The 63,632-nt window shown below is 45.9% G+C and overlaps 2 protein-coding genes across 9 annotated transcripts; both read left to right on the forward strand.

Annotated features, from left to right (window-relative positions):
* The first annotated feature begins 10,489 nt into the window (after positions 1-10,489).
* senp7b (SUMO specific peptidase 7b) lies at positions 10,490-19,904 on the forward strand. 8 transcript variants are annotated; one of them, XM_047354794.1, is made up of 23 exons: positions 10,491-10,747; positions 11,203-11,305; positions 11,776-11,971; positions 12,440-12,522; positions 12,597-12,752; positions 13,435-13,535; positions 13,604-13,740; positions 13,810-14,053; positions 14,171-14,280; positions 15,528-15,629; positions 15,717-15,750; positions 15,851-16,057; positions 16,142-16,350; positions 16,988-17,049; positions 17,122-17,238; positions 17,319-17,441; positions 17,526-17,618; positions 17,898-17,974; positions 18,206-18,258; positions 18,788-18,831; positions 19,123-19,191; positions 19,267-19,417; positions 19,662-19,904. In XM_047354794.1, the coding sequence occupies exons 4-23, from the start codon at positions 12,479-12,481 to the stop codon at positions 19,809-19,811; spliced, it is 2,283 nt and encodes a 760-aa protein (XP_047210750.1). In that variant the 5' UTR covers positions 10,491-10,747; positions 11,203-11,305; positions 11,776-11,971; positions 12,440-12,478; the 3' UTR covers positions 19,812-19,904. The 8 variants fall into 8 exon arrangements, with proteins under 8 accessions (XP_047210748.1, XP_047210747.1, XP_047210746.1 ...); XM_047354792.1 differs by lacking the exon at positions 11,776-11,971 and having other exon boundaries at positions 10,490-10,747; positions 18,791-18,831; XM_047354791.1 differs by lacking the exon at positions 11,776-11,971 and having other exon boundaries at positions 10,490-10,747; positions 16,991-17,049.
* A 2,672-nt stretch (positions 19,905-22,576) lies between these two features.
* LOC124861152 (titin-like) lies at positions 22,577-58,522 on the forward strand. Its single transcript, XM_047354674.1, has 21 exons — positions 22,577-22,670; positions 26,085-26,279; positions 28,910-29,076; positions 29,573-29,588; positions 31,251-31,300; positions 32,042-32,222; positions 32,814-38,281; positions 38,374-38,535; positions 39,783-39,841; positions 40,091-40,111; positions 41,301-41,542; positions 41,621-41,679; positions 41,789-42,023; positions 42,198-44,821; positions 44,905-45,124; positions 47,084-47,294; positions 47,770-47,958; positions 48,049-48,262; positions 50,455-50,534; positions 56,481-56,544; positions 57,051-58,522. Exons 1-20 carry the CDS (start codon positions 22,598-22,600, stop codon positions 56,512-56,514), a joined length of 10,500 nt encoding a protein of 3,499 aa, XP_047210630.1. The 5' UTR covers positions 22,577-22,597; the 3' UTR covers positions 56,515-56,544; positions 57,051-58,522.
* The last annotated feature ends 5,110 nt before the right edge of the window (positions 58,523-63,632 follow it).

A 63,632-nucleotide genomic window follows, 5' to 3' on the forward strand; every position in this document is an offset into this window, starting at 1 on the left:
GGCCTGTGCCAGCTTGTTTTGCAGCATCCTGGGCCTGTGCCAGCTTGTTGGGCCTGTGCCAGCTTGTTTTGCAGCATCCTGGGCCTGTGCCAGCTTGTTGGTCCTGTGCCATCTTGTTGGGCCTGTGCCAGCTTGTTTTGCAGCATCCTGGGCCTGTGCCAGCTTGTTGGGCCTGTGCCAGCTTGTTTTGCAGCATCCTGGTCCTGTGCCAGCTTGTTGGGCCTGTGCCAGCTTGTTTTGCAGCATCCTGGTCCTGTGCCAGCTTGTTGGGCCTGTGCCAGCTTGTTTTGCAGCATCCTGGGCCTGTGCCAGCTTGTTGGTCCTGTGCCATCTTGTTGGGCCTATGCCAGCTTGTTTTGCAGCATCCTGGGCCTGTGCCAGCTTGTTGGGCCTGTGCCAGCTTGTTTTGCAGCATCCTGGTCCTGTGCCAGCTTGTTGGGCCTGTGCCAGCTTGTTGGGCCTGTGCCAGCTTGTTGGTCCTGTGCCAGCTTGTTTTGCAGCATCCTGGGCCTGTGCCAGCTTGTTGGGCCTGTGCCAGCTTGTTGGTCCTGTGCCAGCTTGTTTTGCAGCATCCTGGGCCTGTGCCAGCTTGTTGGGCCTGTGCCAGCTTGTTGGTCCTGTGCCAGCTTGTTTTGCAGCATCCTGGGCCTGTGCCAGCTTGTTGGTCCTGTGCCATCTTGTTGGGCCTGTGCCAGCTTGTTTTGCAGCATCCTGGGCCTGTGCCAGCTTGTTGGGCCTGTGCCAGCTTGTTTTGCAGCATCCTGGTCCTGTGCCAGCTTGTTGGGCCTGTGCCAGCTTGTTGGGCCTGTGCCAGCTTGTTGGTCCTGTGCCAGCTTGTTTTGCAGCATCCTGGGCCTGTGCCAGCTTGTTTTGCAGCATCCTGGTCCTGTGCCAGCTTTTTGGGCCTGTGCCAGCTTGTATTGCAGCATCCTGGGCCTGTGCCAGCTTGTTGGTCCTGTGCCAGCTTGTTGGGCCTGTGCCAGCTTGTTTTGCAGCATCCTGGGCCTGTGCCAGCTTGTTTTGCAGCATCCTGGTCCTGTGCCAGCTTTTTGGGCCTGTGCCAGCTTGTTTTGCAGCATCCTGGTCCTGTGCCAGCTTGTTGGTCCTGTGCCAGCTTGTTTTGCAGCATCCTGGGCCTGTGCCAGCTTGTTGGTCCTGTGCCAGCTTGTTTTGCAGCATCCTGGTCCTGTGCCAGCTTGTTGGGCCTGTGCCAGCTTGTTGGTCCTGTGCCAGCATGTTTTGCAGCATCCTGGGCCTGTGCCAGCTTGTTGGTCCTGTGCCAGCTTGTTTTGCAGCATCCTGGTCCTGTGCCAGCTTGTTGGTCCTGTGCCAGCTTGTTTTGCAGCATCCTGGGCCTGTGCCAGCTTGTTGGGCCTGTGCCAGCTTGTTGGGCCTGTGCCAGCTTGTTTTGCAGCATCCTGGGCCTGTGCCAGCTTGTTGGTCCTGTGCCAGCTTGTTTTGCAGCATCCTGGTCCTGTGCCAGCTTTTTGGGCCTGTGCCAGCTTGTTTTGCAGCATCCTGGGCCTGTGCCAGCTTGTTGGGCCTGTGCCAGCTTGTTGGGCCTGTGCCAGCTTGTTGGTCCTGTGCCAGCTTGTTTTGCAGCATCCTGGTCCTGTGCCAGCTTGTTTTGGAGCATCCTGGGCCTGTGCCAGCTTGTTGGGCCTGTGCCTGCTTGTTGGGCCTGTGCCTGCTTGTTGGTCCTGTGCCAGCTTGTTTTGCAGCATCCTGGTCCTGTGCCAGCTTGCTGGTCCTGTGCCAGCTTGTTGGGCCTGTGCCAGCTTGTTTTGCAGCATCCTGGTCCTGTGCCAGCTTGTTGGCCCTGTGCCAGCTTGTTGGTCCTGTGCCAGCTTGTTTTGCAGCATCCTGGTCCTGTGCCAGCTTGCTGGTCCTGTGCCAGCTTGTTGGGCCTGTGCCAGCTTGTTTTGCAGCATCCTGGTCCTGTGCCAGCTTGCTGGTCCTGTGCCAGCTTGTTGGGCCTGTGCCAGCTTGTTTTGCAGCATCCTGGTCCTGTGCCAGCTTGCTGGTCCTGTGCCAGCTTGTTGGGCCTGTGCCAGCATGTTTTGCAGCATCCTGGTCCTGTGCCAGCTTGCTGGTCCTGTGCCAGCTTGTTGGGCCTGTGCCAGCTTGTTTTGCAGCATCCTGGGCCTGTGCCAGCTTGCTGGTCCTGTGCCAGCTTGTTGGTCCTGTGCCAGCTTGTTTTGCAGCATCCTGGTCCTGTGCCAGCTTTTTGGGCCTGTGCCAGCTTGTTGGGCCTGTGCCAGCTTGTTGGTCCTGTGCCAGCTTGTTTTGCAGCATCCTGGTCCTGTGCCAGCTTGTTTTGGAGCATCCTGGTCCTGTGCCAGCTTGTTGGCCCTGTGCCTGCTTGTTGGGCCTGTGCCTGCTTGTTGGTCCTGTGCCAGCTTGTTTTGCAGCATCCTGGTCCTGTGCCAGCTTGTTTTGGAGCATCCTGGTCCTGTGCCAGCTTGTTGGGCCTGTGCCAGCTTGTTGGTCCTGTGCCAGCTTGTTTTGCAGCATCCTGGTCCTGTGCCAGCTTGTTTTGGAGCATCCTGGTCCTGTGCCAGCTTGTTGGCCCTGTGCCAGCTTGTTTTGCAGCATCCTGGTCCTGTGCCAGCTTGCTGGTCCTGTGCCAGCTTGTTGGGCCTGTGCCAGCTTGTTTTGCAGCATCCTGGTCCTGTGCCAGCTTGCTGGTCCTGTGCCAGCTTGTTGGGCCTGTGCCAGCTTGTTTTGCAGCATCCTGGTCCTGTGCCAGCTTGCTGGTCCTGTGCCAGCTTGTTGGGCCTGTGCCAGCTTGTTTTGCAGCATCCTGGTCCTGTGCCAGCTTGCTGGTCCTGTGCCAGCTTGTTGGGCCTGTGCCTGCTTGTTGGGCCTGTGCCTGCTTGTTGGTCCTGTGCCAGCTTGTTTTGCAGCATCCTGGTCCTGTGCCAGCTTGCTGGTCCTGTGCCAGCTTGTTGGGCCTGTGCCAGCTTGTTTTGCAGCATCCTGGTCCTGTGCCAGCTTGTTGGCCCTGTGCCAGCTTGTTTTGCAGCATCCTGGTCCTGTGCCAGCTTGCTGGTCCTGTGCCAGCTTGTTGGGCCTGTGCCAGCTTGTTTTGCAGCATCCTGGTCCTGTGCCAGCTTGTTGGTCCTGTGCCAGCTTGTTGGGCCTGTGCCAGCTTGTTTTGCAGCATCCTGGTCCTGTGCCAGCTTGCTGGTCCTGTGCCAGCTTGTTGGGCCTGTGCCAGCTTGTTTTGCAGCATCCTGGTCCTGTGCCAGCTTGCTGGTCCTGTGCCAGCTTGTTGGGCCTGTGCCAGCATGTTTTGCAGCATCCTGGTCCTGTGCCAGCTTGCTGGTCCTGTGCCAGCTTGTTGGGCCTGTGCCAGCTTGTTTTGCAGCATCCTGGGCCTGTGCCAGCTTGTTGGTCCTGTGCCAGCTTGTTTTGCAGCATCCTGGTCCTGTGCCAGCTTTTTGGGCCTGTGCCAGCTTGTTTTGCAGCATCCTGGGCCTGTGCCAGCTTTTTGGGCCTGTGCCAGCTTGTTTTGCAGCATCCTGGGCCTGTGCCAGCTTGTTGGGCCTGTGCCAGCTTGTTGGGCCTGTGCCAGCTTGTTGGGCCTGTGCCAGCTTGTTTTGCAGCATCCTGGTCCTGTGCCAGCTTGCTGGTCCTGTGCCAGCTTGTTGGTCCTGTGCCAGCTTGTTGGGCCTGTGCAAGCTTGTTTTGCAGCATCCTGGTCCTGTGCCAGCTTGTTGGTCCTGTGCCAGCTTGTTTTGCAGCATCCTGGTCCTGTGCCAGCTTGTTGGGCCTGTGCCAGCTTGTTTTGCAGCATCCTGGTCCTGTGCCAGCTTGTTGGGCCTGTGCCAGCTTGTTGGGCCTGTGCCAGCTTGTTGGGCCTGTGCCAGCTTGTTTTGCAGCATCCTGGTCCTGTGCCTGCTTGTTGGGCCTGTGCCAGCTTGTTTTGCAGCATCCTGGGCCTGTGCCAGCTTGTTGGGCCTGTGCCAGCTTGTTTTGCAGCATCCTGGTCCTGTGCCAGCTTGTTGGTCCTGTGCCAGCTTGTTTTGCAGCATCCTGGTCCTGTGCCAGCTTGTTGGGCCTGTGCCAGCTTGTTGGGCCTGTGCCAGCTTGTTTTGCAGCATCCTGGGCCTGTGCCAGCTTGTTGGGCCTGTGCCAGCTTGTTTTGCAGCATCCTGGTCCTGTGCCAGCTTGTTGGGCCTGTGCCAGCTTGTTTTGCAGCATCCTGGTCCTGTGCCAGCTTGTTGGGCCTGTGCCAGCTTGTTGGGCCTGTGCCAGCTTGTTTTGCAGCATCCTGGTCCTGTGCCAGCTTGTTGGGCCTGTGCCAGCTTGTTGGGCCTGTGCCAGCTTGTTTTGCAGCATCCTGGTCCTGTGCCAGCTTGTTTTGCAGCATCCTGGTCCTGTGCCAGCTTGTTGGGCCTGTGCCAGCTTGTTTTGCAGCATCCTGGTCCTGTGCCAGCTTGCTGATCCTGTGCCAGTTTGTTGGTCCTGTGCCAGCTTGTTTTGCAGCATCCTGGTCCTGTGCCAGCTTGTTGGTCCTGTGCCAGCTTGCTGGTCCTGTGCCAGCTTGTTTTGCAGCATCCTGGTCCTGTGCCAGCTTGTTGGTCCTGTGCCAGCTTGTTGGTCCTGTGCCAGCTTGTTGGTCCTGTGCCAGCTTGTTTTGCAGCATCCTGGGCCTGTGCCAGCTTGTTGGGCCTGTGCCAGCTTGTTGGTCCTGTGCCAGCTTGTTGGTCCTGTGCCAGCTTGTTGGTCCTGTGCCAGCTTGTTTTGCAGCTTCCTGGTCCTGTGCCAGCTTGCTGGTCCTGTGCCAGCTTGTTTTGCAGCATCCTGGTCCTGTGCCAGCTTGCTGATCCTGTGCCAGCTTGTTGGTCCTGTGCCAGCTTGTTGGTCCTGTGCCAGCTTGTTGGTCCTGTGCCAGCTTGTTTTGCAGCATCCTGGGCCTGTGCCAGCTTGTTGGGCCTGTGCCAGCTTGTTGGTCCTGTGCCAGCTTGTTGGTCCTGTGCCAGCTTGTTGGTCCTGTGCCAGCTTGTTGGTCCTGTGCCAGCTTGTTTTGCAGCATCCTGGGCCTGTGCCAGCTTGTTGGGCCTGTGCCAGCTTGTTGGTCCTGTGCCAGCTTGTTTTGCAGCATCCTGGTCCTGTGCCAGCTTGTTGGGCCTGTGCCAGCTTGTTGGTCCTGTGCCAGCTTGTTGGTCCTGTGCCAGCTTGTTGGTCCTGTGCCAGCTTGTTTTGCAGCATCCTGGGCCTGTGCCAGCTTGTTGGGCCTGTGCCAGCTTGTTGGTCCTGTGCCAGCTTGTTGGTCCTGTGCCAGCTTGTTGGTCCTGTGCCAGCTTGTTTTGCAGCTTCCTGGTCCTGTGCCAGCTTGCTGGTCCTGTGCCAGCTTGTTTTGCAGCATCCTGGTCCTGTGCCAGCTTGCTGATCCTGTGCCAGCTTGTTGGTCCTGTGCCAGCTTGTTGGTCCTGTGCCAGCTTGTTGGTCCTGTGCCAGCTTGTTTTGCAGCATCCTGGGCCTGTGCCAGCTTGTTGGGCCTGTGCCAGCTTGTTGGTCCTGTGCCAGCTTGTTGGTCCTGTGCCAGCTTGTTGGTCCTGTGCCAGCTTGTTGGTCCTGTGCCAGCTTGTTTTGCAGCATCCTGGGCCTGTGCCAGCTTGTTGGTCCTGTGCCAGCTTGTTTTGCAGCATCCTGGTCCTGTGCCAGCTTGTTGGTCCTGTGCCAGCTTGTTTTGCAGCATCCTGGTCCTGTGCCAGCTTGTTGGTCCTGTGCCAGCTTGTTTTGCAGCATCCTGGTCCTGTGCCAGCTTGTTGGGCCTGTGCCAGCTTGTTTTGCAGCATCCTGGTCCTGTGCCAGCTTGTTTTGCAGCATCCTGGTCCTGTGCCAGCTTGTTGGGCCTGTGCCAGCTTGTTTTGCAGCATCCTGGTCCTGTGCCAGCTTGTTTTGCAGCATCCCGGTCCTGTGCCAGCTTGTTGGGCCTGTGCCAGCTTGTTTTGCAGCATCCTGGTCCTGTGCCAGCTTGTTGGGCCTGTGCCAGCTTGTTTTGCAGCATCCTGGTCCTGTGCCAGCTTGTTTTGCAGCATCCTGGTCCTGTGCCAGCTTGTTGGTCCTGTGCCAGCTTGTTGGGCCTGTGCCAGCTTGTTTTGCAGCATCCTGGTCCTGTGCCAGCTTGTTGGGCCTGTGCCAGCTTGTTTTGCAGCATCCTGGTCCTGTGCCAGCTTGTTTTGCAGCATCCTGGTCCTGTGCCAGCTTGTTGGGCCTGTGCCAGCTTGTTTTGCAGCATCCTGGTCCTGTGCCAGCTTGTTTTGCAGCATCCTGGTCCTGTGCCAGCTTGCTGATCCTGTGCCAGCTTGTTTTGCAGCATCCTGGTCCTGTGCCAGCTTGTTTTGCAGCATCCTGGTCCTGTGCCAGCTTGCTGGTCCTGTGCCAGCTTGTTGGGCCTGTGCCAGCTTGTTTTGCAGCATCCTGGTCCTGTGCCAGCTTGTTTTGCAGCATCCTGGTCCTGTGCCAGCTTGCTGGTCCTGTGCCAGCTTGTTTTGCAGCATCCTGGTCCTGTGCCAGCTTGTTGGGCCTGTGCCAGCTTGTTTTGCAGCATCCTGGTCCTGTGCCAGCTTGTTTTGCAGCATCCTGGTCCTGTGCCAGCTTGTTGGTCCTGTGCCAGCTTGTTGGGCCTGTGCCAGCTTGTTTTGCAGCATCCTGGTCCTGTGCCAGCTTGTTTTGCAGCATCCTGGTCCTGTGCCAGCTTGTTGGTCCTGTGCCAGCTTGTTGGGCCTGTGCCAGCTTGTTTTGCAGCATCCTGGTCCTGTGCCAGCTTGTTTTGCAGCATCCTGGTCCTGTGCCAGCTTGTTGGGCCTGTGCCAGCTTGTTTTGCAGCATCCTGGGCCTGTGCCAGCTTGTTGGGCCTGTGCCAGCTTGTTGGTCCTGTGCCAGCTTGTTGGTCCTGTGCCAGCTTGTTGGTCCTGTGCCAGCTTGTTGGTCCTGTGCCAGCTTGTTTTGCAGCATCCTGGGCCTGTGCCAGCTTGTTGGGCCTGTGCCAGCTTGTTGGTCCTGTGCCAGCTTGTTTTGCAGCATCCTGGTCCTGTGCCAGCTTGTTGGGCCTGTGCCAGCTTGTTGGTCCTGTGCCAGCTTGTTTTGCAGCATCCTGGTCCTGTGCCAGCTTGTTGGTCCTGTGCCAGCTTGTTTTGCAGCATCCTGGTCCTGTGCCAGCTTGTTGGGCCTGTGCCAGCTTGTTTTGCAGCATCCTGGTCCTGTGCCAGCTTGTTGGGCCTGTGCCAGCTTGTTTTGCAGCATCCTGGTCCTGTGCCAGCTTGTTTTGCAGCATCCTGGTCCTGTGCCAGCTTGTTTTGCAGCATCCCGGTCCTGTGCCAGCTTGTTGGGCCTGTACCAGCTTGTTTTGCAGCATCCTGGTCCTGTGCCAGCTTGTTGGGCCTGTGCCAGCTTGTTTTGCAGCATCCTGGTCCTGTGCCAGCTTGTTTTGCAGCATCCTGGTCCTGTGCCAGCTTGTTGGTCCTGTGCCAGCTTGTTGGGCCTGTGCCAGCTTGTTTTGCAGCATCCTGGTCCTGTGCCAGCTTGTTGGGCCTGTGCCAGCTTGTTTTGCAGCATCCTGGTCCTGTGCCAGCTTGTTTTGCAGCATCCTGGTCCTGTGCCAGCTTGTTGGTCCTGTGCCAGCTTGTTGGGCCTGTGCCAGCTTGTTTTGCAGCATCCTGGTCCTGTGCCAGCTTGTTGGGCCTGTGCCAGCTTGTTTTGCAGCATCCTGGTCCTGTGCCAGCTTGCTGATCCTGTGCCAGCTTGTTGGTCCTGTGCCAGCTTGTTGGTCCTGTGCCAGCTTGTTGGTCCTGTGCCAGCTTGTTTTGCAGCATCCTGGGCCTGTGCCAGCTTGTTGGGCCTGTGCCAGCTTGTTGGTCCTGTGCCAGCTTGTTTTGCAGCATCCTGGTCCTGTGCCAGCTTGTTGGTCCTGTGCCAGCTTGTTTTGCAGCATCCTGGTCCTGTGCCAGCTTGTTGGGCCTGTGCCAGCTTGTTTTGCAGCATCCTGGTCCTGTGCCAGCTTGTTGGGCCTGTGCCAGCTTGTTTTGCAGCATCCTGGTCCTGTGCCAGCTTGTTTTGCAGCATCCTGGTCCTGTGCCAGCTTGTTGGGCCTGTGCCAGCTTGTTTTGCAGCATCCTGGTCCTGTGCCAGCTTGTTGGGCCTGTGCCAGCTTGTTTTGCAGCATCCTGGTCCTGTGCCAGCTTGTTTTGCAGCATCCTGGTCCTGTGCCAGCTTGTTGGTCCTGTGCCAGCTTGTTGGGCCTGTGCCAGCTTGTTTTGCAGCATCCTGGTCCTGTGCCAGCTTGTTGGGCCTGTGCCAGCTTGTTTTGCAGCATCCTGGTCCTGTGCCAGCTTGTTTTGCAGCATCCTGGTCCTGTGCCAGCTTGTTGGTCCTGTGCCAGCTTGTTGGGCCTGTGCCAGCTTGTTTTGCAGCATCCTGGTCCTGTGCCAGCTTGTTGGTCCTGTGCCAGCTTGTTGGGCCTGTGCCAGCTTGTTTTGCAGCATCCTGGTCCTGTGCCAGCTTGTTGGGCCTGTGCCAGCTTGTTTTGCAGCATCCTGGTCCTGTGCCAGCTTGTTTTGCAGCATCCTGGTCCTGTGCCAGCTTGCTGATCCTGTGCCAGCTTGTTGGGCCTGTGCCAGCCAGGTGTTCTTTTCAGAATATCCTGTTTCCAGAAAAAGTTTCTAAGGATTTCTAAGGAAGATTTCTAAGGAAAATTTCTAAGAAAGTACGAATAGCTTCAACCTTCTTGTGTTGTCCATCAGGAGAATAAAAAGAGCCTTTTGTGGTTGGAGAATGCATATTCAGTTTTATTAGTCCCATAGGATCCTTCCCTGACACATCTACTCCTACAACAAGATACCATGTTTTCTTGGGGTCTAGCTCTGTGTAACATGAGGTTTCACGGGGTACGGGTCTTTGTCCCGTGAATGAGGTGGGAAAGTGTCAGTAAGAGGGCTATTTTCTTGGCTGCTGCGTCTGAGGCATTATTTCCTAAAGTTATTTTCCCTAAACCTGTCTGGTTACCTGCATATTTGATGACCGCGACCCCTTCTGGTTTTCTTAGGGCCCCTTTAAGTTTTAGCATTTGTGTCATGTGTTTTACAGGTTTCCCTGTAGTAGTAAGAAAGTCAGTTCTCATCCAGTGAGCAAGATCCACATGAACAGCTTTGACCAAATAAGCAGAATCTGTTTAAATATTGATGTATTTTCCCTCATTTAGGTCACATGCTCTGGTGACTGCTATGATTTCTGCGAGTTGGGCTGAAGCGGGTGAGGGGACGATGTCATCCTCGACAGTCTTGTAAATAAAACCACAACTGGGACTTGGCTCAGCAACAACAACAGCATATGATGCTACAGTGCCACCTCCCGGCGTGGCATGACTGTGACCATCTGTAAAGATGTCATCAGCATTTGGTGGGGGTTCTGTTGACACATTGGGAAACACATTCATTTCTTCCCTTGTTAGAGCTTCACATTCATGAGGAACTTCACTGGGAATAGGGGAAGCCATATTTGTATCAGAAGCTTTATAGTGGACATTGGGCTGAAGGAGGATTTCCTGTAGCATAGTAGTTCTTTGTTGACTAAGAGTAAACTGTTTGCTAGATATATCTGGTTACAGCATGATTGTGTGTACTGTAACATCTTGTCCTCTTGTGACATGGAAAGTGCCTTTAAGGGCCTTAGCTATTGCACACAGAGCCTTGGTGCATGTTGGGTGGCGTCTTTCAACAAGGTCTAATCTTGAACTGAAATAACATAACACCTTTCTCCCTAGCATTACAGGATGCCACAGAACTGAGCAAAGAAATCCTTCTGTCTCTTTTACACCCAGGTGAAACATGCTGCCTAAATCTGGGGAAGCCGATTCATTCAGAAGTTGTTTCAGTAACACGAATGCTTTTTCAGCTTCTGTGTTCCTTGTTAATGGAGCATGGAGGTGAGCGCTCCCTGCAGTGGTGATACGTTTTCTCAAGAGGGCAGCAATGGCTGTGTAATCTGGTACATAATTCTTCTTATAATTTGTCATGCCTAAAAAAGACATCAACTGTTTGACTGTTGTGAGTTGCAGGTGATTTAAAATCTTTGTTTTCTGGGACTCTGTCATTCCCAGCCCCTCTGGTGTTATGATTTTCCTAGAAAGCTCACCTGTGGCCTGCAAACCTTGTTCATTCAGCCAGCAAAGTATTTCTTTTGTCAAACCTGCAACTGCTTGTTCTGTTTCAGCAGCAATCATTATATCGTCAACATATTGGAGGACACAGCAATTGTTTAAATGCTCGCTGCAAAAAGACCTTAATAGGTTTTGTAGCACATTGTTAAAATGTGGGGGGCTGTCATTTAGCCCTTGTGGCAATCTTGTGTAGGTGTACTGTTTTCCCTCAAAGGTAAATACAAACAATTTTTGGTTGCATAGGAATACAGAAAAATGATTCTGACAGATCCAGAAGGTGATGTTGCTCCTGCTGTGCAGTAGGTGGCGGTATGCACTCGTCATTTGCCGTTACGCCGCCGGTAAACTGAAAGAAGAAGATCACATCTCTGTTGTGTTTAGGTTAGTAAACCTGGACCTGTGCGGGGAGATCATGGGTTTTTAAAAGAATTCTGTGGTTCATCTGGACCAGAGCAAGGTTCTTCTATTTCATATGGGGCCACCGGAGACTTCAGTGACGTTCCAGCGGAACCAGTCCGCCGGGAGATAGCTGAGCTCCCCGGCTAGCCGGCGAGCTAGCTGCTCAGCTGGCTCACACAGGTTGGTTTGTCTCAGTTAAAACGGTTTAAAGTCAAATAAATGGAAAACAAAGACATTTGGTGGAGATTGAAAATGAAGAAAGAAAGAAAGAAAGTCTTCGGGGTTAATTCGGCTTCAAAATTGACCCTCTTCATGCGACTAGTTTTACTGAAATGAACATTTTTAACTTGTGTTTCCAGTTCAGGCTCCGTGTTGTTTTTCATGCGGGGAAACTGGAGTTAAATCTGTTTTTAAAGTTGCTGTCAAAGGGTTTTCTGACTTTATGACGAGTTGAATATTTAAATGAAGCGATTTCTTTCAATCATAACTTGGTGTGTTCGTTTATTTCTCATTTATTTTGTGACAACTGCTGAAAAACGTGTGTGTTTTTCTATGGAGTTTGGTTCGTCAGTTTTCACATAGATTTAGTTGTTTTCTGAATGGAGTCTGACTTTGTTTCTTTGTTTGAGCTGCAGGATGGCGCTTCCCTTTAAGATCCCCAAGAAGAAACAGTCTGAGGACTCCGCCCACATTCACCTGCAGTCACCTCTGTCCCGTCTCCATGGCTCCGCCTCCCAGGTTAGTCTGAGCTCAGGTGGAGGCTTCAGGGTGGTGCAGTGGTTAGTAATGTTGCCTTGCAGCAAGAAGGTCCCAGGTTTGAATCCTGGCCTGGGCTCTTTAAGGTTGAAGTTTATGTGATATTTATTATTTTTAGGAATCCTTCTGATCATTCAGGTAATGGGAAGTAATCTGTGACCTTTTGGCCATATTTCAGATGGTATTTATTTCAGATGGTATTTATTTCAGATGGTATTTATTTCAGATGGTATTTATTTCAGATGGTATTTATTTCAGATGGTATTTATTTCAGATGGTATTTATTTCAGATGGTATTTATTTCAGATGGTATTTATTTCAGATGGTATTTATTTCAGATGGTATTTATTTCAGATGGTATTTATTTCAGATGGTATTTAGCATATTTCAGGGGATTTGTTCTCTTTAAGATGGTATTCATAGTCAGGTGTCTTTTTTTTTTTAACTTGTAGCCCTCAGGATGCCCTGTCCTGTTGTCTCTGCTCCAGCACACTTGATTCTAATGGTTCCATGACCTCCTCACCTGCCTTTACCTTCTGCTGAAGCCTGGCGATCACACCTTCTTTGGGACATTCCTAAAACCTGCAGGGCAGCATTGAGAGCCACTGGTTTAGACCTTTCTCTGTGGTCCAGGTTTTAGTTTTTAAGGTAGTATCAGACAGTTCTGATCTCTGCATGTTCATTTTTTAACTGTAGGGTATTACATATGTTTTAGGGTCATATAGTGGGCACATTGTATCGTTAAGGTGGAGCAGATGATCTGTCCTATCATTTTTTTAAGGTGGTATTACTCTGCTCTGAGCTTTGAATTGTTGTCATCTGAACTCGTTGTTGATGGGGGGGTCATCATTAGGGTTATATCATCATTGTGTGTGTTAGATGTTCTATTTAAGGTAGTATTATTTCTGTTTGTGTTTTATCTGTGTGGAACAAATCATTAAAATCACTTTAGAAAGCATTTTACCGTAAAACTTGCTGCCTGTGTTGTAGATGTTTTAAATGATTCGAGCTAGTAGTGCTGACTAAATTTACCTCCTGTCGTGTTAATCCTGTTGTTCACGTCAATTAAAGCAGTTTTATGGTGGTATTTCTACTGGTGTGTTCTGGTCCAAACAGGCTTTGGAAAGTCCATCCAGACAGGCTGGATCTGACAGGATGCATGCTGGGAATGCATTTGGCTCCTTTACACCTGGACTAAGGTTGGTTGAGGCTCCCCCTTCAGGTCTAGATGGTTACTGCATCGAGTCAAACCGTTGTTGTTGTTGTTTGTCAGAGCACCATGCAGGCAGCCATTCAGGAGCTACGTCCAAACTCTGCTGGGTCTGGACAGCTCTAACACAGGTGGAGCTTCATCGGCCAATCACAGGTCACCAGGAAGCTGGAGCAGCCAATCGCAGCAGGGACAGAGAGGAGAGGGCTGGTCTAACGGGTGAGTTTGGTCCTGAGATAAAAGTTTATCATCCTTGTGCAGAAGCTGCTGTTTGCTTGTTGTTCTTGTTGGAATCGATTCATAATAATTTCATCAGGAGGATTAGAGTGATGAAGGTACCCGATATGATCACTTAGAAACTTTAATAAATACTTTAAATGAGTTGTTAATTATCAATGAATGAGTCATTTCACAGCCTTACATTAAAACATGTCACTTTATTTGTTTAAAATGAATCAATGTCTTAAAGTATTCTTATTTATATAAAAATATCTGTATTATTTAACTGATTTATGATAAATATCCAGATTTCTGTGTCTGTAATCATTTCTAAAAGATTTTTTGACTTGTTTCATATTTTTGTAACAAATTGCTTAGTTATTTATTTTATAATTGATGACATATCCAGAGTTGTTTTTAGTTGTGGAAATGAATGTTTTTGTTCTTTTGGAGGTTTTTCTACATCTTTTTGAAACATATTTTAGTTTTTTCCTGTAGTGTTTATTTTTTCTTTACAAGAATGTTTTATAGTTTAATATTTATGACGGGGGTTTATTAATGTTGTTAAACCATCATTCTGGATCATTTCTAGGCTCTAACCTTTAACTAGGACTAAAACAATCAGAGCTACATTGTTGTCATCTGGATGTTTTTAATATACTCAAGTTCCCTGTCTGTCCAGCAGAGGGCGCCCTAGGAGAGCATCTGACCGTTTGCTGCAGCCCCAGCAGACCTCGGATCTTCAGTCTCCACCACAGAAGAAGAAAAGTGCCGACTGTTCTGGTGAGGCATTCACTGACACATAGATGACTGATTTAAACAGCTTCTCTGAGATAAAGCTTTGGTCTCAGCAGGTCCATCCTCGCTGAACAAAACCATCTCTGTGGAGTCTGTGGACTGTCTGGCAGAGCTGAGAGCAGAGGAGCATGCTGGGAGGTTGAGTTCTTCAGCGCTGCAGAGGAAAGCAGACACCGCCACCAACGGGATGGTAAGAGGACTGAAAGTCCTGCAGGCTGCAGATGCTTTTCTTCAGCCTGAACGACTCTGTTTGTTTCAGAAGAAGAACTCGTCCAGCTCAGGACTGGAGAAGATATCAGAGTCCAACAGACCTTCTTCCTCCTCCACGAAGAAGACCACTTTGTCTCCAAAAAAAACACCCAGCAGGAGGCAGCGTCTGGACCTGAAAGAGGATGTGATGGAGACTCAGAGAGACAGATGGAGACAGTTCAGAATGAAGAAGACCCGACCTGCTGTTCAGCATCGGAGACTGAAGAAACCCAGACTGGCTCCCAGTGAACCCAGTGAGTTTCCTTTGGATCCTCAGGTTCCAGTTTGACAAATCAGCGTCACCTTCATGTGTCAGGAGAAGCTGTTCCTGATTACGGACTGATCCAAACAGATCATCTTTCTCCTTTCAGTCGTGCTGTCCAGTGAAGAGGAGCAGGATGAGGAGGATGGAGATGAAGGACAGAAGACATCTCAGAGCAGCCGCCGACCGGATGAAGCGGGGCATTCTGGGAAGTCGCAGGTCTGTGAACATGATGTAGGCTCTGGTTCTGCCTTTAGAACCTGAGCTTCATTTCACAAGCAGGTTGTTCCACCAGACCCGATCTGATCTGCAGGTAAAAACACCTGAACTACAGACACCAGTCAGACAACGAGGCAGCGCTGCTCAAAAGTATTTACACCCTTAAGAGTTTCAGGTAATCAAAGCGCTGTTTATATCAGAGAAACATAAAATCATGATTTGAGGGAAAACCCAACCTGGAACATCTCAGACATCCTTCAGTCTGGAGAGGTTCTGGGTCTCCAGAGAACCTCAGCCAGTACCTTCATCCACACATGGAGAACACACGGAACAGTGTAGAACCGACCCACCAGAATTACTCCAGGAGATCCCAGAAGAACCCAGCACAACATCCAAAGCCCTGCAGGCCTCACTGCCTCGGTTAAGGTCAGAGGTCATGATTCACAATAAGAAAGAGAGACTGAGCAGAGATGGCCTCCAGGGCAGAGTTTCAGGGCCAGAACCACTGCTGACCCAAAGGAACACGAAGGCCCGTCCCACATTACCAAAAACATCGTGATGAATCTGAAGACTTCTGGGAAATATTTTGCGGACTGACGAGACACAGATCTAGTGTTGAATTTTCATTTCAGAACCAGAAGCTCATACCTACAGTCAGATGTGGTGGTTCAGATCCAATAGAACCAAATATTTGAGATTTATTTGAGTGCAATGATTTTTCCATCCACTGGGGGTCACTGAACGTCATTTTGGTCTTCAGGTGGGTTTGTAAAGGTGTTCTACTGGGATCTGATCTCGGTTCTGATGGGATGACCCGCTCCTTTAATTGTATGGGGAACAGTGTGGGGTGTGTGGGTTGTGTTGTACAGAAGTTCTGTTGTTTGGCTTGTCTTCACTTGGAGCACAGAGATTCTGGACAGCGCCGATGAAGAGGGCCATTCTTCTTCATCTGTTGGACTTCTGTGACCCAGAGAATCAAACCCACAACTCTTTACGTGAATCGGATGGTCATGCTATAAATACAAACATGGTGTTTAACTAGTCTGCTTCCAGCACCACTCTGAGCCCTGACCCAGTTTAAACTGGTTTGTAGCAGAACCATGTGTTCTGTTTCCTGGAACTAGACTCGGAACCTGCTGAGGTTCTGCAGCAGATGAACATGAAGCTACCAGAACTTGTGGACTCAGCAGATGTTTTGCAGGATCTTGTTTCACATGGAGACTGTGTCCCTGTGCGTTGTCTCGCAGGTTTCCCAACAGCTGGGTTCTCCTCCGCCCTCCTTCCTGCAGCTGGAGTTCTGCTCGCTCCACTGCGGTCTGATGGAGGCTGGCGCCAACGGCTCCATGACGGTCCGTTACCGCAGATTCTCAGAATCCGATCCAGTTCATTTTCCAGTTCCTGACCCATTCATGAAGTTTGTCTCTTTGTTCCTGCAGATCACTGAAAACGGCATCATGCTCCCAGTGAGAGGTACCGGCTCAGATCCCGACCCGATAAACCCAATAACGAACAATTCTCTGCGGAGGTTGTTTGTGTTAAGGTGAAGGTAAACAGCAGCTTGTGTTTCCAGGGACGGAGGACACCGAGGTGACGGTGGTGGCCTCTCAGCTCCGAGGTTACGGCGTCTGGGATGGAGGCGTGGCTCAGGGCGGGACTCTGCTGGCAGGATGGGAAGGCCCCGCCCCCTCGCTGCTGTTCCTGTGGGTGTCGGAGGCTCAGGCCAACCTCCTGCAGAGGGAGCTGTCGCCCATCCAGAAGGCGAGCGGTGCTGCCAACGGTGAGTGGAGCGTTCCTGTCGTTCTGCACAGATCACACCTGACTTTAGATGTTCTAGGATCAACAGATGTTTATGTCTGTGCAGCTCCTTCATGCTCGTTCCTCCTGCTGGTGCTGAAGGAGCAGCTGCAGGAGCTGCAGGCCGCTCTGCTCGCCTCCATTCTGGACATGGGGGAGTACAAGCAGCGGCGCTCCTCCTCCTCCCCCATCGACTGGTCCTACGGCCTGCTGCTGGCCCACAGCTGTGCTCCTCCCATGGACCAGCACCTCCTCCGCCTGCTGGGACCCTCAGCTGTAAGAACACCGTCTCTGGGGTGCTAAAAGTTACTTGGATCTGAGAAGAACTCTACTTTCAAATGAAAATTGTGAATAAATCTGCTAAGAAGCTGAACAGAATCCAAATAATTTGGAAATTAGATAAAAAAAATTCTTGAAATCACTGAAAATTCTTAATATCTTTTCTATATTAACAAATAATGTAAAAAATATCATTTTAATCAGAAGGATTTTTATTATTACTTGCAGTGTGTTTTGTTAAATTTTTATTTAAAATTTTCCTTTAATTTTCAGATTAAATTTTTATGTTTTTAGTTTTTTTTCTTCATAAAATGTTTAAACCTTGAAGTTTTTTTGTTTTTATGTCATTAGTTTCCCACATAATTAATTATTATGTTCCTTATTTACTGGAAAATCAGTTCATTTGAAGCGACCAACTTTTATTAATTATATTTTAAAGAAAAAATGTCGGAAAGTTTTCAGTAAAATTTCTTTTTCAGAGAAATCAACAAATTTTATATGAAAAATGTTCAGTTTCGAAAAAAAGATTGACTGTAAAGAGTCTGAAGAATCTGCAGCTGTGACTCCTGCTAGAGGTTCTGGTGGTTTCTGGACCTCTTGGTTCTGGTCTTGATGTGATTCTGTTTCCTGACAGAAGCCTGCTAGGTCGAGCGGCGCTCAGAGGAACTCTGCTGGTCTGCAGCTGCTGCCCACCAGGTGAGCCCAGGTAAATCGCCTGTACCTGTTCTAGTCGTGGGGCGTCAAGTTAACCCTGAGCTCTGTCTGCAGGCTGCTCCAGTACCCTCTGGTCCCGTGTAAAGGTCGGATCACGGTGACGGAGGAGGACCTAGCCTGTCTGGACACTGGAGAGTTCCTGAATGACGTCATTATTGACTTCTACCTCAAGTCAGTCAGTGTTTGTGTCTGTTTGGTTGCAGTAGCCGCCACCGACCAGCAGGTATCTCCTAATGCTCCTCCTCCTGCAGGTACCTCCTCCTGGAGGGCGTCAGCGGTGCGGTAGCCCAGAGAAGTCACGTCTTCAGCAGCTTCTTCTACAAACAGCTGAGCAGACGGCGAGCGGCCGGAGAGAGCGACACCCCCTCAGTCCCGTAAGAACGATGCCGTCTGCGAGCGATGAAGGTGGTGATGTCACACTGGTGGAGTCTGTAACTCTTCTTCTTCTGCTTTCACAGCGACCGTCACACGAGACATCAGAGGGTGAAGACGTGGACGCGTCACGTGGACATTTTCACCAAAGACTTCCTGTTTGTGCCTGTTAATCAAGAGTAAGTGCTTCTGCTGGTTCTGAGTCCTGCAGATGGTTGTTGAGGCTCAGGGTGAAGGCGTCTGAGCTACTTCCTTCAGATTCTGTTCTGTTACTTCTGAACCTCACAACAATGAGACAGTAAAGTCAGAACTTTACAAACACCAAGATGACTATACGGGAAAAGATCATGTTCTGATTCTGCTGCTGTTTTTAATCCGTTTGCTCAGAATCGGTTGTGTCTCAACCATCGCTGGGTTTCAGATACACAACAATGTCAGTCCTGGTTCTGTCTCCCCAGAGCTCACTGGTTCCTGGTGGTGGTCTGTTTCCCTGGTCTGGAGGACGTTCGGATCGAGGAGTCCCCAGGTGGAGCGGGTAAGCAACTGAGATGGTTTGCCTCAGGTTATGGTTAACAGATGTGGACCAGAACATGTTCTCCATGATAATTCACACTAAGGCTATGTTCCAGACTGAGGAAACCTGGTTGTTATTTGTTTGTACTGATTGTCCATAAAATGGACCTGCTGGGCCCATTTAAACACTTTTATACCCCTGATGAAACCAGACGGTGCTGAGAATAAAAACAGATGTTTGATGTTCCTGCAGGTGGATCAGAAAGAGCTGCAGGAAAACTGGACCTGGGGTCCCAGCAACCACCGGTAAACACTGTCTGTTTCTAACATGTAACATGTCAGGCGTGTAGAGCAGCTGCAGGTCTCACTAACATGTAACATGTCAGGCGTATAGAGCAGCTGCAGGCCTCATTAACATGTAACATGTCAGGCATGTAGAGCAGCATCAGGTCTCATTAACATGTAACATGTCAGGCGTGTAGAGCAGCTGCAGGTCTCACTAACATGTAACATGTCAGGCGTATAGAGCAGCTGCAGGTCTCATTAACATGTAACATGTCAGGCATGTAGAGCAGCTGCAGGTCTCATTAACATGTAACATGTCAGGCAGGTAGAGCAGCATCAGGTCTCATTAACATGTAACATGTCAGGCAGGTAGAGCAGCATCAGGTCTCATTAACATGTAACATGTCAGGCATGTAGAGCAGCGTCAGGTCTCACTAACATGTAACATGCTAAGTGAGGCGTGTTTGTGAGACCCAGGCGGATCAGATAATGCTTCATGTATGGGTGAGATGTTTCTTCTTCTTCTGTGGTTTGTGTGTGTGTTTGGCAGCAGTGCACCCTGCAGGGCTGTCAGAGGAGCACCGTGACAAAGAGGTGAGATTATATTTTACAAAAGTTGGATATTTTAATATTTGGAGCAGTTCTGTTAATTGCTCTGCTTTTTGTTTTTTTCTGGATTATTTTGATGTTTTGTGAGATTATTTAGATTTCATTCTTCCTCCTCTAAAATTTCCACCAGTTTCTTGTTTCTATTGTTCCAACCAGTAAATGTTTAGCTGCATTATGTCAGGATGTTTAAGGAAACTAAAAACTGAAGGTGTCTCTGCTGCTCGGCCTTAAAGAGGAGGTCTGAGTAGTTCGTCATGGTATGCTTACTGCCTGCAGGCCGTGTATCCTGGTCATGGACTCTCTGAAGCTGTCGTATCACGACAACGTCTGCAGACTCATCAGAGAGTGAGTTTCTCCTCCGTCTAAACTCATCAGCAGTCCTGCTGCTCGGTGAAATCTCATCCCTGCTATGCTCTGCAGCTACCTGCAGGTGGAGTGGGAGGTACGGAGGAAGACTCATCGACTCTTCACCCCCGACAGCATGAGGAGCTGCAGCTGCAGAGTTCCTCAGCAGGACAACAGCAGTGACTGTGGCCTGTACCTGCTGCAGTACGCTGAGAACTTCTTGCAGGTGAGCGACCCAACAGGAAGTGACGTAACTGAGGTGCTGATGATGCAACAACATGCAGCAAACAGCCAGAATGATTGGAATTTTGTATAAAATGATAATTATTCTTTAAAACAAAAAAATATTAGGTTTAGCATAAAAACTAAATGAATTACCAGAGTATCAGTCATAGCGACTGATGTAATCAACTGTAGAGGTAAGTGGAGTAAATGATGAAACAATATTTACCCTGAGAGTCCATCCTCAGAACCCTGTGGTGCACTTCGACCTCCCGCTGCGATTGGAGAGCTGGTTTCCACGGCAACGGGTGCGGCAGAAGCGCGAAGAGATCCGGAGTCTGATAATGAGGCTGCACCAGACCCAGCTGAACGAAGACAACCGGAACGCAGGGTTGTGACATGAAGTTTAACTTGAATGTAAATAAGTTTGGACCCTCGATGTGAATGAAGACGTTTTCTTCCTGTTTTATAAAATAAAACTATTTATTTTACCTCCGCAGCCTGGGGCTCTTATTTTGAAGGAATCAGTGGTTTGGAGGGGCTCAGTCAGAGACCATCTATTTGTTAGCTGAAGGTCAGAGGTCACTGGATCACCATCACAGTGTGTTTGTGTCGAATGTTGGTTCATTTTTAGCTCCAGTTTCTGCACCCTGACCCGGTTTCCCGGGGTTCCTCTGCTATTGTCTGTTGTGGTGATATTGTGTGGGATGGTTGAGTAATCTCAGGGGTTTAGCGCTGCGCCCCCTGCTGAGGACCAATCAGCTTACAGATCATTAAGTGGATCACCCAGGGGTTCTGCAGGCTGAACCGGGTTTATACAACAAAACAACCTCACTGACTGATTATCTCGTCACGGAACCACTGGGTGGTTGATGTTCGAAACACCAGAATTAGATCTTCTGATGGGATTTGATCAGACAATACAGCAGCCGTTCAGAACTTTCCTGGACCTTTTCCGTCCTGTAGATCAGTGGTTCTGAAGTTTTTTACAGTCCAGACGGTACCAATCATAAAACTGTTCAGATTAAGGAGATGCTTGATTGGTTGAAAGGTTCTAGTGGGAATATCGGAGGTTCCTCACCAACACCAGCCTCAGTATCCAATATGGCTGCCTTGCCTCCAAAGCTTGTATTAAAATGAGTTAATCTGCATTTTGGACCATTTCTGTCACCCATAGCAACAGACAACCTTTGGTGCAGATGCTGCAGTGCTGTAGACAACACAGGAATGCTTTGTTATGCTAGCAGTGGTCAGCATGGTCAGTGGACGCGTCCATTTATTAGATCTAGCTGCTTTTCCTAATTGGAGAACAAGAACAAGTTTAGCTGCGTAGAGAATCCAGTTATCAACAGCTCACTAGAACCGTCGACTTTAGTTCTGTTCTGGTCCCAGTTAACACTAGGACACAAACCCATGAGACCTCTGCCCCTCTGACAACTGTTGGTTCTGTCCTCAGAAACCTGCTGAATTGCTGCCCTCTAGAGGATCTGGTTCCAAGGTGGAAGATGTACAAAGTTCTGATGAAATCAGCATTGGTTCCAGCTGGCTCCGTGTTTCTGTTCCCTGGTCCTGTATCAGCCAACATCTGGACTTGGTTGGAGATGATCTAGTTTTGGTTTCCACATACATTCTTTCTCTGGGACTGGTTCAGTCGGACTTAGGTCCTGGTCTAGCTCTAAAGATCTGTCTAGGTTCTTAACCAGTTTGTTCCTCATCAATCCCCAGGTCTGGTTCTGGTCTAACCCTGGTTTGTTCCATATTTGGTCTCATCCAACTGTTTTCTGGTTCTGTTGTGGTCTTGTGCTTTCATGAGTTGTTGCTGTTTTATTTTTTTTTGGGTTTGTCTGGTTTTGGTTCTGGCTGTGTTAACCTTTTATGGTGATGCTTCTGGACGTCTTTAAATCCAGTCCTTGTCTTGTTTTGGTACACTTAGATGTTGTTAAGGTCCACTTCTGGCCCTGTTCTGGGTGTGTTTTGGACCTGGTTATGTTCAGAACCTCTTCTGGTTTTGGACAGTAGACCAGATCAGAACCTTTTCCATGTTAGCCGTCTGAACTGTGGGAGGTTGAGATCAGACAGATTTGGGGTCTCCATGAAGACGGATTGCCGTGAATCCAGTGAAACGGGTCTGGACCTTTGTCTGAAAAGTTCTGAAGAACATTTTGTTTTCTGATTGATCCGCTTCACGTAAATTCCCGGTCGCTGTGTTGTCGTTCTTCCCGTCGACTCATCTCCTCTCCTTCCCGTTAATCCCATTATCCAATAAAAGATGTCTGCTTGGGCTGGGCGGGGGTGGGGGGGGGGGTTTACAGTCTGGACGGGTCCAATTATAGAAAACTGATCAGTTTGACGAGACGTCTGCAGAGACTTGATCATCAGCCGGAGACTCTGACCTCTGACCTGTTTATCGTTAACCTGTCGGTTATTTCTCTGGTATAAATGTTTCATGAAGACTTTTAAATCAAGGTCTGATTTCTGGTTCTTCCGGTCCGGTTGGAGTTATGAGTAACATCACGGTCCAGGAATCCAGAACTGTTATATTAAAATATAGTTTCATGCATTTTGAAATAGTCTCTAGAACAGAAACTGAATGATGTTTATTCTGTCATTTTTATTATTTCTTATTTATTTATTCTGCATGTTTTGTTATTTTTGGACAAAATTTTCAGTGAAAAGCTTCAAAAATGCAACATCTGATGAAGATGCGTTGTTTCTAATCTGAAATATGTTTACAGCTGGTGAACCTTTTGAAAGTACCTTCAGGTTTGTTTCTGTAGACTTGGAGAGAAACTCTGAAGACATTTAGGCTTTGGTGTCACACAATCAAAGCTCATATCTGCTCCACAACAATGATCCAACATGCAAGGATGGCTTTCTGAGGTGTCATCTGCACCCAGATCATCACTTCCAGTCTGGCTCCTTCTGACCAAAGCAGCTCCGAGTCTTCGGCTCGGCCGCCTCTGACGGTCATCCATTCCAGCAGCTTATAGGATTAAAGTGGAGAGGAAGAAATCTCCCGCAGCAGCAGCAAAGTCCCATCTGCTCTCCTGAGAGGAAGAAGCTGCCGCCGCAGCGTCTTCACGTCCTGCACGATCCATCCTCATTCTGTTAGTTCTGCCATGAGAGCCGGAGGAGGTACGAGCAGGTGGAGGTGAGGAGCAGCAGGAACCTGTTTAAGGAAAAAATGGCTGGGAAGAGCGTGGTGCTGTGGACGCTGTGGGTCGTACTGCTGTCCGGGGTCCTGTGCACGGAGACGGGTGAGTGGAGCTTTTCTACCTGCAACAGGTTCAGGACACCTGTAACACCAAGGAGGTCCACAGGAGAACTGATTGATCTGTCACTTAGAAGGTCCTAAGCTGAGGGTAGAAGGTCTACTCTTCTTCAAATGTCCCAAAATCTATTCTGAAGTTTCCTGCAGAATTTCAATCTTCTGGTCAAGTAGGTGCAATTATTTTATTTCTCTGATGTTGCTAAATCTGTGGTTCTCTCTGCAGAACCGCAGGTTCCCTTTGCTGCGGAACCACAGGTTCTCTCTGCAGAACCACCGGTTCTCTCTGCAGAACCACAGATTCTCTCTGCAGAACCACAGGTTCTCTCTGCAGAACCACAGATTCTTTCTGCAGAACCACAGGTTCTCTCTGCAGAACCACAGATTCTTTCTGCATAACCACAGATTCTCTCTGCAGAACCACAGATTCCCTACCACCCATTCTCTCTGCAGAACCACGGGTTCTCTCTGCAGAACTACAGATTCTCTCTCCAGAACCGCAGGTTCCCTACCACCCATTATCTCTGCAGAACCACAGATTATCTCTGCAGAACCACAGGTTCTCTCTTCAGAACCACAGATTCTCTCTGCAGAACCACAGGTTCTCTCTGCAGAACCACTGGTTCTCTCTGCAGAACCACAGGTTCTCTCTGCAGAACCACAGATTATTTCTGCAGAACCACAGGTTCTCTCTGCAGAACCACAGATTCTCTCTGCAGAACCGCAGGTTCTCTCTGCAGAACCACAGATTATTTCTGCATAACCACAAGTTCTCTCTTCAGAACCACCGGTTCTCTGCAGAACCACAGGTTCTCTCTTCAGAACCACAGATTCTCTCTGCAGAACCACAGATTCCCTACCACCCATTCTCTCTGCAGAACCACGGGTTCTCTCTGCAGAACTACAGATTCTCTCTCCAGAACCGCAGGTTCCCTACCACCCATTATCTCTGCAGAACCACAGATTATCTCTGCAGAACTACAGGTTCTCTCTTCAGAACCACAGATTCTCTCTGCAGAACCACAGGTTCTCTCTTCAGAACCACTGGTTCTCTCTGCAGAACCACAGGTTCTCTCTTCAGACCCGCAGGTTCTCTCTGCAGAACCACAGATTCTCTCTGCAGAACCACAGGTTCCCTACCACCCATTCTCTCTGCAGAACCACGGGTTCTCTCTGCAGAACTACAGATTCTCTCTCCAGAACCGCAGGTTCCCTACCACCCATTATCTCTGCAGAACCACAGATTCTCTCTGCAGAACCACAGGTTTTCTCTTCAGAACCACAGATTCTCTCTGCAGAACCACAGGTTCTCTCTGCAAAACCACCGGTTCTCTCTGCAGAACCACAGGTTCTCTCTTCAGAACCGCAGGTTCTCTCTGCAGAACCACAGATTCTCTCTGCAGAACCACAGGTTCTCTCTGCAGAACTACAGATACTCTCTGCAGAACCACAGGTTCCCTACCACCCATTCTCTCTGCAGAACCACCGGTTCTCTCTGCAGAACCACAGGTTCCCTACCACCCATTCTCTCTGCAGAACCACAGATTCTCTCTGCAGAACCACAGATTCTCTCTGCAGAACCACAGATTCTCTCTGCAGAACCACAGGTTCTCTCTGCAGAACTACAGATTCTCTCTGCAGAACCACAGGTTCCCTACCACCCATTCTCTCTGCAGAACCGCAGGTTCTCTCTGCAGAACCACAGATTCTCTCTGCAGAACCACAGATTCTCTCTGCAGAACCACAGGTTCTCTCTGCAGAACTACAGATTCTCTCTGCAGAACCACAGGTTCCCTACCACCCATTCTCTCTGCAGAACCACCGGTTCTCTCTGCAGAACCACAGGTTCCCTAGCACCCATTCTCTCTCCAGAACCACAGGTTCCCTACCACCCATTCTCTCTGCAGAACTACCGGTTCTCTCTGCAGAACCACAGATTCTCTCTGCAGAACCACGGGTTCTCTCTGCAGAACTACAGATTCTCTCTCCAGAACCGCAGGTTCCCTACCACCCATTATCTCTGCAGAACCACAGATTATCTCTGCAGAACTACAGGTTCTCTCTTCAGAACCACAGATTCTCTCTGCAGAACCACAGGTTCTCTCTTCAGAACCACTGGTTCTCTCTGCAGAACCACAGGTTCTCTCTTCAGACCCGCAGGTTCTCTCTGCAGAACCACAGATTCTCTCTGCAGAACCACAGGTTCCCTACCACCCATTCTCTCTGCAGAACCACGGGTTCTCTCTGCAGAACTACAGATTCTCTCTCCAGAACCGCAGGTTCCCTACCACCCATTATCTCTGCAGAACCACAGATTCTCTCTGCAGAACCACAGGTTTTCTCTTCAGAACCACAGATTCTCTCTGCAGAACCACAGGTTCTCTCTGCAAAACCACCGGTTCTCTCTGCAGAACCACAGGTTCTCTCTTCAGAACCGCAGGTTCTCTCTGCAGAACCACAGATTCTCTCTGCAGAACCACAGGTTCTCTCTGCAGAACTACAGATACTCTCTGCAGAACCACAGGTTCCCTACCACCCATTCTCTCTGCAGAACCACCGGTTCTCTCTGCAGAACCACAGGTTCCCTACCACCCATTCTCTCTGCAGAACCACAGATTCTCTCTGCAGAACCACAGATTCTCTCTGCAGAACCACAGATTCTCTCTGCAGAACCACAGGTTCTCTCTGCAGAACTACAGATTCTCTCTGCAGAACCACAGGTTCCCTACCACCCATTCTCTCTGCAGAACCGCAGGTTCTCTCTGCAGAACCACAGATTCTCTCTGCAGAACCACAGATTCTCTCTGCAGAACCACAGGTTCTCTCTGCAGAACTACAGATTCTCTCTGCAGAACCACAGGTTCCCTACCACCCATTCTCTCTGCAGAACCACCGGTTCTCTCTGCAGAACCACAGGTTCCCTAGCACCCATTCTCTCTCCAGAACCACAGGTTCCCTACCACCCATTCTCTCTGCAGAACTACCGGTTCTCTCTGCAGAACCACAGATTCTCTCTGCAGAACCACGGGTTCTCTCTGCAGAACTACAGATTCTCTCTCCAGAACCGCAGGTTCCTTACCACCCATTCTCTCTGCAGAACCACATATGTAGCCTTTTTACTCGCAGGCAGATCATTAAATATATTTTGGTGTAAAAATCGTCCGCGCCACTTCTTCTGTCCGGTTCTGAGATGCATTTTGGGTTTCATGGTGAAAATGATCCTAAACTGAAAATATTCATCAGAAAACCGCTGAGTTTATGTTGAAGAGGACAAATGTCTTATAAGAGGCAGAAGAAATATTCTTCACATTGATTGAACAAGAGGAACCATCTGTGTCAGAACATCTTTCTGCTTAATCCCACTGCTGTTTTTCATAATTTCCTGTTTTCTTGTTTCATGCAGATTCCAGTTGGAGCCTGGCGGCAGATTTGGAGCGAACGGCCGGATCTTTAGATTCGGACCAGTTGTCCTTCAGAAAAGACTCGGTTCTGATCCGTAGGAAGAGGAACGTGCTGTTTCCCAGCGGAGTGAAGCTCTGCTCCCAGGAGACGTTGGACCAGGCCCTCAACAACCATTTGAACTTCTTCCACCTTAGAGGTAACTTCTGTTTCTTTATTTCCGCTGCAGCTTAGGAGCTTAAACAGGGAGTCTGCCAACAAAGGAGACACTCTGTGTCAGAGGTCAGAGGTCCCTCTGAGCAGATGCTCCACATAACCCTATTAACTGGTTGACCTTTGGCTATGACAAAGGTTTTGACAACCAGAGAGGCTGTAAAGGGAGGAGCTGGAATAAGTTGTATCTGTTCATTCTAGATCTGAATCCAGTCAGACAATAGCTGACGACCAGAAACTCCATAATTAAAACAGAAGATCTCAAGATGAAGGTTGTGGTTCAGTCCTTACAAAGGTGGTTCTGTGTGTGTTCTGGTCCTGATGATACCAGAAAGATTCATGAAGGCTTTCAACTTTCCAGCTTTATGTGCGAAAGGCTTAATGTTCAGACTTGGGACATCTGAACAGAACCAACAGAACAACAGTACCTCCCAAAGAGTACAGAGAGTTTTGGTTCCAGTCTCCTTCAGAAAAAAACGTACCTATTTAACCTCTTCAGAGGACTCCAAAGATCACCCTGATCAGAAGAACCTCCTCAGTCTTCTCTCAGCTCCTCCCTCGATGGTGGAGCTCCTCACCTTATCTAAGGCAGAGCCCATTTCAGCTGCTAGTAACCAGGGTCTGGTTCTTTCAGTCATGATTCAAGGAGCAGCCCTGGAGAAGTCCCACCTCCACTGAGAACAAGATCAGCACAGCTATTGCTTTGGGTTTACAAGGACTTACCAACCCTTAAGACCATCCCATGTGTCCCATAATGCTTCATCACCCCTACATAATACCCTGAAGGACACAGTGGTAGATCTTCTCCACATCCACAAGACACGAGTGGACCAACTCTGGAAGGGTAAAGATCTGGTCCACTGTTCCTCCTGGACCTGAGGTCTGACAGTCAGTCCGTCCTCCTTTCCAACACCCTAGACCAGACTGATGGGATTCCTCAACGCTTTCTGCTCCCCCTTCCTAAATACTTGGACCAGCACCCCAGTCTGCCCCTCCACAGGTGTTGTCCCCGTCCCCCATGTGACCTCAACCACATCTGGCCAACGTTGTCCAGAGTCTTCAGCATCATTCCTGGTTCCCAGCCTCAGCAGCCTCCAGCATAGTGATGGACTCTTCTCCTGAGGACATCCAGACCTGGAGCTCAGGTTAATTATTCAATTATACCTCAGATATAAGGAGCAGATCAGAGAGGTCCCACAGGCTGGTCCAGTCTTTTCTCTCTCAGACTTGGAGAACATCTCCACCATCTGGTTAATCCTGGGTTGGATTTGGTGAAAAGGGAAACTTTCTTTAGAGTGAACAACTCAGGAAGGTTTAAGTCCTAAAGAAGAATCAGGTGTTTGGACCTCAAAGGTCAGATTTCTCTGGTACCTGGTTTTCCTGTTCACATATCGCCAGTCCTGTTGTCCTTCACCCCTGGCTGAAGTTTCTGAGCTGACATCTTTAGATGTTTACTCATCAATGTTTTTCTCATACAGAAGCAGCTAAGGTTGAGCTTCCAGCAGGATCATGAAGCGTTTCATGTGAAGACTGTGGTCCAGGGACACTAATAGTTCTTGTTCTAGATCTACAGATTTTCTGAGATCTTGAACGTATGATGTAAAGTAAAGGGTTTAAATCTAATATGGGTCCCATAAGATCAGGTAATGTCCTTACCTTCCAGATATGATGGTTTTTACCTGCAACCTTCAGACCATCTGGAAGAAGCAGACAGAAGTGACCCTCGGTTGATGCAGATCCTGTAAAACCAGCAGTAACAGACTCTGGTCATGTTGTCACTGTCCCTCCAGCAGATCTGACAGATCTTTATTTCTGACTCCATTTTGAACCGCAGAAACAGACTTTATTAATCCTGCTGCACTCCTCAGACTCAGAAGTTAGTTCTTCTTTATCAGAGTTCTGCTGTGGTCTCCTGATCAGATGTTTGCTCCAGGAGCCTCGATGCCTCCAATGAGCTATTTCTGTCTATGAAGATCCTCAGACAGAACCTTCTGCTAAGTTTTTACTGAAGCTTCTGTTTCCTCATCTGTCCTGAAGGACACAAAGGCCTCAGCTGTCCAGCACCAGCCTGTTTCCTCTTAAGTGTGTCCTTACCTGAGCTGAGGTCTCTGGCTCGTCCATGTGGTGCAGTTCAGTTTATGTTTTCTCCAAATCTGGTCATGATTGTCTAATTTTAGCTGTTTTTCTGCACTTGCTGCAGTTTTCTTCTTTTGTGCTCAGTGTTTAATCTGACTGCTGGATGTCATCTACAGAAAAGCTAATCTACAGAAAATCACCACATTGTTTGACTTCAGATCATTCAGAAGAACGTCACTATCATCTAAACAGGCCGCTTGAAGGACCACCCGGCTCTGGTTTGGATTAGAAGTTTCTGTATGTCCAGGAAGTTCAAAACCTTCTGAATCAATGAACTAATTAAAGTCTCCAGAAACAGATAGGAGTTCATACATTAGAACCCGCTCTTATCATCAGCAGGTGGCACTGTTACTGGTGACCATTTTTATGGGTACCAGGTTAATTATGGGGACCGTCCTGGTTTACAGGGACCAAACCGTTTCTTCTTGTTCTTTGATGATTTCCTCTAACTTGGAGGTTTTTAACATGTGTGTGTGTCAGTGTGCCAGGAGACAGTATGGGAGGCCTTTAAGATCTTCTGGGACGAGCTCCCCGACCGGGATGAGTACCAGGCCTGGGTGAACCGCTGCATTGACGGATCCGTCAGTATCAAGGACATTGGCAGCTTCTTCAGCCAATCAGAGGAGCATAAAAGCCTCATCAGGAGTGTGAGCTATCTAGCCTGTGTTTGATATTTCCTTCAACTCATGTGACCTCAAACATGGACCATTATAGATGATAAGATGTCCTGTTTAATAAACCCAACTTTGCTGACGATGTGCTGCTTTATTTCAGAGAGTTGCCCTGGCTGCTGCGGTGAACAGGTCAGTAAACATCTCCTCATGTCTTTGATGGTGCGGCTCATTGATCTGTAAATAAAGTCAATAATGCAGATAAAGCATGAAAGAGACACACGGTTACTTTCATTGTTAATAAAAACCAGAAATCATTATTTATATTTCACAGGGTTAATTGGTTTGTCTTCAGATTGAGATATCATGGAGTTTATCTGACTTTATAAAGTGTGATAATATTATTTTTAACCCTGATTGACTCAGTTAAGGTTTAGGGCCTCCTGCAGCAGCATTAATGTGATCAGTGTTGTGTTTGCATGTTAACCCCTGTGCTGTTTCATCACCTGCTGCAGTGTGTCCATCTCCTCAGGCTCTGCTCCATGCAGGTAGGTTTAAACATCAAGAGGTCATCGGCAAAACAGGGCTGGAGTCATTTTAAACAGAGTACAGATCTCTCTGTTAGCAGTCTGGTGATGCCAAGGAAAAACTGAGTAGAAGAGAGACACAAACAACCTTCTAACAAAATTAATTAATCTACAAACTTCTGGCTAAAAGTGGAAGTTCTACAACTATTATCCAAATCCAAATTATCAGTTAATACCTTCAAAGCCTAAAGAAACGGGTCCAACAGCCCACTTCAGACTTCTAGCTACTTCTTGAGTTCTGACCAATCAGAGAGTGGGGAGAAAGGCGCAAAAGAACCCAAAATTCAGAGCCCGTCTTGTTCTGCTACCCTATAAAAAAAACAACTGGAAAAAGGGCCTAAATGGGTCTGACGTTGAGGTGTTTCACTCACAGAACCGAATGGACCTCTCCAGGTTGTGGCCCTGTCTGTTTGAAAGATGGAAACATCACACTTTAGATTCTTGGAGGTTCAGATTTGAGACTTATGGAGGTTCCCAGTTTAGATTCTTGGAGGTTCCTGCTTTAGATACTTGAAGGTTCCCACTTTAGATTCCTGGAGGTTCCCAGTTTAGATTCTTGAAGGTTTCCACTTTGCGTTCCTGGTAACGTAACAGTGGTGGAAGGAAACACGAGATTTATACTAACTAAACCTTCTGCAGGCTTGATTAGACCTCTCTCTGATGCCCTCAAGATGAACCTTGCTAATGGATCCTCTGGTCAGACTCAGCTTGTCAGAAGCAATGCACATTTGGGGAGTAGTCGTCATCGTCGCTGATTAACCAATGAGACATGGACTAGGTGTAATGTGAGAGGCCACTTTAGACAGCTAATGAAAAATAATACCTGAAAAACATTTTCTCTGAGATGTTTGAGACTCAGGGACACAAACATGTAAAGATCTGACTTATATTGAAGATTTCTACATGAGCAAAATAACTTTAACATATATATGCAGAGGCTCCCCTATAGAGCATAGCATCTAAGGAAGTCATATGCTCCTCATATTTATGGAGAAGTTGCTTTTATTCGATCTAAAGTCTAGCAGGAACATCTTGAAGGAACCTGAAGAACAGCATGGTGAAAGGAGAAACCTGAGGTGTTGGTGTGCTCTACACAAAATAGGGGAAATATTTACTATTTGCTTTCATTTTCAAGATTGAGCGTCACACATTTTTAAAGCTACATTTATTTTAATTTGAAATTAAACTTGGTGAAAATCAGCCTGGTATATATGAGGACTGATAGTATAAACGTGAAGACATTAAAAATGATTCATCGACAGAAACACCCAGGTTGTTTAAAAAAGGGGTAGAAACAGGAAAATAAAAGATTAAAAGAGGACTTTTGGAAGACTGATGACTCCAGCCCAGACAAAAAATCCTGGCTTTGCTGCTTTTTTCACTAATGAACCAGGAGAGGCTTGTTTGGAGGAGAGTAACTGGAGCGACAGTATTTGAGATGCTTCCTGCCTTTTAGTTTTCATGCTTTGCTTCAGAACAAACATGGCTGCAGTTAGAAATTAAAGGGAAATTCCGACTATTTTAATAACTTACGTATGAGTGAGAGAGGGGACTACACCATGTAGTAAATCAGAAGCCTTGAACTCCATTTAAGCTGTGCTTTGTTGTCTGTTTGTCCTGCAGATCTGAACCATCTGCCCAGACTCAACAACCTGCGGTCTCCACTCTACCAGGTAGAAGCTGCTTTGGATATTTTCTATTTTATTAATGATCTTAGGCTGAAGCAAACTTGTCAACTAAACACCAGGCAGTCCATTTGGACCAGTCTACTCAGTCGTTACAGAAACCATGGTAAGGTGGTGACAACTACATCTCCATAGATTGATTACCAACCTGAACCAGAACTTCCTGGTAGACGCTGAGTAAAGTACCAAGACTTTCTCCAAACCTCCACCAACACTCCAAGACTTTAATGACCACCAGTAATACTGAGCACACACACCTACTGCAGTAAAGATGATCTAGAGCTGGAACACGTGGAGAACCTAGAACCACAAGGCATTAGGTCTTTGTTCATTGTCTGCATTCGGGAGCTACGACCTCTTCTATTGGCCGATCCGTGTGTCTCTGAAGATGGATGTAGGTTGATGTAGGCTAAAGAGGAATTATGCATGTAATAATGCATGGAGATGATTATGATGTTTCTGCTGCAGATGGAGATTGGGGTTGAACTAGAGATGATTTTAAAGTTGCATCCAAGCAGCTCCTGATGTTTCCCACCATTGGTTTGTGCTGCAGTTCAACCCTCAAAGGAAAGTTAATGAGTTTGAGTAGAAATTCTGGTCTTCATGGAAGACCTGGATGTACTCAGGGATTAGTTACCTACTGATGACCCCTTTTCAAGTCTTTCTTAACCTGCTCCTCCCTCTTGAAGGTTGAAACGGTCTTTGCTTACCATGAGACCTGGTGTTTAGTTCAGGTTTGTTATCAGGAGCTACACCCCAACCTGTCTTTGTGAAGGGGCAGATTCCCGTCACACGCTCCGCTCTCAGAATAGATCTGTAAGCCTATTTACGGGCAGCAGCCTGGTCAATGGACGAAGACGGAGCAGGGGGCATGTCGACGTGACTGAGTTAGTGCAGGGCAGCTATCAGGGTTAGTGAGATCACCGCTTGGCCAGGTGGGCTTCGTTTCAACATAAACTGCCGCCGAGGCCCCCAGCAAAGACCACAGTAAGGGCCACAAATTATACAACCAGACCCATTAAAGTACTGCAACTGTTAGAGAATAATGTCTGCATAATCCTTACCAAATCCAATGTTCTATAGCATCTGTAGCTGAACATAACGTCTACCCTCCTGGTTGGTTAAGGACAACTTAGACATTCCTTTGTTCGTGTGGAGAACGTGGCAGTTGTCCAGTGGAGCTTAAGAGAACAAAAAGCCTTGTTAGCTAACATCATTCTGTTCACAAAGGAATAAACGGTGAACTTTAAACCCGTAAAGCTGAGAAAATACAGATTTTAGGATCATTTCAGGTTATGTTTGAAGAAATGGTACAGCATGACATGATTAACAGTGTCATGAACTGAAGAACCTTCTGTGAGAACATCTAGTCCTATAACTTGCACTAAGCTTTACCAGTTTCCTGGTTCAGCTGATATTTCTTTGTTCTAACGTTCATATTAGGCTGAGCTCCAGATAAACATGGTTTTCTTCATTCCTTTCCACTAATGCCTCTTCACAGGAGATGACAGTGTTGTCATTGGATCAGACGCTATTACAGTCCATCAAAAGGGGCTTTCTCCAGGCTTTGAAGTTACCTCTTGGACTCCACCACTTTCTGGAACTGAAGCCTCACTTAAAGAGGCTGGAGTGACTTCTCTGTCTGAGAATCCTGTGGATTTATCCTCTGACCCTGCTTCTGACACCACGCCAGAGGACTCTAATGATATCCAGGAAACTCTAGGCAGCATTACCTCACAAAGTCCAGCTGAGGAACTCAGAAACAGTAATGTTTTAAATGTTGAAGTCACTTCGGAGGACATTGCAGAGATGACCACAGACCTTTTTCACTCTGTTACACCCCAGCATGTTGACCTGATGGATCAGGAGATTGGGACTGGTTCAGGCAGAGCAAAAGAAGAACACCTTGACCTTGAAACTCTTACTGAAGACTTGAAAAGCATGCAGGTAGTGAGTCCAGAGGATGAGGAACCTCCAACAGAGGGGGTTACTCAAGAAGTCCTCACAGAAGCTGAGTTTATGATTCGTCCAAAGGCCACCATGTCACCTGCTGCAGAAACCTTCACTCTGATGGAAGCAGGGTCTGATCTAGAAAACATGCCTGGAACAACTGCTACAGGTTTTCTTAGGCCAAACCTGGAGGAAATCCTGGATAATTCTTTAAATGCCGTCGCTGGTGTTACTTTGACTGATACTTGGGCAGCGAAACCTGCTGAGGCTGCTCAGGAATCTACTGGCAAAACTGGAGTTCACGCTCCTGAAATGGATATTCCAGCACAGGTAGAGGATCCTTCAGAGGCGGCTGTAGACATTAGCCAAGATGAAACAAAGGTCAGCACTGAGACAACACCCACCGTGTTTCTGATGGTAGAACCTGAAGACAAGATGGAAATGAACATCAATGAGATTCCAGAGCAAGAATCAAACTCAGATGTTTCTTCTCAGACCTCCATCCTGACAGCTACCAGCAAGATGATAGCTGAAATAAGAGAAACAACTGAGATGACCATCAAACCTTTCCTCACTGGAGAAGAAGAAAAAGTTGAAGATGTAATTAGACACATGTCAACAATATGGACAATGACCACTGAGGAACCAACCAAACAAAGTGATTTTCTTGTTCCGACAGCAAAACCAGAGGAGATGATGGAGGTTGAAGTTAAACATGAAGATGTCCTTGTGATTACAGAAGATAAGAAGGTTGAAGAGGGAACAGAGGTTAGTGCTGAAAAAGAAATTGTTCAGACAGAAGAAACTATCAAACCAGACAAGACAACAGAAACAGAAGCTCACAAGAAGAAGACAGAAGACTCAGCTGATGAGGAGGTGGAACCCTTAGAGAAGTCCACTGAAGACGATGCAATAATCAGAGCGACAGTAGGTTCTGTTGATTATGGATATACACCTAAGACACCTACAGAACCCAAAGAACAAAATGGACATGAAATTATAGGAGAAACAGATCCCACGGAACAAACTGCACACGAACCAGAACCCGTAGGAGAAGCAATACTCGTAGAAGAAATTAACCCCACTTTAGACATGACACAAGAAGCAGAACCAACCACAAAACCGCTGCTAGGAACAGAACCAACCACAAAACCGCCCCTAGAAACAGAACCAGCCACAAAACCGCCACTAGAAACAGAACCAACCACAAAACCGTCGCTAGGAACAGAACCAACCACAAAACCGCCGCTAGAAACAGAACCAACCACTAAACCGCCGCTAGAAACAGAACCAACCACTAAACCGCCGCTAGAAACAGAACCAACCACAAAACCGCAGCTAGAAACAGAACCAACCACTAAACCGCCACTAGAAAAAGAACCAACCACAAAACCGTCTCCAGAAACAAAACCAATCACAAAAACGCCTCTAGAAACAGAACCAACCACAAAACCGCAGCTAGAAACAGAGCCAACCACAAAACCACCGCTAGGAACAGAACCAGCAACAAAACCACCGCTAGGAACAGAACCAACCACAAAACCACAGCTAGGAACAGAGCCAACCACAAAACCGCCGCTAGGAACAGAACCAGCCACAAAACCACCGCTAGGAACAGAACCAACCACAAAACTGCCGCTAGGAACAGAACCAACCACAAAACCGCCGCTAGGAACAGAACCAACGACAAAACCGTTGCCAAGAACAGGACCAGCCACAGAACCGTCGCTAGGAACAGAACCAACCACTAAATCGCCACTAGAAACAGAACCAACCACAAAACCGCAGCTAGAAACAGAGCCAACCACAAAACCGCCGCTAGGAACAGAACCAGCCACAAAACCGCTGCTAGGAACAGAACCAACCACAAAACCGTTGCCAAGAACAGGACCAGCCACAAAACCGCCACTAGGAACAGAACCAACCACAAAACCGCTGCTAGAAACAGAACCAACCACTAAACCGCCGCTAGAAACAGAACCAGCCACAAAACCACCACTAAAAACAGAACCAACCACAAAACCGCCGCTAGGAACAGAGCCAACCACAAAACCGCCGCTAGGAACAGAACCAACCACAAAACCGCCGCTAGGAACAGAACCAACCACAAAACTGTCGCCAAGAACAGGACCAGCCACAAAACCACCTCTAGAAACAGAACCAACCACAAAACTGCCACTAGAAACAGAACCAGCAACAAAACCCCCTCTAGAAACAGAACCAGCCACCAAACCGCCACTAGAAACAGAACCAACCACAAAACCGCCGCTAGAAACTGAACCAACCACAAAACCACCTCTAGAAACAGAACCAACCACAAAACCGCCACTAGAAACAGAACCAGCAACAAAACCCCCTCTAGAAACAGAACCAGCCACCAAACCGCCACTAGAAACAGAACCAACCACAAAACCGTCGCCAAGAACAGAACCAGCCACAAAACCGCCGCTAGAAACTGAACCAACCACAAAATCGCCTCTAGAAACAGAACCAACCACAAAACCACAGCTAGGAACAGAGCCAACCACAAAACCGCCGCTAGGAACAGAACCAACCACAAAACCGCCGCTAGGAACAGAACCAACCACAAAACCACAGCTAGGAACAGAACCAACCATAAAACCGCCGCTAGGAACAGAACCAACCACAAAACCGCCGCTAGGAACAGAACCAACCACAAAACCATCGCCAAGAACAGAACCAACCACAAAACCGCCGCTAGGAACAGAACCAACCACAAAACCGACGCTAGAAACTGAACCAACCACAAAACCGCCTCTAGAAACAGAACCAACCACAAAACCGCCACTAGAAACAGAACCAGCCACAAAACCCCCTCTAGAAACAGAACCAGCCACTAAACCGCTGCTAGAACCGGCCACAAAACCGCCACTAGAAACTGAACCAACCACAAAACCACAGCTAGGAACAGAGCCAACCACAAAACCGCCGCTAGGAACAGAACCAACCACAAAACCGTCGCTAGGAACAGAACCAACCACAAAACTGTCGCCAAGAACAGAACCAGCCACAAAACCGCCGCTAGAAACTGAACCAACCACAAAACCGCCGCTAGAAACAGAACCAACCACAAAACCGCCACTAGAAACAGAACCAACCACAAAACCTCCTTTAGAAACAGAACCAATCACAAAACCTCCTCTAGAAACAGAACCAGCCACTGAACCACTGCTAGAAACAGAACCAGCCATTAAACCATCACTAGAAACAGAACCTGCTGAAAAATCTGCAATCACAGAAAAAACAGCTGAAGCAAAATCACCAGAACCCACAGGACCACCAGCACCAGTTTCAGAATTCACAGTAGAACCATCACAAGAGACATATCCCATCATAAATCATGGACGAGAAGAAGACTCCACAAAAGAAACAGCAGAAGAAGAAGGTGTAGTAGTAAAACCAGGACATATGAGAGAACCACCACAAGAACCAGAGACAACAGAGAAACCAGTCCAAGAACCTGAACAAATGAAAAAACCAGCACAGGAAACCATTAAAACCACAGAAGAAACAATCAAAGATGAAAGACCCCAACCCAAAAGAGATCCACCACCAACAGATTCCTCCACAGAGACAGCAAACGAAGCACAACCCACCAGAGAACCTGCTCAAGAAGCAGAGGCTATAGAAGATCAACTTGAAGCCTTTGAAAAACCAACACCAGGTCCCTCACCTATAGAAAGACCAGCCCAAGAAGCTGAACTCTTTAAAGAATCAACACCTGAAACCCAATTAACCATGAAACCAGCTCATACAACAGAACACATAGAACCTACAAGAGAACCAGGCCTTAAAACAGAAACCACTGAAGAACCTCTACTCAAAACAAAACTTAAACAAGAAGTCACAAAAACCACAGAACAGACGGCACTGGTACCAGAGCCCAGAACAGAATCCACTGATATTAAAGATAGATATGAAGAAGCATTAGTAGAACCACAACCCACAAGAAAATCTGAAAAGGAGCCAAAACTCACTGGAGAACCAACTAAAGAGTTAGAACCTTCCATGGAAGCAGGACATATGGAAGAACCTAGTAGAGAACCATCACAAGAAAGAGAACAAGGTAACGATCCAAAACTTCACAAAGAACCATCACCTGAAGTGGAAACCCCCAGAGAATCAGGAACAGAAACAATAGCAGAACCTACAAGACAACCAGAACTAGGTGAATCTGTAGATGAGCTTCCTGGTAAAAGGGAACCTACAGAAGGACCTACTGAACCTTATTTAAGAACAAATAAAGATAAAACTGATGTTCTTCCAACATCTTCAGATACAATGCAAGAAGCAGGAGAACCGTTTAAGGACAGGGAGGACAGAACCTCTGAGACACCAGATGAAGTAACCGAGGAAAAAGGAGGAACAACAACAGATCCAGTGGAGCTGGTACCACAGAACCCTGTAACTGTTGAAGGTTCAGAAGACACAGAAGAATTATTGCCTGTGACTCAGGTGGAGGGAACTATTGGACAAGATGTAGCAGCTAGATCTCCACATGGTTCTGCAGTGGACGTTCCACCCGAAACCATTAAAGAAACGATTTCCCATGTGGTTGAACCTGCAATCACAGTGAGACAATTTACTCCTGAAGTTGAAGATCCCAGTGAGACACCTCCAGAAGCTGTGACCAAATTCCCTCCAAGGACAACATCAGAAGCAGGGTCCCTCAAGACTGAGGACCCTCCCACTGAGGAACAGGTCTGGCTGAGAAAGAACGGTACGCTGGCAGTTCTCCCACCAGCTGCTGATGGAGACAAAATCATGACGGAGCCTCCTCCGGAGGTTGAACCTGGTGAAACACCTGTGGTAGAAGGAACTTCACCAGGAACATCAACAGTAGGACCTTCTGAGGAGGCCACTAAAGGTTCCACTTCTAAATATTTAGGGGAAACCAACAATGGGAACTTCCCGGACCTATCAGTACGACCTTATGAAGAAGAAGGCAACTTCCTGGGAAACAGTGGCTTTGTGGGAGAAGATGGCGAGGAGAACTCGGTAAGGAGATGTAGAATAGTTACCAATGATTGGTTAAAATCCGTGTTTACACCATCATCAGATCATCATCTGGGTATCTTCTGTGTTTTTAGATTGGGAATGAGATATTTGAGACGCTGCTGAGATCCCCACGGCCCCTGAAGGACCATGTGGTGGAGATGCGGATCAAACTGAAAGGAGAAACCTACAACGATGCTCTGAGAGACCCGAGCAGCTTTGAGTACCAGCAGCTGGCCAGACAGTTCAAACGCAAGGTGAGCATCAGTCGCAGAGCAGCTGGGTATGTTTAGGAAGGCGTTGTCATGGAGATGGATGAACTTCAAGCTTTAATGGTCAGATCTGTATCAGCAGCTAATGTCATAAGGGTCAGGGGTCAATGAACTAACAATAAGCATGAAACTGACTGAGAACAAACTCAGTCAGTTTCTTTAAAAAGACAACTCTTCTAGACTGTTCTGATCCTTTCTGTGGACATCAACATCTACTGAGACTGCCCTGTGTTGTTATCATCTTCTTGTTGTGAAGCAGGGCTTCCTGCCTCGTCCTCTTTATTTCTCTCTCTGACGTCCACAACACCCACTCAGTACCAAACCGACCCGTTTGCGGTTTCCCTCCAACTGCAGACTCATGAGTTTGGCTCCAGTTTAAAAGCCTTGCCTGATTTTCACGCTTTAAGTTTCTTCATGCCTTACAGCTCAGTTTGCTGTGCACTGCCAGGGAGCAGCTATACGAGCTGCAGAGGCTGCAGCGGGGAACATACAGTATACGAGCGGTGACTCACCTCGAGCCGCTGGAAAAAGCAGGACTGCCAGGAAAGCAGAGCGGAGCGTCGGTGTGTTCCCGCTCCACTGGGAGGTTTTTGGGCCGAGCTCCATGTTAGTGACGCTGGAAACCAGTTTATGGTTTGAGGGTCAGGGTCTTTAATAAGGGAATATGAAGTGAAAAACTGCACTAATAGAAGCAGCAGAAGAAGAAGAGGGCAGCCACGGGTCACCGAGACCCAAAATCTGTGTTTTTACCTCCAGATAAAGATTTGTGCAGCAGATTTCACCCAGTAAAGTAAGTGTCATATTCTCATTGCTACCTCTGGAGGACCTTTAGCCATCTTTCCTCCACTCAAATTACTTGGTGCTTCACCTTTAAATAGTTTGAATTCATCCCAAACAGTTTTGTCCAGACATGATGAGACAAACATCCTGGTAGTGCTTGAAAAGAAGGAAAATGGACCTCCTTCTTGAACTCCTGAACATGTTTCATTCTTCATCCTAAATGCTTCTTCATTTTGGTGATGACCTTTGAAGCTTTTATTGGTTAATTAAAGCAAATGAGTTGATCTTTGATCAGTTACAGTTCAAAGTCTGAGTAGGTCTAACCTTTGGTTAATCTGCTGGTTTAAGGTCAATATCTAACAGGACAACGAGCTTCATTAATGACCTTCTTATCCTGGTCTGTAGAGAGCAGCAGGGTTTAACTCCTGGTTGTCCATTGTTTCTTCTGACAGGTTGAAGATGCCTTTGAGAGGCTGCCAGGCTTCAAGAACATCGACATTATTGAATTCAGGTACAGTTTAATTGGCTTGGATTACAGCTGATCTTTAAGGAGTCATTTTTAAAAGCAAAGTTCATTAAAAGCAACTTTAAAAGTGACCTTTACTCCAGTTTGTTGCTCAGACGTTCAAACCAGGTTGTCGTTGTAAATATGAATCTGTAGCTGGTTAAATAAAATAAAAAAAATAAAATGGTTCTTTCTATATTTTATGGATCTGTCTGGTTTCTGCTTGTTCATATGTTGCTTTGTTTGTGTTTTCAGGCCTCAGAAGGACCTGCAGAGGTAAGGTTTTATTTCCATTCTGAGTGAAGGTTCTTGGTTGGTCTTTAACTCCCACACAGGTTCATTAGGACTTTGCACAGCTGGGCTAACCTGTAATCCTGCAACATCTCAAGCCTTCACAAACTCTTCATTTCTGGGAGTTTTGTGGTTTCACCTCTGCAGAAGGATTAGATGGACCTGACATCTTGTAAAGCTTCATGGGTGACTTAACCCCTGACTCCTGTCTGACAGGAACCATGCTTAAAGCCCCTCCAGCTGACTGTGAAGGTGTAAACCCTGCAGAGAAATTCAGCCTGAAAACCAGGGAAGCCTCAATAACTTGATGCACCAGGTCTGGTCCTCTGGAGTTCACAGCAAGTTAACACGACGTTCCCGTTGAAGGTTCCTGCTCCTAATGGGCTTTGGGAATCAGATTTCTGGCTTAAAGAAGGATGCTCCTATGGACTATCCTCTGGAGGTCCCTTCACCCACCTGTCGCAGTAAATAACAGGTCTGCCGCTCCTCTTTCTGCTTAATGTCCTCATCAATAGTCAGTCAGTGGCTCTTAAGTGGGATAAGTCGCTCGGCGGCCACCTGCAGCTGTCGCAGGATTACTGTAAAGCTTTATGACAAGCTCTCTGCTCTCGCTGCTCCTTCAAACCGCCTGCAGTCTTCACAGACCATCCATGAGGTCACCAGGTTCTGCTCAGGATGAAGAATAAAACACAGACCATAAACAGGTCGTAAGATGAGGCACGGAGGCTCAGACCAGAGGGTCTAAAACAGGACATCTTCGATCCGATGGAGGCCCGTCTCAGTGCTTTACAGTAAATCCATTCAGGCTGGATTTTCTCTGTTAATGAGCTTCTTTACTCTGACCAGAAGAGAGCTAGTGGGGTCCTAAACAATGTGTTTTAGTTGCCAGCTTCCTGAGGCCCCTGCTCTGTCGGTTCCAGTAAAACACTCGTACCAAGCAGCTTTGCAGCCAGTCCACTATCTTTGTAAAAGACATTCATGTTGAGCTGTTTCCTGACTTTGTGTAAGCAACCACAAAATGCTGTTTCTTTCAATTTCCTGACAATAAATGCCTCCTGAAGTTTCTGTTGTTTGCTGATAGGTTCTTCATTACTTCTAAATGATTTGATTTTATGTTTATTTTTACGTCCCACGCTAAATGAACGCCTCCTGGGATTTATTCTGGTCCCATCAGGGGTCTGGTGGTCCAGGTGCACTATGCTATCATTTTGGAGGTGGAGGTGGACAGTGGTGGCATCTCCAACGACACTCTGGACTTCATCACTCTGCAGAACAACCTGGTGGAGAGGAGCTTCCTTGGAGTTGCTGAGCAACCCACAGTCATCTACACGATCACAGATTTCCGTAACTTCATCACTGAGGCACTGCACAAAGACAAGTTCCTGACCAACAGCAGCCTGGAGGTCCTAGAGCACGGTAGTTTGCTCTCTGGTGAAAATAACAAAGAGCTAAACTTGGTTTCCGCTGTAAGAAATGTTGTTGTGTTTGAAGCAGGGAACGTGCTGCCTTCTGTGAAACCTACGAGTAAACCAGCTGATGTTTATGATAACATGGTGAGTTGAACATTTTCTGAAAAGCATGCTTTTCCAAATCAAACTCATGTCAGACTGGTAAACATGGGTTTAAATGAGCAGAAACTGAATGATGCCTGCTTGTTTTCAGGACAACATCCTCGCGGCAGAGAAGCCTCCTGATGCTCCGCTCCATGAGGCAAACACCGACAATGCTTTCCTCAAGAAGGAAGACTTCCTGTTTAATACCATGGGGCAGTTGAAAGGTCCACAGAGTGAGGTGGTGAGTGAAAATGACGTCTTCTTATTCGACGAAAGCACAACTCCTTCACAGACTGCCAAAGTCCAGGAAAAGACCGTGGACCTGGAGTCACTGGCTAAAAACAGTAAGTAATATCTCTGTCTGAACAAAATAAGGTGATGAAGTCATGAAGTTTAGAACCAAGAACATCAGCAAAAACTCCGTTTTCTGCAAAAAGACAAGAGAAAATGTTCCAAAATCTGGATATGAAGACGGTACAAGTAGATGATGGATGTCCATGTGTCTCTCTACTTCACAGATGGTGGAAACATTGAAGATGAGGGATTCCTTCTCACTATTTCTGCTAACGCTGTAGATGATCACCAGGTGGAAGACCAAACGGTGGGTCCTGAAGGTCCTGCAGTCAGCATACCTCCTACAGTTAAAGCTCCAACACCCTCTGAGGCCACATTTGATCTCGGATCTGGCTCTGGTTTCTCTGGAGATGCTCAGGAGTCTTATGCCTCGTCTTGGGACACTACAGAAACATCTCACGTCAATCATGACAGGGGAGTCAATAGCCAGGATGTTCTACCACCACCGGACCTGGAGATGGATACAGATGATGAGATAGCTGCTGTGGAACCATCAACCACTGAAATTGCTGACTTGTTTGAAAAGGGAGAAGAATCTGCTGCTTCTGAACAATCTTTTTTGGATGAACACACAGAGAAACCTTCTCTGGATAAAGTCCTCGAGACGCCACTCAGCACAGTTCCACAAGACCTGACCGTGGGGCAAGTGCTTCTACCTTCCACTCAGGAAACCGTGACTGCGGACCTTTCTGTGCAAACTGTAGAAGCTTCTGGTTTCCATGAGGACTACTCTCTAATTGATCCTCAGACCTCTGCAGTTTCAGTTATGGCTTCTTCTGAACCTAGAAGTTGGACTCCAGTTGATTCTGGCATCAGGCGTCAAGACTCTACTGAAAGTGTTGAAGAAACTACTGACAGAGAATCAGAGGTTCAAGATGTTAGAGTCGTCTCAGAATCAACAAAAGAGATGAGGAATGAGGAAGTTGTCGTGCCTGAAGCTCCACCAACTGTGGACTTACCATCGTTTGTTGAAATCCAGGCAGTTACAGTCAGTGAATTCAGCTTTGAAACAGCCACTGGTAAGCCAGAGCAAGTTGAGGTCCTGGTTGAAACATCGGATCCACCTCTCCCAGAAAAAAGAGCACCTAACAAAATCGAGATTCTGGAAGAGCAGCATTTAGATACCCCTTACTCTACCACTGCAGCGCTCTCAGCTGAAGGTCCAGACCATGACCTGGTTGTGGATCAAGTCATTGTTGTCACTACATCCACAGCATCTCCGGTTCCAACTTTACCTGCAGCCTCAGAACTCAGCATCAGCGTTGAACATTCACCTGAAAAGGACTCACCTTTCACACGAGTGTCCAATACAGTGCCAGAAGATGAAGATCTCTTTCACCATGAGCATCTAATTCATGATGAGTTCACAGACGTTTCCACAAGCTCCCCTTCCTTAGACATCGCTCAGTCCACATCAGCAGTTGTAGAAATGAAAACAGAAAAGGCTCCAACTTATTCTGGAGAGAGGTCTTCAGGTGCTTCAGCACCAGACCAACACCTGGGGACAACCCCAGGAGAGGTTTCAGGAGGTAAAGCAGAACCTTCAGAAGAGGATGCAAGACCTCCTATAATGAGACCCGAACCTTTCGAAGGAATTGTAAAGCCTTTGGATAAGGACGTACAAATCTTCAAGCATGAAGTAGAACCTTCTGGAATGGAGGCCAAATTAGAAGGGTTTGAAGTTGAAAAGGAAGGTCCAAAAGACAAAGCTGAACCTCTGGAGAATACTGAAGCTTTAGAAGGTGATGTCAAAACTTATGGAGTTGAATCCTCAGAAGTGGACATTGAAACTTTGAGTGTGAAAGTTGAAGCTCCTGGTGGAGAAAAACAAACTCCTCACGAAGATTTAGAATCTTTAACATTGTTAGAACAACCTTTGGAAAATGGAGAAGAATCTTCCAAAAGAGACGCTGAATTTCCAAATGAGGAAAGACAACATTTCAGTGTGGAAGTGCAACCTTCAGAACAGGAATTAGGGACCTCTAGACCCGAAGAAGAGTCTTTAAAAGGTGAAGTCGAACCTTCTGGAGTACAAGAAGAACCTTTTGGAGGAGAAGTACAGTCTTTAGGGGAACTTGAACGTTCAGAAGTAAAAAAAGAGCCTTCTGGAGGAGATGTGGAACCTTTTAAAGAAACAGTGGAAAGTTCAGAAAAAAGCACGGAACCTTCTGCAGAGGAAGTAGAACCTGGAGAGGAAATAGTGGAACCTTCCAAAGTAAAGGTAGAGCCTTCTGGAGGAGAAAAGATAACTTCAGATAAAGACATAGAATCTTTAGGCAAAGGAACTGAACCTTCATTAGTGCATGCAGAATCTTCTGATGGAAATTTAGAACTTCCTGAAGAGGTGCAAATGACACCTTCTGGAGAACAAGGAGAACATCCTGGAATTGAAGTGGAGCCTTCACATGGTAGAATAGAAACAGAACTTTCTAGAGGAGAAGCAGTAAGCAGTATCCTTCCAACACCATCTTCCTCACAGCCCAAAGTTAATGACAGTTCTTCTATGGTGGAACTCCAGCCTTTTAAGTATGACTTCCCTGACATGCCGAGCATCGATGTTAGCATTGATTTATTCCAGTACGGCACTGGGGAGGCTGATGGTGAAAGTAGTGGCTTCTCCAGTGAAGCTCGGGGTTCAGACCTCGAAGCTTTTCCATTACCGGCCAGGCCGGGCAGAGCTCTGACAGTTTTCTTCAGCTTGAGGGTGACCAACATGGCATTCTCCATGAACCTCTTTAACAAAAGCTCCTCAGAGTACAAAGCTCTAGAACAACGGTTCCTACAACTGGTGAGAATTTCAAATAATTACTTTCCATTGAATGGGTTCTCAAGAAGGACATTCTCCAACCTTTCTTTGTCTTTACTTTACAGTTGGTCCCTTACCTCCAGTCCAATCTAAACAACTTCCAGAACCTAGAGATCCTCAACTTCAGAAACGGCAGTATAGTTGTAAACAGCAGAATGCGCTTTGGTAAACCAGTTCCCCAAGAGGTTACCAATATCATCTACCTGATTCTGGAGGACTTTGCCAACACAGCCTATCACACCATGAACCTGGCCATTGACAAGTACTCACTCGATGTTGAATCAGGTAGGACCAGGTCTCCTTAACCAATAAGGTCTTGATGGAGTAAATACTGGAAGGGTTTTGACTAGAAACTCAAACTATGTTTAGTGGCTTAATGGGGGCTCCCTATAGAACAACTGGTACTGAGACTGAAAGTGTTCAAACCAGTTGTCTTCTGCAGCATTGGTGTTTTATGGTAAAGCAACCAAGTATTTTCCTCCAGCAGCAGCAGCTGATTGGTTTGTTGGGTAGGAAACCTCAGTCATTTGAGCTCTGACCGACCTTTGTCTAGTTCCATACGTTCCATATGGCTGTTTAGCCTAAATGGTCATAAAATGAGGGACAGCGGGCATAGTGGAGTACAAGAACGTTTAGTCTGTTAGGCCAAGTTGGTTCTGCAGTTTGTCTGTGCAGCACAGTAGCATCTCAGGGGCCCTTTCACCTGTTCGGATCTGATCTAATACCTTGGATAATCCGTCTGGGAGGAACGTGAGCAGCTGCACATCCGATGACTCACTGCAATAGTCAACATCATGTTTGTTTGCCTCCATCTGCCTGAACACAAGGTGTTTTCCACCTCTAGTAGTGATTAAAAGCCCATTGGATGAAATTAATGAGGAGTGTTTCAGGTTGTTTAATCTGTCTGATATCATTTATCCAAAACATTTTGAACCAAACTTTATTTCCATAAAATAGATCCAGGCAGAACATTTTTGATGTCAAAGGCTCATAGTGAGGAAGATATATTTTATATTTGTAGATGGTAACTTCATTTAGTATAACTTCTGGAAAACAAAGTATTACTGGATTCTACAAAGTATAAAACCCAGTTTAGTCAGATGTTCAGCTGGATGTGAGAAATGTTATTTTGAAAGAAATACGAGTGAAAGTCCAACTTATGCTCCTTAGAGCCAGCCCTGGGGAACGATTACCGTACTATGACCCCCAGCAGGTTTCCGGTACTGTAGATAATATGAATCTTGTTGGGTTTATGTCGTATTTTACTGCTCCTGATGGTAGAAATGGAATATTATTAGAAGAACTTTAACAGTACGACTGAAACTAACGCAAACATGTGTTACTGTCAGATTTGTACTTTTTTTTGGTGCATCTCGGCTCAGCGACGGTGCTTTAATCTGTCTGAGCCATTGTTAGGAGCTCCTGACTGACTGATCAAGCTAATCTACACCAGTGACTCACTGGGGTCTGAACTCTTCATAATCAGTTTACTCCTCTCATCTTCGCTGTACTCTGCAGACATGTTTTCCATTGCACAAGCTGCTGCTAAACCTGCCAGGTCACATAGAGGCTGCAGGGCTTGTTAGGGTCACATATGTCGTGTCATAATAACTGCCTAAGAAAGACGTCCATTTATTTCTAATCACACCACTTGAACCGTCTGTGGAAATTTGTTGGTAAGGAATGAAATCAAACAAGTTCACCAAACCTTGGTCCAGATTATTAGAAAGAGGGAATCCACCTTGATGTTTCCTTGGAAATATTACGGTGCCCTTAAACCTGATTTAGTTAAGAGTTAAGAGGTTCTGGTCATGTGCCTGACATGTTGGTCCTCTCAGCAGCTAAGGTCTGGACTGGTCTCCAGTGTAGTCTAAAACGTGTCATTGGCTGGTCTTTCATTGGCTGAATCTAATGAACCATAGTTATTGTAAACTAGTACCACTCTGAGGTGGCCAGAACGTTTGTCTGGAAGTCCCAGGCTGTAGTCTGGGACCGATGGCCCAGGAGAACATCTCAGGCTGTGAATCAAGAGTCAGTTTTAAAAGATTTTGATCTGCATTTTTATTAATGACCTTGGCCTGGTTACAGGGGAAGCAGAAAGTCCTGTTCATGTGTTGCTCACCTCTACTTGAAAAACCTCCAGCAAAGCATCTTTTACAGACATGTAGAAGCTGGACTGCATGTGTTCTGGATGGATTTAGGTCCTTTCCTGCATTTCTGTGAAAACGATTTATTCTTTGCCAGGTGATCGGGCGGATCCGTGTAAGTTCCAGGCCTGTAACGAGTTTTCCAAGTGTATGGTGAATCAGTGGTCGGGTGAAGCGGAGTGTGTGTGTGACACAGGCTATCTAAGCATTGACGGCTTGCCATGTCAGAGCATCTGTGACGTTCAACACAACTTCTGCCTCAATGACGGCAAATGTGACATCATTCCTGGCAAGGGCGCAATCTGCAGGTAAGAGGGGGGGTTTATGTAGCTTGAGGCAAACAGTGAACACCTATAAGTACTCAAGTTGCTCATGTAGAGTTTTTGTTGTATCTTTCACATTTTCAACATCAATGTGAATTAAATCCTTTGCACTTTGCCACTTTTAGAATGAAGACTGAAGAAATAAAATGAGTATTGTATGCGTTTTCTGTTCTAACAGATGAATACAACTGTCTATCTGGTTACTACTTTATGTAACTGTGGAGAGCATTATAATGCATCATTAAAATATTTCTATTCTAACAGAAACAGGGTATTTGCAGGGCATTAGTGGAGTATTTCTGTTTGTATTCAGGAGTTTCATGTTTGTAAAAGATTGGATCATCAGCATATATTTTCCTTTAAAAGAGTAAAAGCAGAGCCCTAAATTAAACAAGTAAAGCTTTTTAAGAGGATATTTTGCAGATTTCACTGGGAATCAAACCTTGGTTTGTTGCTGCAGGTGTCGTGTTGGGGAGAACTGGTGGTACCGGGGGGAGCACTGCGAGGAGTACGTGTCCGAGCCGCTGGTGGTCGGCATCGCCATCGCCTCGGTGGCTGGTTTCCTTTTGGTGGCAGGCGGGATCATCTTCTTCCTGGCGAGAACGCTCCGAGAGCAATATGATGGTGAAGATACAGAGGACCCACTAAGGTTAATAAAATCTTTGAATTTTTAGGAGCTTATTTAGTCTGATGTAAACAAAATGCATAAAATGAAAAATGTGATCCTTTTACTTTGTAGAAGGCACGAGAGTGTTCCAACGTTGGAGCGAGCCACAAAGTTCAACCCGATGTTTGAGAGCGACCCGGTCACTGCTCAGTACTACCGTCGCTATGATGACAGCCTGCCCCAGTACCACCAGTGCTGTGACTCCACCCTACCTCAGTACTGCTCTACAGACCTGAACAGCGAAGAAATACAGAACATCTGCCAAAGCACCACACTGACTAAAGAGGTGATGTCATGATATTAATGGGTCTAGGTTTGAAACAAAAGTGACCCAACAATGAACCCCTGTGGAACACCCAAATTAATCAGTAACTCTATTGATATGAGATATTTAAATATGTGACAAATTATTAACTGATAGAGTGAAGAAGTTACCCCTCCAAGCTCAAACTATAGTCTTGCAAAAGTATTCAGCCCCCTTGAACTTTTCAACCTCTTGCCACATTTCAAGCTTCAAACATAAAGATATAAAATTAAAATTTTTTGTGAAGAATCAACAACAAGTGGGACACAATCATGAAGTGGAATGAAATTTATTGGATGTGTCAAACTTTTTTAACAAATAAATAACTGAAAAGTGGGGCGTGCAATATTATTCAGCCCCTTTACTTTCAGTGCAGCAAACTGACTCCAGAAGTTCAGTGAGGATCTCTGAATGATCCAATGTTGTCCCAAATGACTGATGATGATAAATAGAATCCACCTGTGTGTAATCAAGTCTCCGTATAAATGGACCTGCTCTGTTATAGTCTCAGGGTTCTGTTCAAAGTACAGAGAGCATCATGAAGACCAAGGAACACACCAGGCAGGTCCGAGATACTGTTGTGGAGAAGTTTAAAGCTGGATTTGGATACAAAAAGATTTCCCAAGCTTTAAACATCCCAAGGAGCACTGTGCAAGCAATCATATTGAAATGGAAGGAGTATCAGACCACTGCAAATCTACCAAGACCCGGCCGTCCCTCTAAACTTTCATCTCGAACAAGGAGAAGACTGATCAGAGATGTAGCCAAGAGGCCCATGATCACTCTGGATGAACTGCAGAGATCTACAGCTGAGGTGGGAGAGTCTGTCCATAGGACAACAATCAGTCGTACACTGCACTAATCTGGCCTTTATGGGAGATTGGCAAGAAGAAAGCCATTTCTCAAAGATATCCATAAAAAGTCTTGTTTAAAGTTTGCTACAAGCCACCTGGGAGACACACCAAACATGTGGAAGAAGGTGCTCTGGTCAGAAGAAACCAAAATCAAACTGTTTGGTCACAATGCAAAACGATATGTTTGGTGTAAAAGCAACACAGCTCATCACCCTGAACACACCATCCCCGCTGTCAAACATGGTGGTGGCAGCATCATGGTTTGGGCCTGCTTTTCGTCAGGAGGGACAGGGAAGATTGTCAAAATTGATGAGAAGATGGATGGGTCCAAATACAGGACCATTCTGGAAGAAAACCTGTTGGAGTCTGCAAGAGACCTGAGACTGGGACGGAGATTTATCTTCCAACAAGACAATGATCCAAAACATAAAGCCAAATCTATAATGGAATGGTTCACAAATAAACGTATCCAGGTGTTGGAATGGCCTAGTCAAAGTCCAGACCTGAATCCAATGGAGAATCTGTGGAAAGAGCTGAAGACTGATGTTCATGAACGCTCTCCATCCAACCTCACTGAGCTCCAGCTGTTTTTCAAGGAAGAATCGACAAGAATTTCAGTCTCTCAATGTGCAAAACTGATAGAGACAAACCTCAAGAGACTTGCAGCTGTAATTGCAGCAAAGGGTGGAGCTACAAAGTATTAATGCAAGGGGGCCGAATAATATTACACGCCCCACTTTTCAGTTTTTTATTTGTTAAACAAGTTTGACACATCCAATAAATTTAATTCTACTTTACGATTGTGTCCCACTTGTTGTTGATTCTTCACAAAAAATTTGAATTTTATATCTTTATGTTTGAATCCTGAAATGTGGCAAGAGGTTGAAAAGTTCAAGGGGGGGCGAATACTTTCACAAGGCTCTGTGTATGTAGTCATGTGAAGACTAAAAGCTAACTAATGGTTCTGCTGCTGCAGTCATTTCTTCCTGATGCTGTTTATGAAGTTTTACCTTCTGACCAGCATCAGGAAGAACAGCAAAGCTGAACTTATTGTATTTGTGGCTCACCGTTCCAGAGAGTTCCTGATTATCAGGCAACTTTCACCTCCACCTCAGAGCTTTGGCTTCAGTTTATTACGTTAGTCGAGTGATTTGGACTTTTCAGGCCGAGCCGACCCAATGTTGTGACGCTTCTATTGGCTCAGACGTTTTCAGGCTCAGCAGGATGTTTGTACTATGCAGACGAGTATTTTTACTTCACCTCCTGCTGGGCGCTTACATAAACTTGATCTCCATGCGCTGAACTCTGACCTCTCCGCAGGAGATCCAGGAACGTCTCAGAATAATCGAGTTGTGCTCCAGAGATCAGCGCTTTGCAGACTTTGTCCGGCAGACGCAAGTGTAAGTGCTCCTACTTTTCCCTGTCAGTTTATTTAAAGCTAACCTGAACCTTGCTGTGAATTCATCTGAAACGGTTATTATGTTGGTTTGGATTTTTCTGTTAACATTTCTCCTCCTAACTCAGAAAATACTCCACCGTTCTTCTTGTTAAACTCTCTAAACATAACCGGTTTACTGTAAATCTCAATCTTAGATACTAAAATGTTTTTAAACTGAAAGATTATACATGATTGTTATCTACAGAGCGTTTCTAATGCATCAAAGAGGCTAAAAAGAGACAGACTTTAACCACTGCAGACAAACCATCAACATTATCAAATCAGTAACTGTTGCTAAAAAACATTAAAACAGTTTATATGGGCTGGTTTAAGATGGCGGAGAGAGTAGGTGCATAAGTGAATAACTCTCTAGAGTCGCATAAAAATACCCACGACCAAATAGCACCTCGATGGACATAACCGAGATATGAGTGGGAAAAACAAAAGAAGAAGCCGGAAAAATGACCAAAAGCAGGACAAAGCCGAAGAACTACTTTTAATGGAAGAAATCTCTGAACACCAAACTAGCGAACACGAGAAAGAACCAGCCCAGGAAATGGCCGAACACGATAACGCAAAGATGCTGAAAACTGGGCTCTCAACGATGAGGGGAAATATCAGAACCCTTAAACTAGAGCTATGCCAGGAGCTAACCGTGTCCAAAGACGAGCTGAAAAATGAAATGAAGGAAGAAATAAAAAACCTTCGACAAGAAATAGACCGCAGGCTGTCAGAGAATGACCAGGAGCTACAGGCACAGCAAGCGAACATCAGCGAGGCCCAGATGTACATAGCAGAGGTGGAGGACTGGAAGACGGATGCTAATGAGATGCTAATCAAGATGCTAGTGCACACACGACAAATGCAAGAAAAATTAACCGACCTCGAAGGGAGATCGAGGAGAAACAATATCTGAATCTTTGGAGTGCCAGAGGACGAGGAATGGAGCTCAACAGCAGGATTTTTGGAACAACTTTTAAAGAAGGAGCTTGATCAGTCTCCAGATTCAACGAGCCCTCACCCACAAACTGAACTTAAATGCAGCACCCAGATCAATTATGGTCAACTTCCTACAATTTGAGACGAAGGAAATGATTTTTCTACTTTAACCACGACTACCTGACAGAAATAGTCCAGAAGAGAAAGACATATTCAGGCATTAAAGAAGTACTGAAAGAGAAAGGAATACGTTTCCAGACACCGCTCGCCACAATATGGATTCATGGGATTAATGGAACGAAGACATATGAAAGTACCAGGACAGCAGCGCAGGACATGAAGGACCGTGGCTACACTGTGGACGAACCACAGTGTAGCCACTGTGCTTCAGCCGAGGAGGGGAGATGGCGGGGAGCTGCGGGGTGGCAGCGAGACTCGGCACACAGAGCGAGAAAAGAGAAAAGCTACAAAACTTCCAGCGGAAATCTTAAAATGTTTCTGCTGAAGAAAGAGGAATGGATATGGAGCAAAATGGAAGATTCAATAAAGACTAATTACTTAAAAACTGTGTGAAACCATGGCCACACAATAGTTGCAGAGACTGATAAAAGAAGAGAGAATACCTAAAATCATCTAGGCTCCCATAATTTGTCATACTTTATTAAAACCCGACTGAGAGGTTGAGTTCTCCAAGCTGGACATGTCTAGACGGAGTGGTACCCCACAGGGTGGGAGTAGTACTGGGGTCCTCAGTAGAGGTGAGGACTTCCTCTCCACCCACCAACGGGACTAGGGGAAGAGAGGAAACCCAGTTTGGAATCGTGTCAGATGTTTGGTTTACGTTCGGTTAGTAAAAGTTTTGACTTGTTTTGTTTTAAATTGCTTTTCTGAACATATTTTCAGGAAATGGTAACTTATAGATATAGATAAATGGTCTGAATACATTGACTAAAAAAGACAGGGTGATGGCAAAACTGAAAATTATATTCTTGCAAGAGACTCACTTATCCAAACCAGAGCATGAAAAATAAAGAAAATACGGTTACAGGAATATTTACCACAGTCCTTACAGAGACGGGCGCAGAAGAGGAGTGGCAATATTAATACCAAACACAATACAATTTGATTATAAAAAGGAATCCAAAGATAAAGAAGGAAGATATATAATAATAAAAGGAAGAATAGAAAATGAAATCATTACTTTGGTAAATGTGTACGCACCCCCAGACAGTAACAAATATTTTTTAAAGAATCTATTTAATGTAATAGTGGTGGAAACAGAAGGAACTCTAATTTATGGAGGCTATTTAAATGTAGTTCTGGACCATAAGTTGGATACAACAAGCTACAAAAAACTAAAGAGCAATTATCAAGATTTATTAATGTCTCTTTGGAGGAGATGGGAATGATAGATGTTTGGAGAGGTTTGCATCCATTAGAAAAAGACTTTACACATGACTCAGCTGCTCACAAAGTGCATTCAAGGATCAACTAGTTTTTAATAAAAGGAGATGACAATCAGAGAGTGAAGGAGTGCAGGATGGGGAGCAGACGTGTCTGATCAAAACTCAGTTTATTTCAAAATATGTCTAAATTCAGTCTGGAGACTGAACCTGAGAACAGGGAACAGCAGAAAGATAAAAGCAGAGCTAAAACATACATTGAAGAAAATAATAATGGAACAGTAGACCCGGCAATATTATGGGATGCCATGAAGGCCGTCCTCAGAGGAAGATTAATAGCTGAGACCTACAGGGCAAATACAGAGACTGAGGGAATTAGAGCAGGATTATCAGAAAACAAATGACCCAAAGATATACCAAGAAATCAAGGTAACTAAACCAAAAAATAAATGACATATTACTGGATGAGACGGAAAAAAGAAACAAAATTATTATGAAGCAGGTCAAAGGGCAGCTAAACTATCAGCTAAACGTAGACGCTTAGTACTGGACATAAAACTAGAAACCTCCTCGCAAATAAATGAACAGATAAACCAGAGGACATTTTTCAGGGATACTATGAGGAACTGTTTAAACAGCATGAATTCACACATGAAGAGGAAATGAGAGCCTTTCTAAACTCACTGGATTTACCAACAATTAATCAAATACAAAATGAGACTCTAACAGCTGACATTACCATAATAAATACATTACAGAACAATAAAGCCCAGGTAGCGATGGATACCCGGCAGACTGCTACAAGGTATTCAAGGAAGAGTCGACACCATTACTTCCAGCTTCTTTCAACTCGACGCTCAATCAGAATAAAATACCTCCGTCATTATTTCAGTCATCCCAAAACAAGGAGGAGATGAGGAACACTGTGGGAACTATAAACCAATTTCATTATTAAATATAGATTATAAAATCTATACAACAATTATTTCTAAAAGATGAAATTCTTTTAGAACAGAATTAATAGAGGAAGATTGAACAGGATTAATGAGACGACGTCAAACACATGATAATATTAGAAGAGTCTGCATGTAGTAGAACAAGTACCACAGAAAAAACAAAGTCCTATACTCGTAAGCGTTGATGCAGACAAAGCTTTTGATTCAGTAATAAATCAATACAGTGTATAAGAACATTATATCAACACCCACGGCAAGAAAAAGAAATGAAAGGAGTGGTAATAAAGGGAGAGGAACACAAAATAGGGCTTTTTGCAGACGATGTAATAACCTTCCTTGATCAACCATATAAGTCTCTACCGGCATTGGTTCATCTTCTAGAAAAGTATGGATATCTTTCAGGATATAAAAATAATGTTTCCAAAACACATATTTTAACACTCAACGATAATCCATCAAAAGAAATTCAGGAATTATTTTCCATCAAATGGAATAAGAAGGAACTTAAATACCTGGGGGTTAATATCACTAAAGGGCTATCTATACTTTACAAAGCAAATTATGATCAAATGAGCCAAGAGATACAAAAAGACAGATGGTCTACACTACCCCTAGATCTTAACTCAAAAAGTGAAGTTATTAAGATGAACGTGCAGCCAAGACTTCTTTATTTATTCCAATCACTACTAATAAAGGTCCCCCAAACACTATTTGCCACCTGGGACAAGATAATATCCAGATTTATTTGGGGTGGCAAACAGCCTGGAGTTAGATATGAAACTCTCTGGTTACCGGAAGCCAGAGGAGATATGGACCTCCCAAAACTACAGGAGCTCAGCTCAGACGTGCTGCTGTACACCAGATTACATGGAGAAATGGAACGATATGGAGGAAGAATGTAGGGAACAACCAATTCAGAGCATTATTGGAGTCGAAGATAGATATGAGAAGATAAAAATAGCACATGGACCCAATTACAGAATTGACACTGGAAATATGGTTAAAAATACTAAAAAACATAAGATAAAGAAAGAACTGAAATGGCTCAGATGGGTAGTTTATGATTTCAAGCCAGAAATATATGATAAGGGATTTAAACAATGGGGTCACAGCAAGGTGTCTCCTTCAGAAGGATGGAGAACTGGAGAGTTTTCAAGAAAGAAAGACGAGTTTGACTTGGAGAAACACGAATTTTACAGATACCTACAACTGAGAGGTTACTGCAGGGCAGAAATCAGGGGGATCCTCTGTAGAAACGAATGGAGTGATTCAAACTGTGATCAACTCATTCAATGGAAGGAAGATTAAAATCATATCTACTTTATGTCAAAAAATGATGATAGGTAAACTAAACACACAATCAGAGCTTAACGTGACAATTACAGATCAAGATTGGGAGGATATGTGGAGGAAACATCAGACAACCACCAGTTCACGGATATGAAGGAAGTTTGCCTGGAAAAATCTGATAGGATTTTTTATTACACCTAAAGTCAAGAACAGATATAAGGACACAGACACGACGTGTTGGAGGAATCGTGGAACAATGGATGCAGACCATTCACATATATGTTGGAATTGTCCTAAAATGTATAATTTTGGATAAATGTACCTGGAACGGTAATGAAGATATTGGGATATGATATCCCTATGAGTAGCATGTTACTATATCTCTGTAATTTGAACAATATTAAAGAAAAGTTAAGAGTAAAGGACAGGTATTTGATCAAGATAATGTTAATAGCAGACAAGAAAGATGTTACGAGGAAATGAGGAAAGGTGGATCCTCCTTGTCACGAACAATGGAGAGAAATAATAGAAGAAATCTATACAATGGAAAAATGGACACATCGCCTAAGATTACAACAAACACAAATGGAAGAAAAGTGGATGAAATGGATATTATTTAAAACTAAAGACAGCGACCAAGGATGGAAAAGAACTTGACAAACAGGATAGACAAGAAGATTATTAGAAGAATAGCTCCCAAGCAAAAGCTTTTTGGTTTTGTTTTGTGTAACGTTGAATCTGAATTGTTCATATTTGTTCTGTATGGAAGCAGTTTTGGAAAATGGCAATAAAAAGTTAAATGTTAAAGAAAACAGTTTATATGAGACAAAATATTCAGATCAAGAGGAAAAAATGTCAGTAAGATTAAAAAAGTTTAATATTTGAAAACCAACAGTTTTGTGAGTAATTACCTTCAAAACATTTTATTTTAAACTTTCCTAATACAGAAGTATTTAACCTTTTTCTCAGTAACGTTCCTAAACCACTTTTATTCATTTTATTACAATTACAATCAAAAACCTGAAAATATATAAAGAATCGTTCTTCATTTTCAGACCATTTCAGACCAATCGAAGAGTCGTATAGAAATATGTAATTTACATCAAAATCTTTAATGTAATATTTGTTTGTCCAACAATAAAATAATGTTGAATATATTTAGAAATCAATAAGTAATTAGCAAACCTTAGAACCAGCAGGAGGGTCTGAAGATGCTGGTCCAGCAGCAGCAACCTCCAAGAAGAGATGTTCATGTTCACCTCACTGCTGCAAGCAGACAAACACAGCAAACTAATCCTGTCTTTCCTGTTGATGGAGCAGATTCCTGGAGAGGAGAGGCAGCTCCACAACGTAACGTAGCGTCCAGGCAGCCGTTGACCTCCAGGTACCAACACACCTGCTGATATTTAGCCACATCACAACCAGGTCGATGTTAGGTCAGACTTTAACTAGAACCATGACCAGTTATCTCCTCGCCTGTTATTCATCATCGGTGTTGGTCTGCAGTCGTTCATTCATGTCTTCTAAGTTATGACTCGTTTGTTAGAATAGCAGATGTAAACCAGACAATATGACATTCTGGTTGAAGAAGTGAGGAAAGCAGAGTTTCTCTAGCAGAAATGGACCACCGGGGTCGACACAGAGATCCTCAGACTGCTGCCCAGCTCACCTCACCTGTAGAAATGAAGGTAGAAGTCAGATGATCTGCTCAGAAGATAACATGTCCAGGACCTTTTTACCTGGATTTAAGTTGACTTTTCGGTCCAGTTGGTCAAATAATTTGTAAGAAATGATCTTCAGGCAGAATTCAGACTTCAGAAACCCTGTTAGAAATGATTGTGTGTCTTTTTAAAGAAACTTTGAGGTGTTAACCTGATTGTTTCTCCACAGAAACCAGCGTCCGTCTTTAACTGGAGAAGGAACACCAGTTCATCATGAGGCTGCTGTTGGTGGTGGAGCTGGAGCTGAAGGTGACCAGAAGCTGACAGATGTTGGAGTTTATTTTTAAAGAACTTTATCCGTTTGTTCTTCAGGAGAACTTTGATTTTTGATCTCGTTCTGTGTTTTTGTATCCTGGAGTCTTCTTTTGGAGGAACGTTTTGATTTCTAAGCTTTGGACATTTTCAATCTTCTATCTTACTTGTTCTGCCACATTTCCTTTTCAGCTTGAATCTAAGGGTTTCTGGTTGCATCCAGACCTTCTGGTCACCACTCTGGTCATCCTGGACAGGGGTGACCAGCAGCATTTCTCCCCCTGGTGCCTTCAATGCTCTGTTAGCTCTTCTGGGATGTGATGAGAACAACTCAAGCCCTTGATCAAAAGTAACTTTGACATAAATCTACGACACCAAATGTTCTCAATGTTTACATTTCTCTGTCAGAGGCAGGTTCTAGACTCCATGATGAAGATGTGTAGTTTGAGTTTTCAAAGACCTTGGCTGCTTCTCCTTAGAGCCACTTAGCTTCAGCCTGTTTCTTCAGTTGCAGGAATGGGTTTATTTCTGTGGATCTGCACCAGTTGGACCTTCCAGATCAAATGGTTTGTCCTGGAGAAGACGTTGACTGCTGACATCTGTCTGATTCTAAAAGAGAAAGACCCTGGAGATAAGATGCTCTGGTACCGGATCAGAACAACAAGCAAACAATGCATCTATGATGCCCTAATGGTATGATCAGTCCCAGAAAGGTACCACCCGGTTCCCAGAAGGTACTATCGCTTACCAAGTTACTGACTGGTACTGACAAAATATTATGTTGACCCAGCAAGAAAAAATCAGTTGTTATTCCAGCAAGATACCTTCTGGTTCTAATAAGGTTCCCCTGGAAGCTGTCATGTTCCAGCAGTTCTCAGCCCGGTTCCAGTGATCCAGCTTCGTTTAAACTGGGTACCAACTTGTAGTGTCAGGAGATACGGAGTTATTGTTTGAACCAGCAGAGAACTACCATAGTTAGCAGGTCTACTAATAGAGACCAGAAAGACCTTCTAACACCTTAATTTGACTCCATTAATGTTTATCATCAAGTCAAAGGTCAAACGACCTTCAACCAATAAATTACACTGAATCTGAACGTCCAGGAGTTAAATACTGAAGCAGATGATAAAAGGTAAATCCAGAAGATCTGTCCAGTCCGACCGACCTCATGGTTTGATGTTTTTGTGTTAGTTTAGAGCTCTGTCACGTTACCTGCCTCCGGTCCTGAATGGACCGGGTTCTGGCTTGTCCACATACAGGTTAAATGTGCATGGTCTGTTTCTGTCGCTGTGATTTGTATCGTGTGTTTTCATGTGGTTTGTCCGAGCTTTAATGTAAGCGTGCGAGGTGGCACGTTTTCTAAAATAAAACGCTGACATTTTTTACACACATCTCCAGACACTGTGCTTTTGTTTAGAGGTGAAACTGAAACGTATCTGGTACCAGAAGAAGCCTGCTGATATTTGCCTGGAGCAAACATTGCTGTCAGACAGAGGAATGTGACTAAGCTCAGTAAATACTGAGAGAGCCAGGATTATCAGTTAGCCATCGCCATGACAACCTGATGACAGCACAGGTAAAGGTGAAGCAAAGTTTAAACAACAATGTTATTTGGGGGAATGGATGGATGGAGTAGATGGAGTAGATGGTAGGTTCATTCAGTGGATCTTGGTTCTCCTGCTGCTGCTTCCCAGGAACATCTCCTCAGTAAAGAGCATATTTGTGCTCCTCAGGAACCCAGCTGTATTCAGTGTCGGAGTCTCCGTGGGAGACCCTGGTTGCTCAGATTGGAGCAGTGAAGATGACTGCTGGTGAATCCTGTCCTTCATCACCTGAGAGACAGAAGTCAAACAGAGCTGAATGAAGTGAAGACAAGCAGCCGACTGGGAGGAGGAAGAGTTTACATTTAGTCATCGGCTGCTGAGAGAAGAATGTTTGAGGCCCAAAGCGAGCAGCTGGAGAAGCTTGGTTGTGAAACGGCGATAAAAGCCTTTCATCGGGTGGTTCTGTCGGACTCTGAGACCGTTTTGGATCCTGGACGTGTTTGTCCTGCTGGACCGGTGTTCCTACATGTTTATTTCTTCAGTCATGATGTTTCCAGTGTGGAAACTTTGTTTCAGCGCTTGTTGTTGAACTCCTCCTGGCCTCTTGTTTCTGTTCTGTTTGGGTTTTTCCAGAACTTTGCTTTGGTTATGAGGAGAATCATTTTCTGTGAACCTGTGACGTGATGTCCAGTCACTAACCTTACCATCCTCTTCATCAGTTCTTCCTCTGAGCTCAGGAAACTTACTGTCAGCAGGTTTTAAACTGAGTCACGATGAAACTCCAAAAGCTGCAGAAGTCTGAGTCAGAACCAGTGTTGCAGTCTTCTATTAGAGGATGAGGGGAGCTCTGACTGTAATACAGCTGTGATTGAAAAGTTCTGATCCGTTCCTTATTTCTTGCTGTGGTCCTTTAGAAACAGTGTGGATTAACAGATCTTCAGAGATGTTCTCTGGACTTCAGCTTCCTTCTCTTGTCATATTCTTCCATTTCGTGTTCTAGAAGATGAAGCAACACACGGTGTCACCAGAAAGTATTCACACACCTTCAATGCTGCTACAGACGTGTTCTGAAATCAACTGTTTTTACCAACTAAATATCTCCTGACCCCTGACCCCGACCCTAAACGTATTCGGCCATTGGACTGAATTAGGGGGATGTCATGGTGACACTAGACTCACTAAATTAAGATCATAATAACCATCCAAACCTACCGTATCTTTTCCTGCCTGTTAACTTTCTGTCAGGAATCAGGGGTCCAGCGCCGTGTTACCAGACATCAGGACATAAAGGAACTAGAAGCTGGTTCTATTTAAACCAACCAAACCAGAGCCTCTGATTAGGTTCTGATTTCTAGTTTATCTTCTCATGTATGAACGGTGTGAGGAACATGTTTCCTGCAGGACCTGACAGATAATAATAATAATAATAATAATAATAATAATAATAATAATAATAATAATAATAATAATAATAATAATAATAATAATAATAATATAGACTTCAGATATCAGTCTGATTAATAAACAAAGTGAGAAGTTTGTCATTTTCTTTCTAAAATGTTCTTTATTTCAGTGTTTTCACTCTTCCTCTTCCTATGGTGCCTCTGCTCCATCTTCTCCTGTAACCTCACTCTTTCATTCCTCTTAAAGTTTCTAAGTTAGCTTTGAAGGTGAAGGTCCACACTCACCTTTTCATGGAGCTGCTTGGAGTTTTAACTGGATCTGAACTCTTCAGAGACAACCTCTGCAGGCTTTTATTTTGGAAACGGAGGAGACAGAGCGGAGCAAGAAGACAAAATAAAAGAGAAAAATGTTGACAATGCTGCATGTGAGACCTTGATGACCTCGAGACTGATCTGTTCTGGGATCTGGTCCAGGATGAGTCCAGGAAGGCTTTCATAGCTTCGTTGATCAGAACCAGCTGCCTCCACCCGTGATCAATCGGTCGTTTTAGTGAAGGATGATGAAACGTGACGGAGTTTCAGGTTACAGGCCGTTCAGACTGAAGGAATCAAACCAAAAACTCAGATCTTCTTCCTCCTCCTCCTCTGCTAAACATGGAAAGGAGACACTTTCTTCTTCTGTCTCCTTTCTGAACAGCCCATCCTTCATCCTGGCCAGCAGATCTTTCTTCCTGCATCTTTTATTTTTAGACACCTTTTTTTGTCTTTTTATTTACTTCAGTTTGATGTTGCGTCTGTCTCTCATCTTAATCAGACGACCCATGATGCATTGCGTTGTTATGGGTGTGGCGTCCTCCCATTAAGCTTCATTCCTGCCTGTAAGCAGACACAGTCATGCAGAACAAAGATGGTTGAAAACATGTGAACATCAACGTTTACAGCCTGAATGGAATGACATCATCGTAGCTGATCCGATCCAGTGAGTCCACACCTCACCGGGCTGTGGTTCTGGTGTCAGACCCGTGCTTTAGAACCAGGGCAAGCTGAAGTATTATAGAAGCTAAGAACATCATTTTCAGCAGTAATATGTTTATTTCTATGAAGCTGCAGAAGGCAGGTTTAGGTTTCAGTGGTTGGGTCAGAGACGGAGGGTCCAGGACGTCATGAACTGAAGAGCAGATGGTGCAGGAACATGGAAGAACTCCTCCTCTCAGCAGTGCTGCTGGTCCTTCAAAGAAGCTGATGTTTCTTCTCCTGTGGAACGTTGCAGCCCAACCCAGAGGGTTTGGTCCACTGAAGGCATTTTCAGACTACGGGTTCCTGGACGTTTGTTCTCTGGGACCTAACGTCAATAATCCTGGACAGCTGGGATCCCTTCATGCTGTAGCTTAGAACATAAACCCTGAAACACATCCTAAAAGCATCAGGCTTCCATGAGAACTTATCTCTCAGCATCTCCATGGAGACACTGAAAGCTTTTCCTCTAAGGAAATATTAGGTGGATGTATCTGAAGTTCCAGTTGCATGTCCCAGTTTAGATGCTGGGCTTAGCAAATCCAGAACTTCTGTCAGGATTTGGAGTTGGCAGAGGAGGAGAAGATGGAACTAAACAGCTGGGAATGGTCAACCAGTGAGAAATGTTTAACATCCTCAACCCTGAAGCTCCACCTTAAAGTCAGGGTCCATTTAAAACATTCTGCCTGACAGCAGGACCCATTTCTGGATAAATGTGTACCTTGGTACTGGTTCTGGTTTCTGCAGAGGAAAACCTGAAGAGAAGAGCTCTGTTTCCCTCCTCTTGTCTTTCCAGTTTCATCATTAGTTGCTTCTTTTGGACTAATTTGAGCCTCAGGATTGAGGAGCTGCTGCCTCCGTTATTTAGGGAGAGCGATCTTCATCTGCTTTGATGATCAAAGATCCTGAGGAACATCTGCAGATAGTGTCTGTGTCACATTTAAAACACCCCAGAGTGTCGGCTGCGGAGAAGCGCGGCGCCGTGCTGACAGTTAAATCCCCTGGAGAAGAATCTCCGGCTGCAGGTCCAACTCGCTTCGCTCTTATTTGAGGCTGCAGGTTTGTTGGTTTGGCCTCGGTGCCGTGGAGAAACCGGAGAGCTGCAGCAGAAAGCACCGTCTGCAGGGAGGTCATGATGGAGTCACAGGAGGTTTAGTCATTAGGTGCCATCGTACCCCGACCTGCCCCGCTGTCTCTGATGCAGTAGTTAACTGGGTGATTAGTTACAACATCTGAGCTCATCAAGGTGGATTCATTATGTTTCAGAACTTCAGCTCAGACGTGGATGTCACCTTGTGAGGATCAGGAATAATAATTCCTCCCTGTCATCGGACCGTAGCGGATCTTAACCCTGACCCCCACCAGACCTGACCCTGGCAGATCCCATCTGACTCAGATGGAGCTTTGAACCAGTAGCCTTCTTGTTAGGAGGCGTTTTCAGCAGCTGACCGCTCTCTGGACCTTTTGTTTCCAGGAGAATGAAGGTCCCTCTGGCTCTGGAAGCACTAACCTGAAGTTCAGCTCAGTCAGGTGTTTCCGTGTGGAAAAGATCTGGATTTGTTGGAGTTTAATGGGAAACACAGACCTCAGAGAGAACATGCGCCCCTCTGATTGTTGCCTCCAGGCATCCTGTCAGACTCCGTTAGCTTTGGTTACATAACTCCTCCACAAAGAGAAGAAAAAACACCCGGGCCTGGAATGGTTTTCCCCTTCTCCCAGAGCTGCTGGTTGGAGGAATCGTTTCCTCTAATGGGAGGCAGATTGTGCTGCATTAGCTGGAAGAAGCTGAACTGTGGGCGAAGTGTCCGTTTGATCAAACAGGTGGTGTCTGGACAGAGCTTCATCAGGTTTCACAGGTTTGGATCATCTGATCTGCAACGTTGCATCATCCAGAAGAGAAGGAAATTCAGCTGTTGATCCTCAGAATGACCAATCAGAAGCTCTGGATGTCCAGCATGAGTTAATCATGTTTGCATCTACAGGGGGGTTGGAATGATCTGCCAGAGAGCCAGGTTGGTTCTCCTCAGATCAGGACAGAGGTGATAATGAACCAAAAACAAGCTCAACGACTGCAGCAGAGCGACAAACCCACCTGCAGATGTTCTCTCAGACCAAGAAATGATCAGAATCAGCAACCCGGACACAGCGGAGGAACCCAAACTGTCTGAAGGTCCTGGAGCTGCGCTGCAGTGGTCAGAACATCCCATCAGACAGAGAACAGAGCTGGTAGAACAGGAACACTAGTGGTCCGAGGGCAGCAGGGTGTGGAACCTCTAAGTCAGTTCTGCAAGTCACAGGAAGGTCTCAAGTCTTTCCACTCAGGTCTCGAGTCAAGTCCCAAATCCAGACGTCCAGAGTGAGGGTCTGAGTCCGAAGCTTTTAATTTTGATCCAATACGACCAAAATCAATACTAGTTAAGATTAAACCTTAATGTCATTTAGTAGGTGCTTAACAGAACCTCTAAAACCCAGAGCCGATGACCCAGGAAATCTGAACCCGGTAGGAGAACTTGAAGAATCTTTTGGATCTGCCCTTCT

The sequence above is a fragment of the Girardinichthys multiradiatus genome, chromosome 24, assembly GCF_021462225.1.
Source record: "Girardinichthys multiradiatus isolate DD_20200921_A chromosome 24, DD_fGirMul_XY1, whole genome shotgun sequence".
Classification (NCBI taxonomy): domain Eukaryota; kingdom Metazoa; phylum Chordata; class Actinopteri; order Cyprinodontiformes; family Goodeidae; genus Girardinichthys; species Girardinichthys multiradiatus.

Coding starts and splice junctions, on each gene's coding strand:
- senp7b (XM_047354787.1), top strand. CDS start 11,204: ATGGCGCTTCCCTTTAAGATCCCCAAGAAGAAACAGTCTGAGGACTCC. Junction 17,442..17,525: donor AGCGACACCCCCTCAGTCCC/GTAAGAACGATG, acceptor CTGCTTTCACAG/CGACCGTCACACGAGACATC. Junction 19,418..19,661: donor ACGCTGAGAACTTCTTGCAG/GTGAGCGACCCA, acceptor GTCCATCCTCAG/AACCCTGTGGTGCACTTCGA.
- LOC124861152 (XM_047354674.1), top strand. CDS start 22,598: ATGGCTGGGAAGAGCGTGGTGCTGTGGACGCTGTGGGTCGTACTGCTG. Junction 38,282..38,373: donor AAGATGGCGAGGAGAACTCG/GTAAGGAGATGT, acceptor CTGTGTTTTTAG/ATTGGGAATGAGATATTTGA. Junction 50,535..56,480: donor TTTGTCCGGCAGACGCAAGT/GTAAGTGCTCCT, acceptor TTGATGGAGCAG/ATTCCTGGAGAGGAGAGGCA.